This window comes from Myzus persicae, unplaced genomic scaffold (genome assembly GCF_001856785.1).
Source record: "Myzus persicae strain clone G006 unplaced genomic scaffold, MPER_G0061.0, whole genome shotgun sequence".
Classification (NCBI taxonomy): domain Eukaryota; kingdom Metazoa; phylum Arthropoda; class Insecta; order Hemiptera; family Aphididae; genus Myzus; species Myzus persicae.
This window is the reverse complement of record NW_019103086.1, coordinates 225,681-297,769: the sequence shown is the minus strand read 5'-3', so window position 1 is coordinate 297,769 and position 72,089 is coordinate 225,681. Positions and strand designations below refer to the sequence as shown.

The 72,089-nt window shown below is 29.8% G+C and overlaps 2 protein-coding genes across 2 annotated transcripts; both read right to left on the bottom strand.

Moving 5' to 3' along the window:
• Nucleotides 1-16,820: 16,820 nt before the first annotated feature.
• LOC111033752 (enhancer of mRNA-decapping protein 4) lies at nt 16,821-27,884 on the bottom strand. Its single transcript, XM_022314657.1, has 19 exons — nt 27,402-27,884; nt 23,728-23,930; nt 23,415-23,641; nt 22,659-22,796; nt 22,370-22,591; nt 22,179-22,297; nt 21,918-22,101; nt 21,692-21,857; nt 21,396-21,614; nt 20,640-20,788; nt 20,498-20,578; nt 20,233-20,321; nt 19,783-20,114; nt 19,593-19,711; nt 19,117-19,282; nt 18,934-19,060; nt 18,692-18,845; nt 17,174-17,334; nt 16,821-17,087 (listed from the first exon to the last, which is right to left on the bottom strand). The coding sequence occupies exons 1-19, from the start codon at nt 27,425-27,427 to the stop codon at nt 16,886-16,888; spliced, it is 3,084 nt and encodes a 1,027-aa protein (XP_022170349.1). The 5' UTR covers nt 27,428-27,884; the 3' UTR covers nt 16,821-16,885.
• A 10,221-nt stretch (nt 27,885-38,105) lies between these two features.
• LOC111033750 (CD166 antigen) lies at nt 38,106-66,407 on the bottom strand. The gene is made up of 10 exons (XM_022314654.1): nt 65,618-66,407; nt 53,954-54,107; nt 45,079-45,250; nt 42,842-43,002; nt 42,415-42,768; nt 41,800-41,922; nt 41,582-41,728; nt 41,206-41,514; nt 40,553-40,728; nt 38,106-38,754 (listed from the first exon to the last, which is right to left on the bottom strand). Exons 2-10 carry the CDS (start codon nt 54,051-54,053, stop codon nt 38,497-38,499), a joined length of 1,800 nt encoding a protein of 599 aa, XP_022170346.1. The 5' UTR covers nt 54,054-54,107; nt 65,618-66,407; the 3' UTR covers nt 38,106-38,496.
• Between the last annotated feature and the right edge of the window lie 5,682 nt (nt 66,408-72,089).

Here is a 72,089-nt window from a genome sequence, read left to right as displayed (position 1 = left end):
GGTGAACCAACTGAAACATTTATAAGAGTAATCGACAGGATATTTGATTTTTTAAATAGTCGCAATCCATTTGGAAAAGGTTTTAAAAAACCCCTGTACAGAAATGATGTTGATAGAATGAGAAGTATAATTATACCCCAAATTGAGTATTTATTAAAACTTACAAATATCGAAGGAAAGTTCCTTTATTTAACTCCACGTAAAACATTTATTCTTGGTAAGTATAAAATTGTTTAAAATTGTTTCGACAAATCTGACACACATATTAAATTTCTCATTTAGGGTTGGCTACAGCAGTGAAATCAATATTTAGCATAGCAGATGAGTTGTTTTCTACTACCGAATATAAATACATGTTAACATACAAGTTTTCACAGGATCATCTAGAAATGTTTTTCTCAAAAATAAGGCAGCGTTTTGGAAACAATAACAATCCTAATGCTCTAGAACTTAAAACAGCATTGAAACAAATACTTTTAAAAAATTCCATTTCTTCTTCATATGCTGCTAATTGTATTGCACTAGATAACACAGGTTCTGAAAGTGTTTTTGAGATACGCTGGGCAAAAAAAACATTAGAAGACAATGTTATCGAAGAAGTAGAAGATGAAAATGTATCAAGTCTTCTGACATATATTGATAGTTTTGATTTGGTAAAAGATAATATTTTATATTATATTTGTGGATTTATCGTTAGAAGTGTCTATAAAAAAATTGACTGTCAAACTTGTGCCTACAGTATGATAGAAAATGAATCTGAACATAATTATAGTCATAAATATCCCCATTCGATATTAGTAGATGTTAAAAATAGAGGAGTATTAATAAAAAGTTCAAAGGATGTGGTAGTAATTGTTAAATTTATCGAAAGTACATTAATTCAATTAACATCAAATTTTTATTCTTTATTATCAGGATTAAGTCAAAAAGTTATTCTTGCCGTTAAAAATCATGTATATAATTATAGTATTTTTAATTGTTTAAATTGTGTAGATGACGGATTTTTAGAAAACCACAAGTTTAATTTAGTTACTTTAATTTGCAAGCAATATTTGAAAGTTCGTCTTCATTATGTGGCCAAGTTGAAAACAAGTGCAGACGTTAGTAAACGTCGCTTATTGACCAAGTTAATATTATTTAACAATCAATAATATTATATTATGTTATATTATGTGTTATGAGTGTAATGACATGAGATTATGTAAAAAATATATTAATAATTAATAAACAATTATACAAGATGAGTTTTTACTATTTCATACATACTTAATGTTAATACAAATGCCATCAAATACTTAGTACCATACTAACATAGTAACATTTATAGTCTATACACAACAGATTAAAAATTTGAATTCACTGGCCTATAAGTTATGTAAAAAAAGTAACAAATTTATGTAATTATTATGCTAGTTCCAGTAAAGAATTCGAATATTTTGCCAACCAGCGGTGTGGCGCTTATGTGATAATACACTGATAAGCGCTTGAAATCTGGCTTCACTATTTGCAATGTGCAACGCCCCGAGTACCTTATCTAGTATAATATAGATATCTGTGACTCATAGACATATTAATAAATGGACTGCGTCTCCCACACACCCCGCCTATGTCACCGTGAGACCAACATTGTTAGAAAGAGATCAAAGATATTATACATGAATGTGAAAGAGATAGAGCATAGTTTAAGAAAATCATAGAGCAAAAAATTAGATATCATGGAATGACAAGCAAAATTTGGAGGTGATAACATAATAATTTGTCTTTGGATGATCATGATAATAAATAATATAAACATTAAATTTTATAAAATATAAAATATTAATTATTATAACATGGTTTTATTTTCTTTTATAATTGCAAAATAAATTATTTTATATCTATTACCTAGTTCACTACACAATTATTATTAAATTGTATTAAAATACTTTACATTTTGTAAAAACACTGGGAATTGCAGATTATTTCAAAACTTTTTGATTGTTCACTACACTTAAATTATAGTCATCTTCTAAAAAATGTAAACTACATATTTTAGTGTGAGTAGTGGTTTGAAAGTCAGGTTGAAATGAACGTATAGTTTTCAACCACTTATTCATCATGTCAATTGATCGAGGTATACTGTTGAGACAAATAAAATATTTATTTAATTATGTTAATAAAGTTAATGAATAATGACAATAAAAATATTTACCCATGCATCTTTATTTTCCCTGAAGACTTTTCTTTGCAGGTTTTAATTGCACACTGAAGAACCATTGTTAAAAATTAAAATATTAAAAATGTTTAATATACCTACTTAATATATTTAAAAAAATTAAAATGACAAATACTCAAAATTTAAATTTATTGTAATTTTCAATTTTTGTTATCTACCTAAATGATTAAAAATTGTTTATAATGTTTTTTACTCCATGATATGTAATTTGTTCTTTTATGACCGTCTTAAGTTGTATGCTATTTCTTTCTAACAATGTTGGTATACGAACCTCTCTTTCTACGATCAGTCCATTTATTAATATGTCTATGCTGTGACTACTCACCACACACACACAGTGCGGCGTCGGAGGTATGGAATGGTGGTATTGCCAACCTCACCCTACACATCATTATCACTGAGAAATTCTGATAAACATGAAAACATTTCAAATTTGTCATCGTTGATATAATTTTTCCACAGAAGTATTTTCTTTTTAAAAGCATAGATTTAATCAGAAAGAAATAAAATATTAGTATTTTTTCTTTGTAGGCTTAAATTTAGACAATTTAGTTTTTCAAATATATCTGCAAGATAACCCAGAATTGCAACCCATTGCTCGTCTAAAAAATGTTCCGAAAGTGTATTATTACGTTCCAGAAGAAAAATTCGTGCTTCATCTCTGAGTTCAAAAAGGCTTAATAATATTTTACAACGAGACAACTACCTTATGCTCAGTATGAAGAAGCAACTTTTCATGGTCAGAACTCATTTCATTGCAAAGTATAGTAAAAATTCTGAAATTTAATGACTTTGATTTTATAAAATTTATTACACTTATAGCATTAAGGAGTACTTTATTAACATCTGGTTGAAGTATTTTGGAAGCTAAAGCTTCTCTATGAATCATACAATGGTTAAACATTATACTTGAAAACACTTCTAGAACTTTAGCTTTAAAACCTTTTTTTGAACCAGTAAGGACAGCGCGTCGTCAGTGCATATTGGCACACACATTGACCAGGGAATTTCATTAATTTCTAAAAAATTGTTTATAAGAACAAAAATATCATTTCCAGTTGTACATCCTTCTAATGGTTGACAAAATAAAGTCTTCTTCAATTTTATCTTTTTTTTTTTTTTATTGATCTTAAGCTTCGGCAACTGAGGCCATTAGCTGTAGTAGGATTTGTATTGTAGGTTTGTATTGTATATTTTGGGACGATAGGGGGGAACACGTGTGTGTTTGTTTTTGGCAGAATTTCGAATGGGGCACCCGTAGGTTTCTGCCATGCCCCGGGGGTGGGGGATGGCAGCACTTGTTCTCCGGTCACCGCGACTTGTCCGGAGAAAAATGCCGCCCGGTAGCCGAGGATCGAACCGCGACCGGCTGCGTCGCAGCGGACGCGTCAGACCACTCGGTCACCTCATCCCCCAATTTTATCTTTATAAATATATCTAACATATACAAGAAGTTGAGCAAGATTAGTTATATCCGTAGATTCATCTAATTACTTTTCAAAATAATTTCCTCGTAATCTATTTAAGAATTGTGATTTTATATTATCAGACATATTTTCAATTCAACATGACACAGTATCTTTTGATAAGGGAATCATTTTTAATTCATTTGCATATTAAGATATGACATAATATTACGATTGACACAGCCATCGACGGTACAAAATAATTTTACTAGGTATAAAACTATAAAATTATATACATAGTATAAAACTTTTTCATTTGGTGTAAAATTACTGGCGACCCCCCTTATACAATTTCGAGTCCCCAGGTTGCGCACCACTGAAATAGACTTCCATAAAAACGTTTTCAATAATATAAATAAAATACAACAACATTCATTTATACTTAAGTACACATCGGGAATAAAACCAAAAGAAAAACCTGGTGAACGTAATGAAAAAAGACATTTGACAATTACATAGCCTTCCCTCTAACTTTTCGAATTGTTTGTGAGTCAATTAATTGTGCAATAGTCGGAGTTATTCTTGCATTGCACCGGTTGTCAAGCCACTCGATGAGTTCTCCTCCTCCGTCAGTGCGCTTATTTTAAACTTCACTGTGCCATTTGTTTTTTATCATTATTTAATAAAAGTTATTACATTAACAAATTAAAGTGTCGTTCATTACCATTTCGTTTCGTGATGAAGCAGAGGATTTATTAAAAGTGAAAGAAAATTACTTACGCCATATTTTCTGTACAAAATTTAGTATAGGATTTTGTACACCTAGTACACAGATGTATGTTCTACATGAATACGTTCAGCAGAAAAAAAATTAACATTGAGTTTGCAGTTCTAAAAAAAATTAACTAAAAATAGAACTAAAGTTACACAAATTGAAATCCAAAGCATTTTATTCCAAATTAAAAGAAAATAAACATAAGACTTGCTTTTTGTTTCATTTGATTGCCAAAGACCCGACCATTGCCTCGTGTTCCTGATTAAGCTGCTTACTATTCACGCCAGTGGCCAGTTATACAAGTTTAATCAAAATTGAGTTTGGAATTTGGTGTAAAAATTACTGTATTATTGGGCCTCCCCTGTTACATAAACATCAAATACATCATCGATTTCAAAACTATTGGACTAGTAAACAAAAGGAATTGTCAGTACTCTGTTGCTTTCCAATATCTGTATTTTTTTAATCCTCTTGGTTTTTTTGCAAAGTAATTCGGCGTGCATTTATGAATTTCTGTTAAGTTTACAGATATAATATTGTTGGCACCCAGTAATTTTGTTCCCATTTATATGTAAGGGCCGAGGTACCGTGCGCCCAAGATTGGTCACACTGTTCCTCGTGCCCAAGTTACCGCTACGGCGACATGTCCGCACTCTAGTCTGTCTCAAGTCCGCTTTGTAAAGGTCTGGCATCGCCGTCTCGCCGCCGCCTACCTCCGTACAACCGTTCGGGCCCAACCACGTTTTGTTACACATTTATACTCTCATTGAAATAAACTAAACAACAACAACCGAGTTCTTGTCTTGTTTTTATCCTGACCCGAATCACCGCCGTATGGTGAGCTAGCGTATTTTGCCGTCATACAAAATACCGATTCTAACATTTCAGAAGTGGGATATACCCGAAGTATATCTCTGTGTGCTGTTCGTTTTGGACGTGAACATTGCAGAAACGCGAAATCACGAGGTTTCCGTCCGTCGTCTGTTTACGTTCATCTCCGTCCATCGTTCCGTTTACGTTATTTCCGTGTGCGGCTTCGGGAAAACCCGGTACGTTACGAACGCGACGTTATCTCGCTCCGCCGCCCGCCGTTTCCAATCGCGTGAGTGCGAGTGCGTCCGAACGATACCGCCGTTTGCGATCGCGAGAGTGCGTCCGAAGTCAACCGCGGTATAATCACTGCGACCGTCTTGTTGACAACCTGATATCCCGTACGATATCAGCGTATCATCATCGCGTGATAACATTGTTTTTTTGAAAATTGTTGCCGCCGTATCGACACAGGCTTCGAACATGGGCAAAGATACCCCACCGACGAACCCACAGAACGTACAAGCCCCGACCTATAATGAACTGTTTAATCTGGTCGAGTCGTTGAAGTCGCGGTTGGAGTTATTGGAAAAGAATCCGGAACAATATAACACGACGCAGCCCCCGACACAGCCAACCGAGAACTCCGTATCGCATACGTACAGCGATTACCGACTGTTGCCGGATCTGAATCGGTCTGTGCCCGTATTCACCGGCCACGAATCAAGCTGTATAGCCGAAGACTGGTTAAGCACCGTCGATGCTTTGGCTAATATCAATAATTGGCCAATACCATACTGACTGCAATTCATTAAATCGAACATGGCAAACGCGGCCCGTAGCTGGTACCTCACGGAGGTATTCGTGGATTGGTCCGATTTCATTGTAAAGTTCCGTTCCGCCTTCGTCCGAACACTGCGTATGACGGACCGATGGAAGGCGCTGAGTGAACGCCTGCAAGGCGAAACTGAGCATATAGCGGACTATTTCTATGACAAGCTCCGTCTGTGCCAGGCTTTGCAGCTCACTTTCACCGAAACGCGGGATCACATCGTCATGGGCATTCGATCAGAAGAATTGGCAGTGTATGCCATGAGCAGGGACCACAGCACTACCGCCTCACTGCTGGCCGACCTGCAAGAATGGCAACGTCTGTACGAGCTACGACGGACGCAGTTCCCGACGTCATTTGCGCAGCACGTAGTGCCTACCGCGAAGACCACGAAGTACGACCAGCGAAACGCTAATACACGTCGCGCGGCCGATAAAACACCGACGACATCGGCAACCACAAATTATGGTCCGACAAAAGCATCCGAAGTACCGAGGACGTCTACGGTACGATGTTACAATTGTGGCGGTACCGGGCACATATCCCGGGATTGTCCAAAGCCCCGGAAACCATGTTCTCTATGCAAGTCGACGTCCCACTCACGGGGACAGTGTACCGCTGCCGTTGGTGTAGCATCTACGTCACACGCTGAGACGTATCGAGCCGAGTGTACATCGAAGGCCGCCGAGCGAAACTGCTTCTTGAAAGATGTATACTTCAATGAGGTACTCGCTACCTGTTTGATTGATTCCGGGTCGTCGAACGTACTAGTGCGTGCCAGTCTCGCGGAACGATCGAAAATCGTGATCAACTGCATTTCCCGACCGTTATTCACCGTGGGCGACGCGTACCAGCCGAGCGTAACGACTCTAGGCGAATCTACTGCAGACATAACCATATACTGAGCGTACGCTGCCGAACACCCCGTTCTGGTGGTCAGCGACGACTCCATACCTGTGGATGTCTTAGTAGGTCGGACTTGGTTAAATCTGCCGCATATCAGTTACTACAAACAACACGATCAGTTTATAATAGAATCATTGAACGTCATCAGTCCCGATTCCACGTCAGAGCATGTGGGCGCGGAGCTGACGGACGTATGTGTGGCACTATTCAGTGCTGAAAATCCGTTCTCGTCACCGCTAACAAAATCTGACGTTCACATCGATGAGCAGGTACCCGACACCGTATGTCATCGCCTGGTCCTGCTGATTAACGAGTACCGTGATGTTTTTGCCAAGACACTGTTGGAGCTCGGCTGTACCGACGTGCACAAAATGAATATAGTGGAGGTAATTGGCAGTGGCCCTGTACGTCAAAAACCATATCGAACTTCACCGTCCGACCGCCGCATGATTTCTCGAATTTTAGACGAGTGGAAAACGGCTGGTATCATCTCTGATTCCACCTCACCATATGCCAGTCCAGTCCTGCTGGTGAACAAGGGCACTGGTGATAAACGGCTGTGTGTTGATTACCGCCGATTAAATCAACAAATGATCGATCAGCCATATCCGATGCCGGAGATTGACGGCCTGTTGTCACAGCTCGTCGAGGGTCGATTTTTCTCCACCATGGATTTGTCCAACGGGTTCCTACAGATCCCGCTCAGTGAAGAGGCAAAGGAGAAAACGGCGTTCGTGACGGAAGAGACCACGGCAAAATTTGAAAGGATGCCGTTTGGTTTAAAGGGTGCGCCTGGTGTTTTTCAAAAGACCATGAATGTAGTTTTTAAGGATCTGAAGTATGCTGTTCTGATACACATATATCTGGACGACTTGATTATTCCGTCTCGTGACTGGGAAGACATGCTCTCCGTAGTACGACGTGTTTTCCAATCACTACGCACCGCAAGCCTGACGCTCAAACCAGGCAAGTGCACGTTTGGCGCCAGCAAGTTGGATTTCCTTGGATTCACCGTGTCTAAGGGAGTGATACAACCGGGACCGAAAGTCCATGCAATCAAGTCTTTCCCGCGTCCGCGCGATGTACACGAGGTGCGACGTTTCCTGGGACTAGCCGGATACTTCCGGCGTTTTATAATTAGTTACGCAAGTTTAGCAGCACCGTTAACACAGCTCACTAGTAAGGACACGCCTTATGAGTGGACCGAAGAACGCGAGACGTCCTTTGTAGCACTCCGAGACCATCTGTGTAGTGCCCCGGTTGTGCGAATGTTCGATCAGAATGCGGAGGTGACGCAAGTCCACACTGACGCGAGCGCTGTAGCACTATCGGGAATACTGTTGCAGGGACCGACGAGCACTGAGTTACACATGGTATATGCCGTCAGCAAAAAGACCACGGAAGCTGAGTCTAAGTATCATAGTAGCCGTTTGGAATTGTACGCCGTCATCTGGTCTCTGAATAGACTCCGCCCGTACCTGCTTGGGATCCGCTTTACGGTGGTCACCGATTGCCAGTCGTTGGTCTACCTCAATATGCACAAGACAGTTAAGCCTCAGATCGCGCGCTGGTTTGAAGTCCTGCAAGAATTCGACTTCGACGTCAAGTTCCGACCGGGCAGCCGAATGTCACACGTTGTCACGTTGATGCGCTGAGTCGCGCCGCGCCGACACCGCCCGTCGAAGGAGTTTTGTCCGTCAACGAGGAGCTTACAGAACGTCTTGACGTATTCGTCGCAATGTCCGCAGTTGATCGAGTACGCTTTATGCAACAGGCCGACCCCGCAACAAGAAACTTGGTTCAGCTAGCGTTAACAACACGAGCTCTCACCGAACATGAGAAAGGTATGCTCAACCCGTATGAAGTACATGACGGTGTGTTGTACCGCAGTTACGCCGGGCGGTCGTTGTTAGTCGTCCCGCGACCAATGAGGAAAGGCATTGTCATTGGCGCCCATGATTATGGAGGACACTTCGCTCTGGACAGAACTCTGGCGAAGATCACAGAAAATTATTGGTTTCCTTGTCTTAAGCGATACGTGAAGCAGCATATTCAGATGTGCCTGGACTGTTTGATACATAAAACTCCAGCCGGTAAGAAAGGGGGCTACCTGCATCCAGTGCCGGCATGCCGACGCCCATTTGAAATAGTTCACATCGACCACTTGGGGCCGTTCGAAACAAGCACCAATGGCAACCGATATCTGCTAGTGCTGGTTGACAATTTAACCAAATATGTACATTTGTATCCGTGCCGTTCCACGGATACCGCTAGCGTCTTAAACCGCTTAGCAAAGTTTTGCGAGAGTCGAGGTATCCCTGACCGGATAATTAGTGATCGTGGCACCTGTTACACGGGAAAGGCGTTCGAGGAATTTTGCCGGCAACGAAGTATAAAACACACGCTAAATTCAACGTGCCATCCGCAAGCCAATGGCCAAGTGGAGAGGGCCAACCGAACCATTGTGCCACTGCTCAGCATTTTGTCCACCGATCAGGAACGTTGGGACGACAAAGTCGGAGAACTGGAAAGACACTTGAACACTGCCGTTAACAAAACCAGTAATAAGACGCCCTTTGAAGCCCTGCATGGCTACCGACCCCGGTACACTGGTGACGTACTGTCCAGTTTTAGCCGTACACGAAACTACTGGACAGACCCGAGCGAGATACAAAAACAAGTGTTTGACGCAGTTGCCAATGGGCAAACCCGTATGAAGGAGCATTACGATAAACGACACCACGAAGGTGTGAAGTACGATGTTGGGGAAGTCGTGGTGATGACTTGCCAACCACGAGCCGACCAACCAACGAAGCTGCAGGCTAAGTACCGCGGGCGACCGCTCCAGGTGTTGAAGGTATTACCTGGTGACACGTATCGGGTAGCGGAGGTGGCTACCGATGGCCGTGAGGTTTACGCCACTACCGCGCATACGTCTCAACTCAAATCCTGGAAGATTTTCCGCGATATTGGGGAGGAAGATCGAATGGATTCCGCAGATGATAGCGACTGTGGAGATGTTCAACACGCCGATCGCGATGTCCGACATGAGGTCGATGATAGCAACCGTGAGAATGATCAACACGCTGAACGCGACGCCCGACATGAGGTCGAGGATCAACAATCTGCAGTAGTCGTTGCAGATGCTGCCAGACCCAGCCGGTCTAGGAGGCGTCCAGCCCGGTTCAATGATTACCAGCTCGAATGAGCTCTAAATTATTTTTTTTTGTATTACCAATTTGTTATTTGTAAGTTTTTCTATTTTACTCTGTTTGATTTATTACGGTTGTTTGGGATCGAGGGCAATCCCACAGGCCAGGAAGGCCGAGTGTTGGCACCCAGTAATTTTGTTCCCATTTATATGTAAGGGCCGAGGTACCGTGCGCCCAAGATTGGTCACACTGTTCCTCGTGCCCAAGTTACCGGTACGGATCACCGCTACGGCGACATGTCCGTACTCTAGTCAGTCTCAAGTCCGCTTTGTAAAGGTCCGGCATCGCCGTCTCGCCGCCGCTTACCTCCGTACAACCGTTCGGGCCCAACCACGTTTTGTTACACATTTATACTCTCATTGAAATAAACTAAACAACAACAACCGAGTTCTTGTCTTGTTTTTATCCTGACCCGAATCACCGCCGTATGGTGAGCTAGCGTATTTTGCCGTCATACAAAATACCGATTCTAACAATATGTTTGATTACAGAGAATTATATTCGTACTATAAGTGATTCCACAAATCAGAAAATTATACATTTTTTTAAAAACCAATACAAACAAGGTGCCTGTAATTAAGAGGAGTACCTCTAATTAAAAAAGAAAATTAGCAAATTGTTTAAAATTGATACACTATTCTGACAGTCTTTGCACTTATTTTCACCAAACAATGTATCGCATCTAAAAATAAACCCTTCTTTATTGTTTGGTAATGGAAAACAAACCCTACCATGTACTATTAATTCTTATGTATGCACCAGTAGTTATACATTATAAACAGCGTATATCCATTATATCCATCGTGATTCATGAGACTAAGTATGAAGTACAAATTATTATGCAGGGGAGTCACATATTAAGGTAGTTACATTAACACACATTACTTCTCCTTCTGATTAACACTTTCAGAAATTTATTTAAGGAATTTGGTTTTTCATATCCATTATCATCCATTAATGATATAGTCAGAACATTCATACCAATATTAACTCTGACAGCGGAAAAAACTATCGGAAGCTACACAAATCAAACCTTTAAACCAAAAGTTCATTGGTGGAATGATACGATTGAAGAAGCCATACAAAATAAAAGAGAAGCACTAAATGCATTTAAAAAAAAAAAAAACTCAAAAACACTTTTTTCAAAAAACTAAGAGCCAAATCTAAATTCTTAATCAAAAACAGTAAAAAGGAATCATGGAAAATGTTCACAAGTACTACAAACAATAATATACACCCTTCCCTAATTAGGTTTAAACCGTGACCAGGAAATTCATATAACCGATTAACTTGGTACAACATAAAAACTAGAAGAAATTGCCCAAAAAAAAGGTACTTACTTCCAAGACAACTGCAACGACAAGATCTACAAACAACAGTTTATTAACGACATAAAAACAACATCAGAAAATATACCAATAAAATTCGACATAAATCCTCTTTGTCCTGACCAATTTAACCTAAATGAAACTTTTTCCACAAAGGAAATGGAAGTAATACTCTTGCAATGCAGGTGTAAAAGCCCCGGCCCCGATGGAATACAATACTACAACAACTATATAATAATATATTCTATAATACTACTGCAATACCACAACCTAGGTAACATCGCCAAAAGCCACCTACATATATACAATATAATATGAAGAACATTAACACTTCCAAACAAGGGGAAAAGAGTCATAATTATTCCAATCATTAAACCCGAAAAAAATAAACACTCCGTTGACAACTACAGACCAATAACTTTGTTCAACACTATGACTAAAATAATGGACAAAATTATAAATACTAGACTCATTTGATTCCTTGAAAAAATAAAATCTTAAATAAAGAACAAAGTGGTTTTCGCCAATCAAGATCCACAACTGACAACCTAAACATAATTAAATCTGAAATTGGCCAAGCTTTTGAAAACAAACAAACACTAGAAATGGTAAGCCTCGACATATCCAAAGCCTACGACTCAGTATGGAGGCACACAGAGTGCTCATGCTACTAAGTAAAATGCTGGAGTATGGTAACATGTATAACTATATAAGATTTCCTCATTTCCAAAACGGTATTCCTCAAGGATACTTATTGTCAGTACCTAACTATCTTTCTACTAGCAATGAATGACATCGTTGAAAGAATAAGGACACCAGTAACAGCCAATCCATTTGCAGATGATTTTAACATTTAAATTAGAAGCTTAAACACAAACACGGTACGACACTACCTACAAAAAACTATCGATTGCCATACAAAATGGTCTAATAACACTGGTTTCAATTTTTCCAGTGAGAAATCCTAATTTATATTGTTCTCAAAAAAAAGAAACCAACAAATACCTCAGATGAAAATTGACCACAGACAGACCCCATTTAATAAAAAAAAATCAAAATCCTTGGCATGATATTCGACTCAAAACTTAGTTGGCTACCCCACCTAAAATCAACCAAAACGTCTATAATACAAAAACTTAATTTAATAAAAATCATTTCTCACACTTCTTGAGATGGCGACACCCAGTGGCGTGCCCAGAAAATTTCAATGGGGGGGGGGATATATGTTATAAATTTTTTGGTAAAAGTACATTTAAATTAATTATGGTTATCCAAATACAAAATTTGCTCAACAAAAAAAAGTCAATGGGGGGGATATAACCCCCCCCCCCCTTGGGCACGCCACTGGCGACACCTCCACATTATTAAAGATCTACAGAGCGTTAGTTAGATCTAAAGCAGAATATGGTTCAACAATATTTAGGACTGCCATCAAATATACTTAAAAATGTTAGATACACCTCTTAACACAGGCTTACGTTCGCATTAGGGGGCTTCAAATCCAGTCCCATTGTGAGTTTGAGAAACTTAGCCAACGAACTATCACCGGACTTAAGAAGAACATAAAACACTATTCTATGTGCAGCCAGAACACTAATAAATATTGAAAACCCTTCAAACAAATACCTAGCTAAAAACATAAAAGAAGCTGAAGAATATCAAATAGACCTACAACGCCTGCAAGTAAAAAGAAAATTCCCAAATTTCACCCCATGGAAAATGTATTTTGTCATTAACCTAGAAATTTCAGATTTCAAAAAAGAAAACACCAGTCCAATACATTACAAAAATACTATAACTACAAACATATTTATACCGATGCATCAAAAACTAGGGTTGGGTTTTTGACCAGTCAAAATCTTTTAATGACAATTGACCAGATTTTGACTCGTCAAAATTGTCAAAATCGTTCAAAATTTTTTTTTTGTTCCGTCTTTAATTCAAATGTTGTATTTAAATGGAAAAAATGTTTTAAAACTTAAAACCATCAAATAGTAACAAAAAAACATTTTTACACCTATTAAATAATGAATACATACAATTTTGTTTACAAATAAATAAAATATCAGTCTTTACTTTTTAGTTTTTATTAATAATGCAAATAAACAGAAAATATTAAATAAACAGAAAATAAAATGTCTACATCTTTGAATAAACATAAATTTCGACTTTCAATAGTAATTAATAACAGTATAAAATACATATGTCATATATACATATATATATACTTTAAATTTAAAAATAAGTAAGTCATCTACAATCTACATAATTACATTAAGTTAAAAAAACTTAATTATTATCAATTTGCACATCAATCTCAAAGTTCTCACTATCGTTGTCTTCAATTTTAGAAGAAATGAAAACTGGGTCTTCTGTATCTATTTCCATATTTTTCAGCAATCTAAGGTTATGGTAAACAGATGCTAATTTTGCAGTTGTAGATGTCTTAAGTTTATTACGGTTTTTAGAATGGATATTTCCCCAAATAGACCAATTACGTTCAGCACACGCTGTAGAGCTTGGTAATGTTAGAAGTACTTCAGCAACATCAGCTAGAACACTTTTGTTTTTGAAATTACCTTTCCACCAATTTGCTGCTGTAATAGAGTTAATTGCTGTCCATGATGAACGACTTTCCAAAGGACCACTTCTTGTTTTGAAATTAATAATGTCTGATATAATACTACTTTCTTGTTCACTATTAAGCTCCAAGTCTAAATTATTTAAATGTTTCCAGATAAACTTAATGAAATCAATAGCATTGTCTTCTTTTTCAGATTTTAAATTTAACCCTTTGTGTCTTGGATCAAGTAAATAGCATGCATGATATTGTGTAGATTAATATTATGAATAATATCAATTCAACCTACCGGCTACCGTGTTAATAATAACTTAATAAGTAATAACAATTTAAAATATCTAAGACAGACATACTGTATCTACTCAGAATCGTTTTTTGTATACTATGATTTTATATCATTGAATTCAAATGTAATACCATCAACCTTCTAGACACCTAATGCACAGCTGATGTCCAGAATTCTGAAAAATAGAAAATTTCCAAGCACGGATACATTGTTCAGTCACCACGATATTGGTATCAAATTTTTGCTACTAATTTGCTACATTTTTCAATGCATTTTCCAGAATTCAGGGAAAACTAGGAGGTAGCAAAATTCTAAAAATTAAAAATGGCGAAATGCAGCAAATTGTTGATTATTAGATGTATGACAATAGATTGCTCACTATGCAATTTTTCGGTGGTTGCTGCTACTATAAAGTGCTGCTATCGATCCCGTAGTAGACAAATATAAGTAAAGTTTCGAGACCAAACATGCAAATACATGCTCATTTCGTGCTAAATAATGACTGAGAAAAAAATTTGAAATTAAGCGGTTTTAATGTGTGTGTAGGTGTAGGAACGGTTTTGAGGTAATGAAAATATATGTATAACACGTCGATTAATCTTTGTATTAATTATATTATTTGAATCACAAAGTGCTGCGTTGTGACGGCAACGACGGACAGGCAAAATCTGATCCGTCGTCCGTCGCTGGCCGGGCCGGCGGCCAGACCGGTTGTCGGTCGCGATCTCGCGGACGTCGATAGAGACGCCGCGGTCGTTGCAATAACGACCGCGACATGTGGGAATACATGTCTACAGCCCCCCCCCTCTGGTTTTTGATACCAAGCCTAATTAAAACGCATGCAAATTACAAAATTGAGCATGCAAATCCATGCTAATTACATGCTAAATATTGGCAAAAAATATTTTGGACAATTTCAATGTGGGGAGGAAGAGCATGTACATTTTAATGTTTAAATGTTTTAATTATTAATCGGCTATATGCAAAGAAATTAAACGAATTACTAAACTATATTTAATCTTTCTACTGAAAATTTACCTAAGTACATACCTAAATATCATTATATTCATCATAAGTATTTAAACTTAGTATATCATATTTTTATGTTAGGTTTATTACTTTATGTATTCTGTAGGTACTTAAGTATCAAATCCTTGTATAATTTAAACATTTTTGTACTTTTTTTTGTCAATAAAAACAAAAAAATGCCTTTATAACATGAGAGAAAACAATAGCTAATGATAAATGGATGTAAAAGATAAATAAAAACCAAAAAAAAAAAAAAAATTATTAAATTATTAAATTAAAATATTGAAGTATTTCGTTAATATTTTTAAACACTTGTTGTTAATACACACTGCTACCACAAACTATTGGACTTTATGCTTACATACCTCTTAATTTACCGGTTAGCCAAACTCATTAAAATCATATGACACCAGACATTAACAGTTATTTATTTCATAATTGGTCACTTTTTTATTTTTGAGTGTTTAAGGGAATATGGAAATGTTATCATAATTTTATAGGTATTTATTTCAAGTAATAAAAAAATGGATGACACCATAAGGACTTCTTTAATGTTATACTACTGTAAGTGCAAAATATCTTGTCAGAGAAAAATACATATTGACCAATATTTCTTCTAATGATTCTCGGCAGACATTTCAAGGTGAATTTTGCCTCAAATAACTCAGTCAATAAACAAGTTTTTAATTGAAGCCCTTATCTTCTTTATGACACCAACAATTCAGTCATACACCACACTACATTGATTCTGTACATTCACAAACATACATTTCTTATTTTGGTTATTAACATCCAATAATATCTGCTATACAGAATCAACAGTCTATGGAAATTGAAGAAATATATTTATAAAACTAGAAATAAATGTTTAACTTCAACAAGAAATGCTTAAATTTAACAAATGTAAATGTAAATTTGAAGAACAAAAAAATAAAACAACTTAAGTTCGTATTTTTTATGTAAATAAAATTCCACTAACTCAACCATACAGAAAGAAGTTTCACTTCACCCACCACTATCTATTCAACACATGCATGCTATGTATGTAATTGAATGATTCTGAATTGTAAGCAAAAAGTTACAAATACCCAATTAATTGGTTCATTTTAATAGGATTTTTCATTGTATTAAATCTGGATGCAGGTAACAAATAATTGAAGACTTGAGTAATAATTCTGATAATTTTGCCAAACTGCTAAAATATCATTACTCTCACATGTATGAATATGTTTGTAAAAAAAATACACAACAATGATGAAATAAACAAAATATAATATGATTTTCGCATAAATTCAAATCTTAGAATTATACGAACACATATAAAAAAAATATGAACAGTTCTTTTTAGTAAAATTTTAAACATGTTTGTTATTTGTACCAAAGCAGCAATATAAACAAAAGATAGAAAAATGATTAAATTTAAATAAATATTATGGTTGATTATGGGTCAATCCATTATATTTCTTAAGTCTCTTTATAAAAGTATTAAAAATTATGGTGTTTACTCAGATGTACTCTACTACATGATAGTTTATAATTGTCTTTATAGCTAACTGCAACATTTTTAATCTGCGACTATAAGGATTTAATGGATACTGTTGAACAAATTTCTCAACACTAGAGTCCATCTTAATTAAAACTAAGTTTGTATTTTCTCTGTGGTGGTCATTGGTATAGTCTAAACTTCCAATAGCAGCTTCCAAATACCTTTAAAACATGATATATTTAATAATAGGATGAACAATTTTAATTATATAAATTATTAATTATTAATTACAAAATAAAACAATTACTTGTGCTTTATTTCAGTATTATTTGATAGATCATGAGATAACTGTTGAATCAGCGATAATACAATAGGAGTTTTTAAAGTGTTTGGTGGAATGAATAGTAGTTCAGGTTCTACTTTTTCACAAACAAAAAGTACCAGTTCTAATTTTGATGCGGACAATGCCTAAACAAAGTAAAAACCATATGAAATCTACAATTTTTTTTTTTTGAAAGTATAATATAATATAAAATTTTTTATTTTTATTTATTTCTGTGATATAGAAATTGGATTTTTTAAAATGAACACTTTATAGGCAACTGTTTTAATGCGGATGGTTAAACATCCACTTTCCTCTAAAATCTATATATATAATCTAAATACCACTAACTCAGTCATTCATTGCTATATCTCAAAAAAACTACAAAACATATGAACTTGAAGTTTGGAAGAGTGGTTCCTCTGATGATAAAAGATTTTTAATAAGAAAGGATTTTCCAATTTTCACATTTTAAAGAGGTGGTCGTAGTAGTAATAGTAGAAATTTTAATTATTTTTTTCTTCTGAATAAATGGTTGCAAACAGGCAGGTCAAGTCTTATATACCCACTATATAGGATTTATCACAAAAAAAAACTATGTAACGAAAAAACTGTGACTTAGATATTTAGCTAATAATATGTTACATTATTTATATTTTGTTATATTTTTCTTGGTTACCTAGGTATTATTTTTCTAAATTATTATTGCAGTGTATATGATACTGGGTTCTAAATGTATTTTTCAACTTTTGTTTGTTAAATACTTTAATGTCAATTGGTTTATGGCTTAATGTTTATTCAGTGAATTATTAATGAAAGAAATTCTGCAGTCATCATTTATCAAAACACGGCAGAAATCACATAGTCACACCACATTTAGACATCAAAACTTCATATCAAACTGATAGTAATATATTGATGAGAGATATAAAGCTTTATATAGGTAAAGTAACCATTAACAGTCACATGCTCTCGTATCATAACATCATTATCAGCATAACCAGATAAACAAACTGGTGAAAATTCCAAACAGGAAAAACATTAGTAATTAAATTAAAACAGATTTTATTGTTGTTAAAACAAAAAATTTAAAAAAAAGTCAATTTAATTTAGTATTTTATCAATTGATTTCGCCTTCATCATTCTCAACTAAAAACAAGTATTCACTTCTGGCGTGAGTACTGACACGAGGTTTTTCTTATTTATCATATTGACTGGAATTATCCTTTTTTACATTGTACGGCAGAATGCCCAGGTGCATGAACAATCACTTCACATTTAACAAATATGAATCAATAGTTAACTAATGGTCCATGAATGGCAAATTAAATTTTATTGAACCATTAAATATTTTACAAGCGACCCAACATAAGAATATTATTTATATATTCTATCATTGGCGTATCCAGAATTTTTTTTAGGGAGGGGGGGGGTTATAATTCCCTACCTCTCTTAGATTAGGCACTTTATACTATAATAAATTAAAAATATAAAATATGTTACTTTTTCAAAAGCCAATGCATAATCTCCCTGTTTTATAATATCACTTAAAATCATAAATTGGGTAGCAGTATTATCAGTGTCTTTCATACATGGTTCTTCGTGTAACTTCTCTTTAAGTAGAATTGAAAATTGTTTTTGCAAATCATTTTGAGTACTAATCAATAAATAATATTATATCATTAAAAATTAATAAATTATCATTATATTACATTCAATTAGTTACAAAAATACAAAAATGGTACCTTAATATTTTTTTCTCTGTACTTTTGATAATGTTATTCATGTCACCCCTGAATTTATCAAATGCATATTCTAATTTGTTATTGATATTACCCTCTTCATTAAGTAAAGACTTTAATTCGTTTTGATCTACAAAAAAACAAATTTTAAAAATGTTTATTACTTAGTTTTACTTTTACACTTACATTCTAATGATCTTTCAGTAAACGATGCATCAATTTGTTTGAACATAGAACAACAAGCATGTTCAAACTTAGGTATAACTGTACTCATAAAAAGATCTTTTAGAATCGCATCAAGAGTTGGATTCAATGAAGCAACCAAAGACTTAGTAAATAATTCTGTGTCCACCTGAAAGTATAAATGTAATTTATAATTATATAGTATCCCTAAAAAGGAAAACAATTTTTTAATCAAGTTGAATACTAATGTAACATAGATTAAAATAAAATACATAAGTAATGAAACACAATTTTTTGAAGTATTATTAATATAACAGTTACATAATAATATCTATAATGAGTGTTAAAATTACAATTATGTAATAACAAATAGCTAAATTAATAAATAATAGCTATTTGACTAATTAACAATTAATTTTACATGGTTATATTTTAAAAAAACATGTTGGTGTTATGTTTGATTATAATTTTTTTTATACTTTATTAGAGTTTGTGGCTTTAACTATCTCTGTTATTTTCTTATGTGAGGTATTTAGCTGATGATCTATCATGATTTGAAGTTTCCGATGTGATTGATCACTTGCATTCTTAACCATAGCTTTATTAAACAAAAATTAAACAATCAAATACTTAATTAATATCAAGATATTAACTTAAATTTAGATTTACTCATCAAAGCTGGTTCTAGATTTGCACATAAACTAGATGAATTTATTGACATAGCAGCATTAATTTGATTATCAATTTTTTTTTGTTTTTTTGATATACATTTTAACTGAATGTTCATCTCTTGTATGCTTGTTAAAATATCATCTATTTGGCCACTAATTCCATTATCTATTATATCAGACTTATCCAAAGGTCGCCTTATTGTTGAGATATCAGAACCGTTAAACACAGAATTGCTTGAATAACAATTATTTTCTTCTTTTTCATTAATTCCATCGGAATAATTACTCACAGTTTCAAAATTATCATTGTGTGTTTCCATATAATTGTATCTAAAAAAACAAAATTTCAAAAAAAAAAAATTGTGATCAAAAAATGTTCAAATACCTATGCCATACAATGCAATATTATAACAATTATTATTATTATAGATAAAATGTTTGTATTTACTGTAATTCTGGATCAGTATGTTGTAAAATAGTCTGAACTTCATTATTACTTGGACTACATTCTCTAACTTCGTTCAAATCAAAAGGATCCTAAAATAGTACAGATAAAAATTGTATGTACTTACATTTACGTAACTTTTTCTTACTGCATAAATTTAAAATTAAACATTAGTTTAGTTTGAACATTTTATCCACACAAATAAATTAATTAATTAAATTCAAATTTAAGCTTAGATGTTATAAAAATTAGATTGTTATATAATTACTTGTGGGTAAGTATAATCATTTGATGATTGAACAATAATTGGTTGTATATTATTGTAACTATTCTTTTGCCTATTCTGAACCTACAATATTCAAAATATTCAGATACAAATCAAATTAAAAAAACAACTAATGACTTCATACCTGCATTGAATTAGACGAGATAGGGGCACTTTTTTGGTTAAGACTTATTCCTTTTAATCTTAATTTTTCTTTTACTAAAGTGTGAACTTCCAATGGTGTTAGTTCATGCAAAATGTTATTTTTTTCTTCATGTATTTGAAATTCTTTGGCTGGAAAACACCATGGACAAAATTTTAGTTAAAATATAATTTAAAAGTAGTTTATAAGGAACTAGACATAAAATACAAAACAATAGAGCCAAAAAATATACACTACATATAAATTACAAGTACCTAATTCTTATAAAAATAAATATAAATTAAGGGCAATGTGGAGTACGAGAAACATTATACACAACTTGGTCAATTTGGTCCTGCCCAAACAATTTAAACCGCGAGTTCAAAAGTATAATTTAATATAGAATTAACTTATTTTATTTTAAAGTAAAATAAGCTCCAATTAAATATAATTTTATCTCAGAAACTCATAAAATTTGAATTAATAAATTCTAGTCAAAAATAATAATCTATAATTTATAATTCAAATAAAAATTAATCATCTTTAATAAAAACAAAATATGAAATACATCTATTGAAGTTTTTTTTCATGGTCAGTTTATATTAAATTTATTATTAATCAAAGCATACAAACTATCTGAATTAAAAAATTGTTTGTTACCAATTGTACCATTTTTGTTAAAGGGATACTTAAGTCAGTACATTACAGCTTGCAAAAGTTAGTTATAAATACTACCATTTGTTATTTTCACATAATTACCCTCAGTATTATTTGTAGTTGGATTAACTGATTCTATGAGAAGATCTAATATTGGTGGTTTTGGGAATATATTTGTAGGTTCAGTTTTGTTCTGGTCATTATTTTGTCCCGTAATAGATAATTTTGGAGATGCAATAATTAATTGACCTTCTTGTAGTGACTTTGGTTGTATTGCAAATAAATTAATAATTGTTGTATAGTTATTAGAAGTTGAAATATCTAAAAATTTAAAAAAATTGTATTTATATTATTATTGATAATATATGTAACAAACAATAAAAATATAACAGACTTACTTGAATTGTGATTTTCTGTAATATCTAAATCATTATGGTCAATTTTAGCATCAACAATTATCATGTTTAACATGGGACTTTGTAGCAAAACTTCAGTGATGCCGACTATTTTTATGTTTTTTTTAGCAGACTGGATGTCATCAGCTACCTCCATGACATATAACAACTGAAAATAAAGTAACAAACAATTTTAAAAAAACAATTTAATTAATAAATGTTAACATACATTATTGTCGATGTCACTCAAAAATATATATCTTCCAGTTCCATCAACTGTGAGCTTCATGGGATTTAGTTTTGTAAAAGGTCGAACAAATGTTATTATTTGAATAGACTTCCATGTTTCACAAGACCATAAAATAATTTCATCATGCTTTGATAAAGTCACTACATACTTCCAAAGCTCTACACTATGAATAAATAATGAATATAATAAATAATTTGTTTTAAACATTAGGAGTTTTTATAAGACTGGAGAATTACTTACTCTCCATCAATAATTTTACGGTTGTCTAAAAATGCCAAAGATTTTAAAGACAAAAATATTTCTTCAGGATGCCAAGTAAACACACGTTTTGGTGTATCAGAAATTTGATCAAAAGATACCTCAAACATTATAAAATAATAAAATAAAATAAACATCTTTTACTTGAACAATAATAGTTTTATGATGCATACTTGATAGAAATAAATTGAGCCATTACTTAATGCTAATGATATATTTGAACCATCGGGAGAAAATGATAAACTAATAATATCAGCCTCTTTTAAATTGATTTTTATTACTGCATTTGTAATATTATTTAAAACATTTTTATCCATTGATTTATTCAAGCTCATATTGGAAAAAACTGGACCAGTTGTAAAATTGCTGGCAATGCCAACATGCCATATTTCAACCTTATAAAAATATATTAGTAACATATTATAATTTCTTAATTCAAGATTGAAATTAAATTATTCTTACTTCTGAAGCACGGACCACTGCCAACATTTTTCCTTTATAAGTTGGTTCAAATTCAAGTTCTTTTAAATAATTAACCTGTTCCGGAATATATTGACACCATGATAACAGATATTTATTTTTAAAACAATATGATGGATCCTAAAAAAATAAAATCAGATATTTAATTAATTAAATATTTGTTGTATACCTATACAATTTATGAAAAACGATTATTAATTAAGCTGGTGGTTGGTTCTGATATAATATATTTATAGTTGCTTTAACACCATAAAGGGGTAAATAGTACAGTACAAAGACAAAAAGAAATTAATACAGAAAGAAATAGTTGGAGGCTTTCCTCAACAAACTTAAATACAATTGTTCATTATACATAACAAATACAAAATTTAATAGTTTAAGTTTGGTCATTCAACACAATTCTTTTTAATTTAATAAATGAATCAAAGAAAAAATCCAAATTTGTTACAGCGTTACATTCATCTTAAAGGCAGTAGTATTCCGGACTAAATTTGACAATATTGGTATAGCAATTTGGAACCAAAAAGATACTATGATTTCTTGAATTAAAGGCTGGTACCTTAAAATGTATTCTTTTTAAAAACTCGGGACATAATATTTTATTATTACTTTATGTATTAAAGGGATGTCATTGAACAACCTTAAATTAATTTCATAATACATAATAAATTATTCAATGAACCTAACTAAATATATTTAAGCATTGCAATAATTGAGACGTATAAAAAATGTACAAACCCCATTGATTTGAAAAACTGGAAAAACTCTTAGTTTTGGAGATGAACAGCTCTCTTCTTTAATGACATACACATATGTAGTTCCAGATTGGTCAATACAACCCAACATTATAATTTCATAAAGATGAGCAAAACTTATATCTTCAATTAAATTGGAAAACCCTTTAATTAATGCTCTTTCATTACTCTCTGTTTTTACAATGCGAACCAAACCCTCATAAGCATCGGCTACAATAAAAAAAAATAATAAAACATATACCTAAGAAAATACATTTTTGAAAATATGAAATAATTTGTAGTTGTTAATAACTTACTATTAGAGAAGCCATAAGCTATGTACTTCTCACTTATATGCAAGGCAATCAATTGCCCACGGTAATAACATTGATCCCAATTGAAATTAACAAAATTTTTAAGTGTTAATTTTGAACTTCCTTTGTTATGAGATCCTTGACTTGAAAAAACTTTAGTAGAATTGCTATGAATTGTGTGAGTACATTCTTCGTCTCCATTGAATCTTTTGTAAATTACAAAAAATATATTAACAATGACAAAAGTAATATTAGTACAAAAAAAAAAATGATAAACAAAGATAATTTTATCATTCTATGAATTATTATAAGTAAAAACATAGGGCGGTAAGGATGAGTCAGTCAGAATCTTATAATAGTGTATAAAAAAATGTTTAACTGAGATGGTTAAGTTGATATAAACCATTTTAAAGTTATATGGAAACTTATAATTATTAACTTAAGTTAAGGTTGTTTTTTTTTCATACACAAAGAGCCAGTAGTATGGTTTTGAATAGTAATAAAAAAAAGCAGGTAAGTAGATGTTGGCATGTTGCTCTGCTGTAAGTTAGGTATCCAGAAAGTCACTGTAATGGATGTTTTAAACTTGAATTCAATGATATAAAACCATTGTACATGAAAAACAATTCTGAGCGAAGACGATCTGCCTATAATATTACTAGGTAGGTATATTTTAAGATATTGTGATTTAAGTAATTCATTTTAGTATACTATATGTATAACAGTCATTAGCACTAATATAGTAAGTTAAATTTGAAAATGTTATTATGTGTACAAAATATAATAATATACCTACACTCAAAGTTTCAAGAACCCACGAATAATATTTTTAAATTACAGCAAAATAACTAAAATCATTACTATGGAATTTCGTACAAATTTAAACATAAAATAACTATAAAAATAAACTGTTTACATATTTTTTAAATTTTTGGTCAGTGAATAAATTATTTAGGTAGGTACTTATTTTGAATTTTCGATCCCTAGCAAAAAGTTGAACATTTTATAAAAAAATTAACTATAAAATAATTTGTACATTTTGAATTCAATACAATTTGTCAAAATTTAAACTTAAAATGCTAATAAAAAAAGATTTTTTACGTATATTGGCAAAAATTGAAATTCAAACGCTCATAAAAACTTATTTTTGATTCACCCTCAACCTTTTTATTAATTTATACTAACAACAACTTAAAAGGTACCTTGTATTACATTTTCAAACATTTTGACTGGGTAAAATTTTTTTTATCAATACAAATTTAAAAAAACTAATAATAATCGAAAATTTCATATGCATATAAATAGCTCAATATGTGTGAAAATTGTATGGTGAATAGAAAATGCTAATACATACATTCAGTGAAAATTTCATATATCTATTGTCATTTATTTAAGAGTTATGCAAAAAATCAAAATTGATTTTGTCAAAAACAGATTTTACATAAAAATTAAAAGTTTTCATTGATTTCCTGGAGCTTTTGAAAACTTCTGAGAAATGTTTGCTTTAGCCCCTCCCCTTTCCCCAAGTACCAAATAGATTAACGTACCTACCAGAGAAGATGCTATTGAAGAAAATCGGAGCATCAGTACTGAACCAAAAGGTGATGACAAACGCAAAAAAATAATAGTAAGACACCTAGTTTATGCAATATGTATCATCAACAATAATTGTATTACAAATATTATTCAATCATTTAACGTAATTTGGATTTTATGAAAAATAACTCGTTATTATTTCATTACCTTAATTTATTATGTTTAAAATTAAGTTACTAAAATTAATTTGCCAAAATGACATTCTCAAAGTGTCAAAACTTAAATTAATTAAAAATTAATCAAAAAGTGCCATGTTCAAATACAGCTTAGTGGTTTGCTGCAATGGTTTCAATAGAAAATAAACACGATAAAAAATAGAATTTATAGTTGTTGGTGAAGTTATTTGCCAAAATATATAGGAAAAAAAATTAAATAAATAACAAAAAATTTTTATTCAACATAAATTGTAAAAGTTGTAAATAAAAATAAAAAAGTAGGTACTGAATAAAAAAATTAACCTTAATGGACGAGAACAACTAGTCACTAAAGAACTAGATTATATAACCATATAGAGATTTAAAATATTATTACTAGGGCTTGGATTTTGTAGCAGAATAAATCCTTAAAAAAGCATTTTAAGTTGCCAAAAAAGCAAAAAAAGCATTTATCAAATTCAATTCTAAAAATCAAATTTCAACTACACATACAATTAAATATTAAAAAAGGAATTTACGACCATATATTTATCACGTTACTTTCATTAAAACTCATACTAATAGGTGCTAATATAATTTTAATTTTTAACTTTTGGCATTTTGATGATTATAGAGAGCTCTACCTCACTGATTGTCAATTGATATTTACCAGTCAACTAAAGTATTGGAATGTGCTATAAAAATACGCAGGAATAATTCAGATAATTTTCACTTTCCTTGAGTCGTAAATACAAGTATAGATAATTGTAGATACAACTATTTTGGCACAATAAAAATCGTTATTTTATCAGTCATACATTAATTACTTGTTTTTTCACTGGTTTTATAATTGCTGGTAATATTAATTTAGTCCAAGTATAATATAGGTACATAGAAATAAGTTAAATTTTCAAGAAAAACGTATAAAAATATAGAAAAAAAGAATCAAAAAAGGGAAAAAAAGCAATAAAAAGCAAGTTTTGTGGAGAAAAAGCAAGAAAAAGCAAACCAAAGATTACTTCATTCAAAACTATTTTTATTTATAAGAATTATCTTTCTATCATACTCCCCCAAAAAGAAGTATTTGCTACAAAATCCATGCCTTAATTATCAATTATTATATTTTATTAATCTAGAAATTTGTGTTTCGAACTGGTGTAAAATTATCCCCATATTATGCTAACTGGGATAATGCACTATGTCAGTGATACGGTACAAACATCCTAGTGAGTTATGTTTTACCTTGGTTTGAGAGAGCAAATTTCTAGACAATGTTCTCTTTTACAATTTTTGACAACTGAACATATTAACCACAAATAATAACTTGTCAACTACAATTTGTCAAATTATTAATACCTACGTTGGAAAATATTTACATAATACGCATTTATAAATATGCAAATATAAATGTTTTATTTTATTCAAGATATTATGAAACTTCCTCATTTAGCTCATAATAATAATTTTATTTTTATTTATTCCATGGAAAATAGCTGAATTTAATCAAATTTGTATCGTAGACATCACGCTTTATTGGTAGACCGCTTATTAGGAGATATAGTATAGTTTAAATTTGCAAAGTATGTAATAATTGTTCACGTAGGTATGAAAGTATGACACAGTGTCAAGCCCAGTGATAATATGAAATTGTTAATACAGTGATTGAAATCTCGTTACATGAAATTTTATTTTTAACGGTGTACCGTCTGATCAAATTTTGTGTGACGGCCAAAACAATCATAGGCATTATGTGTGTCTGGCGACACATCTTTTTATTCCTATTCAAAACGCCTACCTAATGCCTCCAGATATGCATAAACTCATTTCGTGATCAATATTAATTTGGCAAGCGGCAGTGGCCTCGACATAAAGCATTAACTAGACACGAAAATAATGTCATCGGTAACTGGCGATTGGCGACGCTCGACTTAAAATATATATACTTACACGATCTCCTCGATTTCTTCGGACATCTTGACGGAAGGCGTGAAAGATCGGTTTCAGAGCAAACGGTGTTAGGGACAAGATGAAAGAAATGAAGTTTTTCAAGACGCGATGAGTGCTAACGACTCAGTTGGATACCAATCTGATCAGCCGCTAACTGGCAACTAACAGTCTTGACTGGCAGAAACACGTTGTAGTTTTCGGTTGATATCCGACCGGCGGCTGTGATGACGACCAATTGTTTACCTAATGCGTTTATCGTATCAGACAACAGACGACGTATGTTCCGTCAGCGAAATGGACACTATGAGAACGTTGGGAAAAACACAACGGAATCGGCAATCGCTTTAGTTAAAAATAACAGTATAATGCACAAATACAAAACGAGACGGCAGCGCTATAAAAGTCACACGGCAACGCAGTAATTTTTATTCAATGAAAGCGAATACTCAATACTCTCGTCGCCAGGGTCGTGACGGCTTCGGCGGCGGATTTGAAATCACGTCTGATAGGAACCGCGCCTCCACCTCCACCGGCGACGTCATCACCGCTGCCGGCAACCGGCGCTTTGTCCCGGGTTTCCAGACAAAGGTTTAAATTCCTAATCGTTCGTCGTAAGAACGTAATATTATGACTATAAATTGAAATAAGTACGTAGGCATTACCAAGCAGCATATTTAGCGAGATATACTCACAACATTATTTAAAAAAATATGCGTTTACGTAGGTACAGGAAAAATATATTAATTTTATAAGTAGGTATACGGTTGGTGTACGGTGAATGGCTACTGGTGAGCTATGGTCAATGAGTATAATATTATTTTATTATAATATGTTTTATTCTGTTTTAAATTGTATTTTTTTTTTTTTTAATGCAGTGCGGTTACCTGTGTTTACTGATTGGACACACTACCACACCGCTCGGGAGCCATAATATACAATGTAATCATAAAAATAGCTCGTATGTAAATAAATCGCCCGTTGAAAATATTTACAGTGGATAATAATAGATTTTTATTATCCAAATAAAATTTAATGGAAAATTTGTATATTATTTGAATTGTATTTTTTTTCTAATTAAGTGTTGTTTGAGAACTAAGAAAACTAATGAGGAATCAACGAAACACATAAGTATTTTTTGACTCCGGGAGAAAAAAATTGTTGAGATACATTTTTGTTAAATATGAATATACTTAAAACATAACCTATTTACCTATCTATTTAGCAATACCTACATCTATGCGTACTACGTATTTACGTCCTAAATATTATAATTGTATAACATCAATTTGATTACCCATTCAGTATACCTTTTAGTAATTGCTTAATGTTCATAAGTAATAAAATGTTTATTATAAACTTTTGGCTTTTATCTATAAATTAGAATTATAGAATACACTCACTACTCAGTGGGAAATCAGATGTTCAGTCTGTTCAGAAAACATATCTGATGTTATTTGTTAGGTGTGTTGAGTAAATAATAAATATGTGACACATAGTGGCTGGCGTACTCTGTGAGTTCTTGGGTATCTATTTTTATATGTACGGTACATAGGCATGTATGTAACTAGAAGGAGCTTAGCCCCCCTGTCATAATTATTTTACTCCCACCGATGTTTATACAGCAACATTTATAAATTTTAATTTAAAAAATAGTTTTATTTTTTTATTGACATTGGGAAATTTTTTTTTTGTTATTGTCAAACTACATATTATTATTATCATTTTATGTGATGACCCTGGGTATGGCGTATGCCGTTGTGTAGTTCTTACTACATACTTAAAAGTAAATTACATAAAATTAGTTGTCACCTGGAAGAATCATGATTTTATTTTTGTAACATTAATGTATGAATTGTAACAACGAGTAATAATAACCGGATGACGATCGCTATGCCTGCCGACCGCTTATCGGAGTCCTACTAAAAATAGAATTGGTTTTTAAACTATTTTATTTATTATATTATCGTCGTCCTTCGATCTTCCTAAGTACAGCGTTTGTATGCTGATCGCAGGGCCGGCGTTACACAATTTTGTCGAGGGGTTGTGAGATCAAGTATTGCCGACTCAAAGTTTCTAAAAAAAAATACTTGAAGTTTAAAAATTCCTGGTTTTTCTGTGTTAAGATGAAGTAAAATAGTTAAAACAAAAACAAAATATAGAACTAAAACATTTTAAACCATTTTATGCATAGTTAAAATATTTATTACTTGTATTTTATACAGATGTAAAGATACAATAGGCTGTCGGAGCTATTTTAAGATCTAAAAAATAAGTCGTGTACGAATATAAATCAACCAGTGTTTGTCAATAACTCAAAAAATTAAGTAAAAAATAAATTTTTTTTTAATTTAGCAGACGGCAGATGGCAGTACATCATATTATTTAACAAAATAGATTATATACGGGTACTTGAGATAGGGATTAGGGATTGCCGAATGCCGATTAGCGATGGCAATGATATGTCGACGGACTTACGTTGTACAATGTACAAAAACAAATATATATTATAGTATTATAATACGGGTCCTTACTCCTTAGCCGACAATATCAGTCGGCAGTATTTAGATTTCTAAATCGGTAAATTCTCAACTGCCGACTGCCGGGACCCGTTCCTATATTAAATATGTATTTTTTTTTTCAAAAAGTATAATTTCCACCGGACCACGGCTCCCTGAAATTGTCGACTGATAATTACAAAAAAATTTAACAGGGGGGTGTGACGACCCACCATACCCCCATTGCCGCCGGCCCTGTGATGATGCCTGATAGTTCGTATCATGTTTAACGACGTTATTATTATTTTAATAATTAAGCCAAATTCTTATGTTTCAGGATTTTTTTCCAACAATTTCCGCATCTGGTGATTGAACATTTTCAGCAATGCCAATCGATTCCCCAAGTAATTTATTATAGCTATTTAAAGAGATTTATTAAATGTTTCAAATAAAGAAGATATTTTAAAATGATTTAAATAATACTGAGCAGAGACTTAAACTGTATTGACTAGTATATTATTACAATGTTACCCATATAAATTCTTTAACTTACACTTATATTTTAAGAAAATTAAATTAGTCTTATGTATATTGTATAACACACATGTAAGCATATCACATATATTGTGTTAGGTATATAGTAAAGTTAAAATACATCAGTTTTAATTATAATATACGACATTTATATTCAAATTACATACAACTATAAAAATAATAAATCAATAAGTCAATTCAAAACTGATAGAAATACCTATCATTAGTCAATAAAAAAATATATACTAAAATATAAAAGTAAAAAAATTATTTATAATATTGCATGGGCTTATATTTTTTACCCGGCCAGTATTTGTCGGTACTTAAAATTTAATATTTATTTTCATTGGTGTTAAAATTGCAGTATTGGCATCGGTGGGCAATTACATAGGGGGTGGCAATATTATCTCAGATAAAATAAACAAAAAATTATTTTTTTTTTTTAAGAGGAAGATTTCTAAAAAATGATACATTTTATTATTATTTATTTTTTAAGTTCACATATGCATACATTTTGTTTTACCTACCTATATTTTATCATTTTAAATAAAGAAAAATAAATGTAATTAACTAAGTACTTAATAATTAGTAAATATTAGTTGGCTTATTTCGACTAGTACAACTAAAGCCCGAGCACACAGAATGCGGTCGGTCGCGGCGGGCCGTGATATCGTATATGTATGTATGATTATCGCGACGGTCAAATTCTGTATTTAATTACAACCGGCCCGCCGCGACAGATCGCGTTCTATGTGTCCGAGCCTTTTGATAGCAAATTCGTGTGATGGGATTGTCGATTGTGGGAATTATTCAATTACCAAAATAAAACTATTTTTAACAATGGTCGACGACAAATGTTTGGATATCTACGAAGTATGTAAAACGTAGATAATAATAATTGTGTTTGGTTGATTGCTGAACAATGATACTGATATTTTAGTTAAAAATAATAAATATAGCAGTATTATTCATGACGTAAATTGTAAATACGTAATCTTATGTAGTTATGTGCCATGTGAGTGTGACCACTGACCACTGTAATTTTTTAAAACGATTCTTAACAGAAACAGTTCATTACTTTCTGTCTTAAGAGGCCATTCTGGTAAAAGTGAAACGTATACAACGCGCAATAGATTATAAAATAAAAACTAATTACTCTGTACATACTGCAGTTTTTACGATAACACCAGTCACCAAGTCATATTTTGAAATTAATATACCGTACTGCAGTGGATTTTCGCTGATTAGGTTAGTGTATCGTCATAACGATAATTCAAAATAATTTATTTTATGTAATTAATATTTATTACTGTTGATACTATAATATTATGGACACTTTGTCTCTTTTCTATAGCGTTATCGAGATATTCTCGTGTACGATGACCCACATACGACCCATCATCAATCATCATTCACCAGTATGCCTGATTTCTGCACACAACTAATTTTCATGTCGATTAATAATTTGACTATACCTATGAATTTATTTTATTTATTTATTTACTATTGCCCCCTCTCCTGTTTAGGATCTCTATCTCTGATCTTGTCTATATACTACCTATGACATTTTCAAAATATTTAGATGATTAGATCCTTAGGAGGCCGTTCTATATTTATATTCCGTTCTATCTTATACTTATTTTATTAAAATACTAGCTGATCCCATGCACTTCGTTGCCCGTTGAAAATGCCAAATCTATACATAAGACTTTTGTTAAAATGCGAGCAATATAGTATGAGGTAGGATATAATATTATACTATTATCATCGTATCCCACGCAGCGTGGCGTATTTTTTTTTTTTGGGGGGGGGGATGTCCACGGTGCTGGACACCCCCCAAGCCAAAAAAAAAATTCAATCTTTAATTTTGATAAAGTTTAAAAGGAATTAGACAAACAAAAATGTATGGTTCGTTATGAACAATTTTAATATTATATCAAGTCCTACACTAATTCCAAAAGAAAATAAATTTAGTTTTAAATAATGTACTTATTATCCTATATTCCTATTATATTTTTAATTATTTATAAAACTGTTATTCTTATAGCACCACTGATATCGAATGTAACAAACAAAATGTATAGTAATAACTATTAAATTATTGTGACCGATGATGATAACTATATAGGTACTAATGTATATTAATATGTTTAAATAATATTGTTATTATTATCCTATTACAGTATACACGCAATTTATATTTTTATCTTGCGGCTCCGTGCCTTCATGTACCTGTGTTACTTGTTTTCCAGCCGGTATTTATGTTGTGTTTATTTAGATATTAATATATTACAATGATGTTTTTTTTTAAATATATTAATACGTTGGATCTCCATGTACATTTATTTTAAAACATATTATTTTGTAGCAATTGAATTTGAATCATTTTTCATTTACTCGTCGAAGAAACAAGGCAGATAAAATATACATTGAAATAGTAATATTATCATATTCTTAGTCTTGAATTTATTAATTAAATTAATTTATATAATACTTTAAAGTGTGTTTATTATTATTTTCTATTTTCTATTTTAAAAATTATTATTTGCTTTTATTTTTATTTTTATTTTTAAATTAAAATTATGTTTACAGTATGTATTTTATACATGTATGATTTAAGTTACATAAAAATTACTACTTTTAATTAAATAAATAAAAAATGTTTTATTACAATATTTGAAGAGTATGTTATGAACTTGGTGGTAGTATATGTAAAACAGAGAAATATTGCAACCAATTAACAAATAAGTATATACAATATACCTACCTATATTATCTGGACACTCCCTCAAAAAACATACGAAATACTAAGCACTGAGGCCACGCTAGGTAAATACTCCATATGAATAATATTTTTTATTTTTTATTTTGACGTGGATACGCCGATGAGTGGGTATAAGTGCAACTCAACCATCTTAGCAAGCAATTTGTGAAAATTCGATTACTTATTTTTTACCAATAACTAATGTAGGTAACACCATTGATTAAATACTAACTATAGATATTCAGATAAAATTAATTTTTTTTTTTTGCTAAACTAAATAATTATAATAATTGTTTATTACTCAACGTCGAAGCATCTGTGGTTGTCGAGTTTGATTGTTATTTATTTTCAGCCAGCGACTATTTCTTACTAAAAAAGGTATAGTTATACAATTTACACGTTTATTTTAATTAATAATAACTAATTATTTATTAACTTTATCGGACTAAATTAACGCCTAAAACCTCTGTGATGTCCTCTTTAATTTATAAAAACTGCAAGACGATCCAATAGTAGTTTCGGAGTTTACCTTGAACATACAAACAAACGCTATCATTTTACATATTAATTATTAGTATATAGATAACTTACTGACAAATAAATAAACTAATGGTTGAATATTGTGTTTATTTTTTAATTACTGTTCAAAACTATTTAAAATAATAATGTAATATAATACATTTAATACGAATATTAATCGTATTATAAAAACACACTATAATATCGTATACGGTTGGTTTATATTATTCATAAAATATAATCAAATACAACATTATACAACATATAACATAATATATTCCACTTATTACAATATTTTACTATTATAGTAATACAGTAGGTTGAAATTATGTTTAGTGAAAATATTGCATTTGAAGATGTCACTGTGTGAATAAAATATAATAATGTAGGCACATAGGTGGGCGCCTTCTTTAAAAATTTCAAGTACCCAAGAATAATATTTTTAAATTACAACAAAATAACTTCTTTTTCTATAAACAAAATCGAATATTTACAATTTATGTAAAAAAAACAATGGTAAATAACTAATACATATATAAAATGTACAAGGCTGGATAGAGGCCCTACTTCAACAACTCGATAATTAAACAAAATAAGTATAAAAAATGCGTTTTAAAAACCATGTTTTAAATTTTCAATTATTATACCCACCTACAGGCTATAATAAACATATTGAACATTTTATACATTTTTTATCACTAAACCACAAAATTATTTTCAAATGTTAGTAATTATTGACAAATGTTGTGACAACTTGAATTTTATATGCTTATAAAAAAAATTGTGATTTTGTATCTTTTATATTTTCAAATTGTTGTAATAAAAACTTATGTGTCAGGCTATATTATTACTGATTATAATTTATGATAGGTATTGTGATTAAAATAATTAATTTTACTATTGGAGCATTATTATGTAATATGTAACAGTAGATTAAATACATTTTTTCGAAAAACTTGCATTCATTAACTTTATGGTGTGTAAAAAAACTAATGATATACTTTAAAAGTTTTAAGTACTCACAAATAATATTTTTAAACTGCCAAATAATAACAAAAATCGTTTTTCTTTCTTTAAATATCTAGTTTCATTCAAATTCAAACTAACCTAAGATAAAAAAAAATTATATTTTTTATATTTATTAGATCTTTTGGTTACAGAGTGAACTATTTATGAGTAAATTTGTTTTAAATTCTCAATCCTCAACTTTAAACATTGAACATTTTATAAATTTTTAACCACAAAATATTGCACATTTTTGTGGATTAGGTAAATTTTGTCACAATTCTAACTTTGAACTCTCATAAAAAAATATTGTGTATTTATTCACAACTTTTTTTAAAATTTACATTAACAAATTATGAGGAACATTGTATTAAATATTCAAGTTTTTGAATAATCAGAACATTTTTATCGACAATAGTTTTAAACCTAACTTAACCTAACCTACATTGTTCACAATTCCCATTCTTGATACCTATAGACATTTTTAAAAAAAAATTGGAATTTGTCCTTTAAAAAATATTTTGTGGAAAAATATATTAGGACCTACGACAGTGTTGGGTAGTAACGTAATGAAGTTAAGCGTTACTATAACGGCGTTACTTTGTTTGTAACGCATTAAGTAACTTCTTTAGAATTATTTCCAAGTAACGAAAATGTAATGGAAATTACTTTTGAATAGTAATTACTATAGTATAACGCGTTACAGTTTTGCTTATTTAGTACCTGTTGCGAATTGAAAAAAAAAACCATACAAATATATCTATAATGCGGTTCTTAGGCATACAAAATCTAATATATATTTAATTTTAACTATTACTTAACAATTCATATTCAACTTTTGACATGTCTTATGATTGCGCCATAAATTAAGTGCAGGACACTAGAACAGTTACAATTAGATTCCTTTAAATAGGTACCTAACGCTATGAACACTGACTGGGGCCTATCACACAGTTAATTCGAGTGACGGATTCATTATTTTCGCCGCGATTCTCCAAATATTTACCATATTTTTGACATAATTAGCTAAAAATTTTAAATGTCTAAAAATAGCTCAAAACTTTTATAACGTATAGAAAATTATAAAATCAACATTTGATGACATTTTCAAATAACTACTGTAAATAGCCTGCCCTCGTGTTTTGCGAGCAAACTTTTGAATTCTCTCTGCTAATGTAGGCAACATCATATCATTCATATCACGGTGAATTGAGTTGTTTCTTTCTAATCGGTAGACTGCAGTAATTGTCCGGAGGTTGATGTATTAACAGCATTGTACTACATCGATGTTTGACTTACAGGAACAACCATACACTTGAATGTCGTAAATCCAGATCCGTTGTATAATAGCTACATACGGTAGATTTTTGTTTTCGATGGTTAAATCAGTCTGATTTACGGACTGACTTACATGGTCCGACTAACCAATAAAGTTTTCATATTTTTTCTTTAATTCGAATTTTGCTTTCAGAGCTCCGTTTCGTTTTATTCGTTGGGTGCCGTGTGCTACGTCGTGTTTGAGTCTCTCAGCGTATTTGCTAGGACTAGTTTTCTCATATCTATAGAGGATAGGTTAATTGTTAATTATCATTGATAGCTACCAGAGTTGCATTAACAAAGTTAATTTTTTTAATATCTTACTATTACATTGTAGCTCAGTGAAAAAAGCACAGGAATGTTTGGAATGCAATGAATCTACTACTGAGTGTCGGGAAAAATTCAATACACTTTGGTCATGTACTTTGTGTTTTGGTTTATAGTATGACTCAGAGATAGTTAGGTCGTTGTTGCAAAACAAGTGAAAAACCAACAATTTTCTCCATTAGAAATTGCTTAAGAAATAGATAACAACTTCAAGTTCTTAAACCCAAAAATAGCACCAGGCTATGATGAAATTTGTTCAAAAATATTGAAGGAGCTTCCAGAGAAGGCTATCATTCATCGTGCACACATAAACAACGCTATTTTGCATATATGGAGTAGGTACGTTTCAGAACAAGTGACCCTGTTGCTCAAATCAGGAAAACTACCCGAAGATGTCACATCATACCAACCGATATCACTCCTCCCAAGTTTGTCTAAACTTTTAGAGAAATTTCTGCTCAAATGCCTAAAACTGATTATACAGATAAAAATCTTATACTAGAACAGTAGTTTGGATTTTGCAACAATAATTTAACAATCGATCAAGTAAATTGAGTAACTAATGTGATTAATAAAGCTCTTAAAGAAAAAAGTACTGCTGTGGAGTATTCCTTGATGTAGCCCTACGGACTTATCACAAAGTTTGGCACAAAGGATTCCTCATCAAACTGTGTGAACAACGGCCTTCAGCTTAATATATTAGATTGCACCTTGACTCTCGTCTAAACTAGAAACGCCACATTCGTCAGAAAAAAATCAGACTAAAGAAAAATGTGAAAACTTAATTGGTTAGTCAGATCCCACTCCGATTTAACCATAGAAAACATACGTCACTGTGTGTATGTATTATAAAACCAATCTAGATATACGGCATTCAATTGTTGGGTTGTGCAAGTAAGCCTAACATTGATGTAATACAAAGCTATCAAAACATCGCTCTGACGCTCTTTGAACCATCACTGAAGACTAATTATGTTAAAAACATGGTAAATATTTTGAAAATTCGTGCTTAATTATTGAATGAATCTGTAACCCGAATTCGCTGTAAGTAGCCAGACAGAACAAAAATCACCGCGAAATCTGATCGACAAATTTCCCAGTGAATATCGCTGTATATAGCCCCTGCAGCGGCCCAGTCTAATTGATCAGCCTAATTTATTGATAATAGTCTAGCACTCTAGCCACTCATAAGTCATAGGATACATAATGATTTTTTTATTATTTTATATTGTCATTTTTTTTTAATTGTACTTAAGAATTTAGAGCTATACGCCTGTACAAAAGCTGTTAAATTTTAAATTATTTACTGCTCTATTTACAATTTACCTACATTAGAATACAACATTTTTCGGTAGATTAATATTGTTATGTGCTTATGTATTAACTGTACATAGGTAAGTATTTTTTTCAAATTACACCTTTTTACTATAGTACCTTTGCTAAGAAAAAAACATTTTTAGGAGTAAAAAACATAAATACTTTTTTATTTGAAAAGTATAGTAATTTCATTACAATTTTATTTAAGTAACAAGTGAAGTAATTTGATTAATTTTTAACTTATCCAACACTGGACCCGCCCTCCCAATCCGGGCCTGGGTATATTTTACAATTAAATAGCGTCATAGCGATTTACTGTAATACACACTATACAACTTAAGTTTCTGATACCAATATTTAGGCAGGTATGTTAGGTTAGGAAATAAATACTCTACACACATCGATATAACATCAAGGAAGTAAAAATAAGATGATATTATATTGTATATTAGGTATACTATCACAAAACACGTTTATATAAAGGTATGTGGCAAATGCAGACAATGTATATAGATCTCAAACATTTTTCTAATCACTTTTATTTTAGGAATATAAAATAATTTATTATTTAATTTGCGTTTCTACAGTTTTCTATATTAGACGGATCTTTATTTATCTTGGTGTCAAACATTTTTTTGTTTTCAAAATATTTTTATTAAATAGTATATATTTATAAATAAATATTTTTCCTAAATCGCACATCCGTGTGACATGCATTATTAATCAACAATTATACAACAATAAGAACTTCTATACAATTTGTTCTTTTTTCTTTTTTCATATAATGTATAACATATAAGTAAATAATAATTTATTATTAATGTTTTAAATGCGTAAAAATTGACGTAACTAAACACATAATTAAGTAATTATCAAACATTTTTGAGCAAACTGAATGTGAACTAGATGTTTGGACGGGCTCTCTGTTTCGTGTACTCTTGGTCACACTCAATATGACTGTAGCTTCTACTAATGTTTTACCGGAACCGACGATCAAATTATACTCTCCACTGTGCACTGGCGTTACCGATTGTATCGTGAGAGTAGCTACTTGGCAGTAAGAAGATGTTGATGACTAAAACATGCAATAAGATCCATGGGTAATATTTAATTAATTGTCATAGATCATCAGGTAGTAGAATCTCGGTATTCTAGCTATCCTTTTTTTCATTATCGTTAAAAAAAATCTTTAACATTTTTTACATTCACAATAATAATTGTTCAATTAATTTGTTGTAATCGTTTGAGAATATATTTATGTCACTAGTTAACTAATTACATAGGCAATATTAACATAACATTAACTAGTATTTAAATGTTTTTATATCATATAATTATTTTTGTCTGGTAGTCTTCTGGTCTCAAAATAGTCGGACTAACGAGGCTATCCTACAAATACAAACCAATATCATATTGAAGGCATGGAAAACAGGAATAGTCAATACTGTATCTATCGTTTGAAGAAGTTCACGATTGTAATATTATATAACTATAACTTATAATATTGCAGTGTCATTTTTTTCAAACATATTCCTGTTTAGTTTTAATATGGATGTGGTAGAATTGAATTCAGAAATAATTGTAAACCAAACTATTTGGTTTTACAATGATATATTTTAATTTTCATAAAACAATTTTTGAGATACCTACCTCGCGACTCACATAGATGAAGTTCATCTATAGTTTAGGACAACGGTTGTTAACCTGGGTCAAGCGTGTTTTTTAAGATACATTTAATATTATTAAAGTACACATTTGTATTTGAGTTATTAAAGTCTAAAACTTGGTAGTTATAAAAATATAACTAAGGAGATCCGATAACGTATGTATTTTCCAACAAAATGACAAGATCAATCTTATGCCAATACTGTACCTTATAATATTGTCAAATAGGTAATCAATATAGATAATCAGATACAACTTCTAAAATCATATTTGAGTTCGTCATGAAGTTTACTTGAAAATTACTTTTTCAATTTTTTAACTGAACTACTAATTCTTCAAAATTGGTTTTTTAATTTTGAATATTAATAATTTTTAAATGTTAACAATATTAAAATGGAAAAATTAATTTAAAAATGTAAGAAAGTCATTTTCGAGTATGTTTTATGACGAACAAATAATTATATGTTTTCAGAAAAGTTATTGGATAAATTGTTTAGTTAACCAAAAAATAGTAGGTACATAATAAATATTCGTGTAATGTGTTATTGACATGTGCGTGCACGTGCGAGAGCGGTCCGCTGTTTATTTTACACACAGTCTATCACACTTTTTTTATAATAATCACTTACTACACTCATTTACATGACCCGCACGTACGCACATGGATAGTTGCCTATAATTAACTCCTTATAAACCATCAGTATCGAATCTCCTTAAGTACCCCAGGTGTTCTAAGTCAGTATGATACTTTTGTTATTTATAAAAATTTAAATTATTTTAAACTTAATTTTATTATAATTTATTTAGCACAATTTAAATTTAAATTAAATCTAAAAACACACGAGTAATTTAAATTTATTTTAAGAAATAGATCTATTCTATGATTGTAAATTATGTAGACGTATTGAAATTTATAGCACATTTAAACGAACATCTCAATTTTTTTATATTATATGACGTGATATATAAAAAGGTTTACCCCCCTGGTAAACGATAAACGAATTAAAAAATAAATTTTTCCAATTTCATTATAAATGTTCAATGAAACAAAATATAATGTTTAGTGCCTATGTTTGCTGCGAAGTAGTACTTAACTCTGAAGTTTTTGGTTTATATAAAAAAAATAAACATTTAACAAAGAATGTGCAATATTCAATCAAAAACATTGTTGGTATTACCTAATACCTAAATGTTTTCCTTATACTTACGGTTATGTTATGAGCTGTAATTTGTCCAACGGCGGTTCCTGGTCTAATAACTCTATCACTCGCTATCCAAAAAACTTTGTTTACCATTGGATTAGAACAAAACTCAGCTGATAATCTGGTGTCATTTCCTTCGTGCGCAACAATAGTTCTGTTTTCGGTATATATCACTGGACCGCCTGGAAATTCATAACTTGTGTTATTCGGGTATACTCTAGAACGGGGATCGACGATCGACTGGTCGATCTTTATAAGAATATTGGTCGATACTAGTTCTTATTCTAAACTAATATCTACTGATCATTGAGTTTAAGACTTAAACACAAGTTTATGCTTTGTTTATAAAGTAAAGTATTTATTAGAGAAGACAAACACACAATTTTCAGATGGAGAAATAATGAAAGAAGAATATTTTTTAAAATCATGTAATGAATAGAATTTAAACAGTATAACAAAATAAATAGCGGTAGATCACTAGATAATTAAAATGTTGAATGTTGCTCACTAGTTGGAAAAGGTTGGCGACCCCTGCTTTAGAGTTAAGGACAATAGCCAATAGAAGTAACAGTTATTAAATTAAGAACGTTTTCTTATTAATAACATATTACTTATTAGTTATTCTAAATTCTAATATATTAATAAAAATAAATACTGACCGACAACATTCAAATGAAGTGTATACACCCTGAGCTTTTCTAGATTTTCATTTTTACTGCCCACAATACATTTATATTCACCGGCCTCTTGGTATAAAACTTGGTCTATATGAAGATTACTACTTGGCCCTATTGGTTGTAGGTCATTATCATTGCCAGTCTTAGCCCAACATGGTATCGCCGCACTAGGTCCTGATGGACATTCTAATTGAACTTCCCCACCAACAGTGACCTCGACAGATTCAGAGGAACCAGAGTTATCTTCTTCGATTAACTCTTTGCGCACTGTATCAAGGTCATTTAAATTGTCTAAAATATAACAAAATTCAAGTAAATAGATTTGAAGTTGAAATTATACTTATAATGCATTACTCACATCTAACATTTAAAAAATAACCAATTGAAGAATATTCGGATAACAAGTGTCTGCTTGTACATTTATACCACCCACTATGATTTCTTCGTATTGACGTAAAGTTTAGAAAACCATCATCAGTTTGGAGAACAGGTGGTGCACTATCATCTAATATAAATATACAGCAACCATAGTTAAACATGAGAAAAATTGTATTTCAAAAATTGTAAGCAGCATACCTTTTTGCCAGACGGGAGTTGATGGTGGGTTTGAATCAACATCGCATTTAAGAGATACTGAAATACTTTCTTTAATAGGTATTCCTAATCCGGGAATTCTACTAATTCCAAAAGAAGGAGTATCTATAAATACCAAAAGTCAATTTTAAAACATTGTTGAATACAAAAACATAAGATACATTTCATCAGAAGTAACCTCAATCTTTGTAGTAACATAAAATATAACATTTATGGTCTAATAAAACATTTTAAAGCTACCTTAACATTACACGCAGTGACGTAATTAGTACTTAGATAGGGAGGAGGCAGTTATTTGTACATAATATTATTTAGGTACCTTAAATTAATATTTTGTTTTTCCCATAATATTATAATGTCAGTTTTTTTACAGTGTCATTTAAATAATTAAATATATTATTACATTATATAATCCTATAAGTAATACAATGTTCTTACCAAAAAATAAATGTTATATAAGTTCTACTTTGCTTAGCTTTAGTATCAAATAAAATTTCAAAATTATTTCTAGGAATCACTCATATTAAACTCTGTAATTACGACACTGCTACCGGTAAAATGTATAATCTTAAGTATTGATTTTAAAAATCAACTTACATTGAACATCAAGAAGAATAGTAGTGTTCAAGGGGTTTACAAGAGTAACATGTGTAACTATACACGCCACAGTAGCATTGTGATGAGCTCTAAGAACTCTTTGAATTTTAGCTGAACTTCGACTAATGTCTTTCTCTTGATACGATTCATTGGATTGCAGTAATCCTGAAGACATGGCTTCATTTTCTAAATTTGAATTACTTGGAAATAGTAACCAATGTAATGATGGCATTGGATTTCCACCTTCAACCACACACTCTATACTTAAATCCATGTTTTCTTTTACTGGTACAAATAAATTTCCAGGGTCTAAACGGTGCCCGTCAATTAATAAGTAAGGTTCTTTTGGAATTTCTAGAACGAAAAGACAAATAATTATTTTCAACACTATAATTATTATTTTTATTATTATATAAAAATATAATACCTAAAACTACTAAATTTATTGCTCTAGCTAATTGTTTTTCGTTTACGCATTGCCATATCCCATTATCATCTAGCCTTATATTATTAATAACTAAAACTCCTGTGTTATGGTTTAGGTTATAACGATGTCCAAGATCAACGTTCTTCCCATTGTGCAGCCATCTATTATAATTTAAACAAATCAATTTTATTTATTATACACATTTTTTAGATTATTAAATAGTTATTTATTTAGATACCTTTATTAGTGTATCAACTTATTATTTAATTGGTTTTTCTTTAAAAGTATTTACCATCACATTTTTATTTAACAACAATAATATTACTGTAACATTAATATGTTACTATATATTAATTTAAAAAATAAAATAAATATACTTAAGGATCAATAATTTGATAAACTGTAGTGAAAATATATTTACAATATATTATAGTGAATTGTTTCCGCGTTGACTACCAAAAGGTATTTCACCATGTTACCTACTTAAATTGGCCATGAGATATTGTATTCTTATTCAAAAACCAAACAAATGACTAATATTGGTTGCGAGATCTCATTTACAATAACATCAATAACATTATATAAAATAAATATTATTTGAATATTAGTGTCAGATGTTAATAGTTTTACTTTGATTTAAAATGACAATGGACCTAACAAGTTTTAATCGGGTTTTATATCATGCATTTAACAATTTTCGTTTTTATTTCTATGGTTTTTTTTAATTTTTGCCAATCACTTATTACTCACATTGGGTTGTATATGCGTTATTGGTAATGTGGAATATCGGGCAATGTGAATCACGATTTTTTTTTAACCATCTAATATTATTTTTTATTTTTATTACAACCTATTTATAATAATTTATAATATTAGTTTTTTTTAATGATTATTAATTGTATTAAATCTTATTATATTGTGAATATATTAATATTTATGATAATTGTTAATTGTTTTACAACATTGATAGAACGACAAAAAAAAAACCAGTATCATAATGTTATTTTATATTATTAAATATGTTAAATAGGCAGTACGATAAGTAGCAAAAATAAGTTTATATAGCGTGTTTCAAAAATTTCAGTTTATTGTAAAATTTAATTTAATTTATTAGAAAAACAACATAATGATATTTCTTAATTTTTTTTCTTATTTCATCAATACTATTGAACAATTTTTATTATTATTATTATTATTATTAATATATTCGTAATTAAATAGGTAGTAATACAATTATAATTTTTAGTACAAATAAAAATAATATTAAGATGGTTGAAAAAAAATTCGTGGTTCATATTACCATATATTCCACATTGCCGGAACATATACATAATTTAATACACATACCTACTCAACTTTAATATTTAAAAAAAAATTTGCTTAAACATGGGTAATTTCTCGCCATTATTTTTGCAGTCAAAATTGACATGCATTTTTATTGGAATTGATATTAACTTTATTGTTATGTCGGATTTTAATAATTGTAGATGTCGATACAAGTATAAAAGGTATGGAAGGTATGAAATAAATAATTAGTTGAAATTAAATTTAACATCTAGAATTAAGTACTTATACCTACCAAATTTTTTAGGGCGATATGTAATTTGGAATCTCACCTTAGTAGTAAAAATTATAAAAATTTTAGATAGTGAAATCCTAAAGCCATAAGATATATCTGAAATATCAGCTCTAATTCACTTAAGACAGTAAAACTTTTTTTTTAAATAGGTAGACATTTTTTCCAAAAATACATATTTGTAAGCCTATCAAATTATATACTTGGAGATCAGGTCAAAGTATAGTAAGAATGTGAGATCACATTTTAGATCTCACGACGGTCAACGTGATAAGTATTAGCTATTATTTATAAATAATAATTATATCCTATGTAATGAATCAATTAATTTTATTCGAATCATAATATCATCGTAGCGTACAATATAATAAATTATTTGATATTAGGATGTACAGTTTTAATTAAATCCTTTATAACGCAGGATACTGTAGTGATTTTACTAAATAAAATTACTTATTGATTCCAATAACGTAATTTATATAATACGATTATGTCCTGTATCTACAATAATGTACTATATCATCATAAATGTATATATTTAGGAACTAGGGAGCTCCTAATTAAAATTAAATACGTTTCTTTAAACCCTAAGTGCTTGTGTAAATGTTTGTGTTTGCATTTAATTGTGAGTTTGTGTAGTATATCGCGAGAATATACTCACTTTAGTTTCATTTGTAACCAATTGGACGTAACATTTAAAGCGGGTAAAATTCCGCATGGTAACTTCACATCTGAATGAGGCCAAGTTAATTGCTCTATAGGGCTTAAAGTACTCAGCCCAGTATTGTCTCTTTGCTGATGATGCCTCAAGATGTGAGTCATAGTTTTGACATCTGTAAAAACATCGAAAATAATTAGAATAACTTTCAAGCACACAATTAAAAAATATATATAATTTCATTAATACATTAAAAATTGATTGAAGTTATTTATACGTAATAGTGATAATGATAATATTTTATACTTATATTGTAAATACATAAATAGTACTGCCTACGTACTGAAAGTTGATGGGGTATACAGTTGGTTCACCCTAAAAGGTAGGGGAAGATGAGTGAATGTGAATGGTGGCCACCTAATCGAGAATTCATGTATTCTCCGGTAATAATAATCCAAATATTTTACTATTACCTGCATTAGAACTATAAATTATAAACTTATTAGCCACTACATATTATATAAGTATATAAGTTGGTAAAGTTAAGTAAATATTTTTTAGAGTTAAGTGTGATATTAAAATTGTTTTAAGTAAATGACCGGCATAATCCATATAGTGGGGTAATGCCAGTAACACATAAATACACGTAAAAATAAAGGACAAAATATAAATTTCTAAATATCGCGCAAATTTAAAATTATGATAAAAATAACATATTATCAGTACAGAGATATTTATTAATACTTGGTACAAGGCTGTCATTACCACACCATAATATTTGGCCGATAATACCCCTAGGGGCAGACGGCCCAGGATGCTATAAATTAAATAGCACTCCGGACCCTCATTCGTATTTATGATTCGAGCCCCGATTACCACTGTAATAGGCCCTTCTTAAATTTAACTGATATTATAATGTAGAACTTTTTCCTAATTTTCGTAAATAAAAAAAATATATTTACGGACTCATAACTCATTTTGCATGATCCTATTACATTTTTTTTTATATATGCGTGATGTTTACTTTAAAATCATAATGATTAATACTTAGGTAAATTATGAGAAAATTAAAAACTCTCACACCTTGAGATGATTTTCAATTTTGAAAAATATAACATAGAAAGTTATGATAAAATTGAACTTTTGTTGGGAAAAGTTGTATTTATCATTTGGAGATATCTGACATTAGGTTTTGATAACAACACCTAAATTTTAGTTATCGTAGTTTTTGAGATATATGTCACTATAACCTACTTAGTGTCCACCATTCCCCTATCTTCTCCTACAACTAAATAGGTACGTCAGATCTATTGCTTTACGTTTAAATGGAGTTAACTAATGGCGCTGCTCCATAAATGGTAAAACTGCTGATAGTTTATAAGCTTTGTATTCTATGATGGTATATGTATATCATGTTCAACACACACGCATCTCCGAGTTTCTGAGAAGATATGGGGTAGCTTTAAAAAGATGACGAATGAATATCAAATGCCAAAAAAATATTTTTAAAGCACCAAGTAGTACACATATGTTTAAAAATGAAGCACCCTTAGTACAGCTTCCCCCAACACCTGTAATAACACGTTGGAGAACTTGGTTAGATGTGGATGTTTATTATGTAGATTACCTTACTGATATATATTATTGATAAACTGGATTTAGAAGATACAGTAGCTATACGCCTATACAAAAATGTCATACAATTTTAAATGATCCATAAAAGCAAATTTAGTATACATTCGAACTATGAGTTTTTATCAGCTAAATATAACTTGTCTTTAAATAAATAATCCATGCTGCTATTGTCAGAAGCAAAATCAATAGTCAATAATATAACAGCTAAAATTAACAAAGCCAGTGGAAAATTAGCTGACTAAATACCCTGAAAAAATGTAGTATATATGAATAAACAATTGATTAATAGTAGAGTTAGGATGTTGATGACCTAAAAAACACACAAAAATGCCTTAAAAAAATGCAAAAATGCCCTAAAAACTTCAAAAATTACCTTAAAAATGATCAAAAAAACTAATTAAGTAAGTGAAAAAATTTTATATAAATAATAATTTTTATTAGAGATATGAGTGTGGTAATGGGTGTAACAGCAATTTAAAATATGAATTATAAATTATGATATTAATAAACAATGTATATTTATATTTTAAGCATTATATAAAATTATAAAAAATAAATTAAATTTGGGTTTAATACTTGCTCTAATCTAAAATTTGAGAAAAATGCCCCACATTGTTCTAAAATCATAAAAAATGACCTAAAAGATAGTTATTATGATTGAATATAATTTTAGACCTGTATTTTATACGACTGTGTAAAAAATCTTTAATGGAGATTAAGATGGAGTAAATCGACGGGAAATTTTAAACGCCGGGTTTTAAATGACGAATTAAACACAAATTTTGAATCACATAGAGTTGGTAATTTTAACGGGCAATAAAGTAAAAATAATAAAACTATACTACCTATAGGTATTATATATCTGCATGGCCCCAGTCTTTGGTTTTCAAATTACTATTATTGCAGATGCGATATGCTTGCCTCAAGAAAGTATTAAATCTGTATCATACCACTTATCCGTCATATCTTTTTAAAATAATATTTTTTCTGTTCATTAATAAATTATTGCTATTAATTATAGATTATTAAAAAGGTTTAATATTTTAATAAAATTTTTCAAAAGTACAATTATTCATATGAGTCTTATTATGTAATTAATTATCTATGAATAATATACATACAAAAATAGTGTCGAATAACGTAGCCCATATGGGTACAATTACCAATTGGGTACAGCAAATGGCATTCAATGGGCAATCAACGAAATTTCCAAATACAACCTCAAAAGAAAATGATAAGGCCATACCTAATAACTAATAAGTAATAACTAATACTTTATATTTATAAGTTAGTATTATCTATAAATAAACAGGTTATCTATAATTCTGTTTTCATTTCGCAGCACCGAAATCGTATTTTAGGCAAACCCATGGACCTACCCTTTTAGTTTAAACTTTAAAGTTACCATGGCTTTGTGTATAGGTAATATTTTAATCAATGCTACAGATAAATGATACAAAATACAAATACAAACTACATTACAGATAACGAATTAGTAGTAGATACATAGTACATTAACAAACTGCTAAGTATATGATTGTTATTTATTTCATAGTTTATTATAAACGATATTTTAGAACATAAGATATTTAAATGTGATATTATATGTATTATATATATATATTATATATGTATAGTAAAATCCTGTAATATTTTTACATAAAACTACAAACAATAAACTATAAAGTACTAAACAGTAAAAGTAAGGCACATGTGATTTGCAAAAATTAATCGTTTTTAAAATAAATTATCCATAAACCGTTATAAAACAGCTTATTTCAAAACGGTTGAAATGTAAATTTATTTTAAACTTAAATCGTAACTTTTGAAAACATTGTAAAAATCCACACTATTTTATTGTGTTCACTCTGAAAATGTGCCTACACTGTACACATTACACAACGCAATAAGTTTAGCATAAAATAAAACATTTGAGTCACATCTAGAAAACGGGTGTTCAAATTGTTCGTATTGACAATATGACTATTGCAGAGATCCCTCAACTGGGCGGAGTCCCCGAGGGGCTGTTTTATTGCCAGTACTTTATATTATGTATGTAGCAGCTCTTAATCATCTGCCAATAGAGGGGTCTTTATATAAGTACGCATAGTCAATAGAGAGTAGGTACGTTGTGGTCGTTAATGCTGACTTCTGATTTTCAAATAAACATATAACAGTGCGATATAACATCATGGGTATTATTATTACTGTTATATTGTGCATAGGACATAGTTGCAATATTTATTATTAGATAGTTTATACACTTATAGTATAGTACTAATATGTAGTTTCAAACAGAATTATACCTACGCCCAATCCTGCACTAATTTTTAGGGTATTTAGGTAGGAAGGCATAATCAAAAATTAATATGGATTATAGTGGTTGGTGACCCAAAACGGCATTTATCCGGTACAACGATTTCTCCAGGATCGAATTATTAAAAAGCTAAAATCCTTAGCTTCCCGAACCGTTACGCTGCTCAATCTGTTGGTAAAGACTCAAGAGAAAACGTATTTTTCCATCTAATGAAAAGACAGTAGTCCTTGAAAATCAATTCCAAATTGATAACGTCTGTGCTCGTCGATATTTGTTAAAAAAAATAAACAATTTCATTGCATTCAAAAACACGTATATTCAGCTCATAGGTACTTACCGACGATCTTTCACGTAAGTTAGCTAACGTTTTTGATTATTTGTCAGCGTAGTCTAGGAAAATTATAAGTCAATCATAGTTCATGTGTGGTCAAGACTAACCTTACTAGTCACCATTACGGCTTTATACGCCATACGGTTATTGTAAGAAATACCACACCACTCCAAGGCTCTAGCCGAGCTGGGTTACTCTACCATCACATCACCAACATTGAAAAAAATTGTCAACTAGGTACTAAAACTGTTTCCGTCGACCTTGAACCTAGCACTTATAACAAGAAAGCATTCAACATATCGGCATTTGTATACACTTGATCACAGTGCCACAATTTTCAAGACTATAGGGTGACTAAAAATTGTGGTCATATAGTTATTGTTATCTCAATAATTTTCAAGCTATAATAACTTTAAGGTTGTACTCTTGAGACTAGGTTTACCACTGTAGCCCACTTATGAATTAAGGTAACACAATAATTACTAATTAGTAGGTACCTAATTTTAGCACGTAAAACATACAATTTGAATGTAGTGTACAATACAATAAGACTAATAATCAGAGTATATGATGTATCAATAATATATAGTTACAATTCAAATCTATTTAAAGACCTCAAATAGTAAAATAAATATTTTATATTTAATAAAACCGTTTTACTAAATATTGTATTATAAAACAAGATAAAGCTGGTTATAATAATGTGTAATAGAACTCATCAACTCCTCTGTAGTAAAAAAAGTAACATTTTACAAAATCAGACTTTAGATTTACACACAACACGCGTATTATATACTAGGTAGAGCGGAATTCTAGAATGTAACAAATAACAACAACTTTGAAGTACGAATAAACGATATAGTATGAACGAGATAGTGGCAGTTGAAAAAATATTTCCAACAAGGCCTTAGGAAAGAGAGAATAGAGTGCTAAATAAGTAACAAAAAATTGTATAGTTTTGAAACATAAAGGTAATGTTAAAGAAATAAAGAACGAGAAAGTTACAGAAAAATTAGGTTAATGAGCCATATACAATTAAAGTTTAGAAGAAGTTGTGTAAAGTAGATTAAAAACTTTAGACGACTACTATATATATAAGTGCGTGACGTGACTTTTAGACCTCGATCTTTTATAGCTGTTGATTTAAGATGAGATATTATATATTTTATATTTTTATGAGATACAACTCCAAATCAATTTCAATTAACTTATATTACCTATGAAAAAATGAAATTAATAATAAATTGATGAATTATAACTGAATAATAATATAATATCAAAAGACAATTATATTATTATATTAAATATCTACACCATAAGCAAATTATTAAGTATTGATAAATTGATAATAATTAATATTTAAAAAAAACAAAATAATTATAATCACATTTTATTATAATCTTCACTATCTACCTGTTTAATATAATTAGGTACAAAATTGAGTTGAAGATGTATTTCTTTAACTACCCATCACACATATTTACATTTGAGCTGTAATAATATGATAAAAAACTTAGCTTAGTGCCAACATTGGAAAATCTATTTACACTTAATACTCTAAGGGCTAAATTAATTTTTGTCATATGAAAGTTCAGATACCTAGTTAATTATTTTAAATTGTCAGAGACCATGATGATTAAATAAGCAATTGGATTAATATTATGTGTATTTTAATTTAATTTTTTAGAAAATAATTTTTACTAATAAAGTACCCACAACTCACTTCAAAAGTTTGATAAATCATATTAGTATATTACTATTAATACACCTGCATTAGAATTTACCAATTAAAAAAATACATATAAGGACATCAATTATTAAGAGTATTAAATATTTAGTAAGTATAATAATTGTTGAAACATTGACTATTTTATATTATACTTTCATACTCGTATACCACACACTAGCATTTAAATAAAACGGCGATTTCTATCACTATACAAACATGGTCTAATACCGCACGAAAGCACAACTTGGTACCTCACAGAAAAATAGTACGATATAACATAGAATTAAATTCAAATTCAATAAAAATAGACAGTCCAAATTAAAAAATCAAAAATTGTATGTTAGTTACATCAAAATAATTTCAAATAACATCTACATAGTAGATGTACCTATATAATAGGGTAACCATGTCCCGCTGTTCACATATCTGTCCCTTCGTCCCCTGTAGAACCTTTGAGACACTAAATGTCCCGTTTTCAGAATTAACAATAGTAAAAAAAAATGTGTGAGTTAGCTGGAACTGAGGATCAGAACTTACTGAGTTACAGTAAAACCAGATGGCTTGCACGAATGCCTGCTATAGTGTTATCGAAAGAGTTTTGTAGTTCTATGTACCACTAAAATATTTGAACGCACCATAGCTCCGCATGAATAAAAATATTTTGTGAATCCGTAACTCCGCATTCACCGTATCTCCGCACGGTCGAAAATACAAACGCACCGTATCTCCGCATGGTTGAAAAAACGAACGCACCGTAACTCCGCATTCTAAAAATATTTTAACACCAAAAGTTCCCATGCCTATATCGGTGTAAAGTAAAACCATGTTGAAATTAAACTATTATATCTTCAAATAGCAATATCTTATCATTATTGTGTACCGATTAATTTCTTGTGTCTTTGTAACTCAACGAATTGACATTGATCACTGATCAGTTGTCTATCAGGTTTAGATTTCAAATTTATTTTATAAAGTTTTACTTTTACATTTAAAAATGGCAAGTGAAATAAGTTTTATATACAGTCAACGAAAAAATGTGCTGTTAGTGAAAAATAATTATAAATATTCCAAGTATACAGAATTAAAATCAGGCGAAACTGGATGGAAGTGCATACAAAAAACATGTAAAGCAAAATTATACACAATTGGCGTTGATAATAATTTTTCGAGAGAATCAGGTACACATGAACACGGAAATATCGAGACCAATATTATTGTTCGACAAACAATTAGTAATGGTATAAAACGAAAGGGACTTGATTATATTAATGATCGTCCCTCCAAGTTAATAAAACTTGAAATAGCTACGAATGTAGTAGCAGCGTCAACTTTAACATGTAAAGACACAAAATTAATAAGAGATAGCATTTCTCGTGAACGCATACGAAATTTACCGAAGCTTCCAAAATCAATTTCTGAAGTACATGAATATATAAATAACACTAAGCCGAAAACAGTAAAAGACGAATATTTTATTATAACAAATGACCCATTAGATCATATAATTATATTTTCATGCGATTCAAATTTAAATTTTATGTGTTATTCTCAGACCTTATACGTTGACGGTACATTTAAATACTGTACGAAATTTTTCCATCAATTATTCAGTATTCATGCATATCGTAATGGAGTATTTGTACCAGTTGTATTCTGTTTGCTTTCAAATAAAAATAAAGATACATATCTAGCCATTTGGGAAATACTTCAAGAAAAATGCTCATCATTAAACAAATGTTTGCAGCCAACAACATTATAGTGATCGATTTTGAAACAGCAATTCATTCAAGTGTGAAAGATATATTTCCTAATATAAATATAATTGGATGTCGTTTTCATCTTAGTCAATCATGGTGGTACGTATAGATAATATATTTGTAGGTATAACTTATACTTATTAATTATTTTTAATTTGTTAATAGGTGGAGACGAATACAAGCAGTTGGTCTTGTCCAAGAATATAAAAACAAAGAATCCGACATAGGAAAGTGGCTTAGACAATTATTTGGTCTTATGTATCTGGATCCTAATGAAGTTGAACCATGTTTTGAAAATGACTTTAAAAATGACCAACCCAAAGATGCACGAATTAAAAAAATTATTACATACTTAGAAAAAACATACATAACAAACGATGCAACATTTCCACCCAGTATTTGGGCCAAAAAAGAAGCGACGTTGNAATACCGCACGAAAGCACAACTTGGTACCTCACAGAAAAATAGTACGATATAACATAGAATTAAATTCAAATTCAATAAAAATAGACAGTCCAAATTAAAAAATCAAAAATTGTATGTTAGTTACATCAAAATAATTTCAAATAACATCTACATAGTAGATGTACCTATATAATAGGGTAACCATGTCCCGCTGTTCACATATCTGTCCCTTCGTCCCCTGTAGAACCTTTGAGACACTAAATGTCCCGTTTTCAGAATTAACAATAGTAAAAAAAAATGTGTGAGTTAGCTGGAACTGAGGATCAGAACTTACTGAGTTACAGTAAAACCAGATGGCTTGCACGAATGCCTGCTATAGTGTTATCGAAAGAGTTTTGTAGTTCTATGTACCACTAAAATATTTCTGAAGTATAAAAAGTGTCAAACAAAAAAAATTCTTCAAATGTCTAAATTTCGGATTATGGGTTTTTGGCATTGAAAAATATACGACTAAATTTGTGTGCAATAATGGAATACACAGTATTTTAAAATTCATGTGCAGTTTGGTCCTATATATGTATTTTGCACACGAATGACGCCCAAATAAAATAAAAACACTCAACCGTAACTTTTAAAATTGATTAACCAAGAATTATTTAATAATATTTGTATTGGAAAATTATTTAAATATATTTTGTACTTACCAGCAATTAAAAAGAGAAGAAATACAGTACATGTTATAAAATCCTTAGTATTTGATCCAGAAGCCTGTGGAAGTAGTGCTTTAGAAGGAATCAGCAACATTTTGTCAAGATTTGATAAATTGAACAACTCAATAGAACATATGAATCTCGTCACCTGTTAATGACAAACATACAATTTTATTTTAATAAATCAATTTAATTATTTATTTAGTTTTTGTTATAAGTTAAATTTGATCGACACACTTATTATTTATTTGATAGTTTCCTAAAATCGTAATTTGGACGACAATTACATTATTAACAACAGCATAATATATTAAGATGTTTAGAAATAACAATATTATTAATTGTGTATTTAATTATAAATTATAGTTACACCTAAATTAGGTTGTTGAAGAATAAAAAACAATTATTACAATCATCCTTAAATAAGTATCTATCTACCATTTTAGTGTTTTTTTCGATTTGGATAAATTTTAATGGTATAAAATAATACTATAGTTATGTAATTGACATGCTGATTCTATTAAATATTTTTTATTAGTATTAGTAAAAAACAAATTAAATGTTTTTAAGTAGGTACTCTAATCAAAAATCAGTATATTTTTAGCAAGTTATGTATAACCTTACAATTATTTAGTTAAAATTATATACTTATAAGTCCATAGTCACATGTAAACATGTACTTACAATCTGTATACTAACTTAACGCCTTAAACTACAACAAAAAATAAAATTCGTTTTCTTGAGAGTAAGTGCATAGGCAGAACCTACATCTGTAAAATTTAACAAAAAAAATATTTTAATCTATTTTATATATTACTAGCTGTCCCATCACGGAGTTGCTCGAGTATTATATAGCTATATAAAAAAACCCCTTTTACCACCTTAGAGGTCTAATTTTTAAAAACCCCTTTAAAAAATATAATAATAATAATACTTACAAATGATTTTAATGATTCTATACACATATTGTTATTAAAAAATGATTCTATAGTTATAATTATAATTTGTATAGCTAATTATTTTGATTGTGTATACGCCGATGAGCGGCTATAAGTGTAACTCAGCCTACAGCCACCTTGTTAGTTGTTAAACAATGTACTAAAATTCAATTTGATGCATTCTTAAACCTGATCTGCCCGATTAACCAATGGCAACCAAAAAATTTTAAAAAAAATACCAAGTTCTACTAAAAAATTATTATATATTATTATGATTTATTTTTTATGAGTTAAGACGTTGATATAACTTGATTACCTATAGATATTTTTATTACTAATAAATTATAATAATGTTCTTTCGTTCTCTATAAATAAAGCAGGAGTAAATGAGATTGCATAAGTATAAGACAACATAAAAGTGAGTAAATTTAAAAAAGGTAAAATTCTTTATTTCTCCGTATAGTCCGCAATGACAAAGATCAAAAGAAAACTTCATGGTATTCAGTTTATTTTCCTAAAGAATGTTATTGGATATCTTTATGAACTCGAGTCTGTTTTTAATGATTCCATTATGCTCGTAATTTTATTATTATTTAAATTGAACAGTTGCATCGGTCTTTGTAGCAATTATGAATATAAATACTTTTATGTCGGAAAAAAATATGTAATAAGAATATTTATAAATTCGATAGGTATTTGTTATTTAATTATACAAGGATTTGTCATTATTTAATATTTATACACATTTTAAGTCAATAAAGGTAGGTAGGTACTAAAATCCATAACTCATTTACGCATGCACACATAACTAAATGCGACAACATTTAAACTATAAGTCTTAAATTCATATAAAATATTCACAAACATGAAATAATAGAGTAGGCTTTAGATGTATATTTATACTTATAAAGATTATTTTCAAATCTTCTTTTAAAAACCCAAGTTTTTGAAATGTTGATACTTCATAGGTTCCTACACATGGCTATTGCCTATTCCATGATATATATTATGATTTATTGAACAAATGCCATAGGAACCTACGTTTCATTATATTATTTATAAAATATATAATAATATACAGATGAGTATACAGACTTTAATATGTGAGCATTTTTACGAGATATAATGTAGTTTATATTTTTCAAAACTATATCTGGAGCATGAATTGAACCATTATAACGTTTGTTGAAGTAAAATTTATACTTTTCAGTATAGTGCTCGTCACTACCTATATTTCATCAGCTGTTGTTTGTAATATACGAGGGAGAAGGGTTGGCGAAGCAAAAACATTTTTGTACTGCTTTGTTCATTTCTACATTTTTATCTTTCTTTTCAGACTTTAAACTGTAACATCTCGTTGAAAATATTACAAAACATAACAATAATTCACAAATAAGCTTAATTATAATCCATAAAATAAATGGTAAGATCTTAAACTTAATAAAAATAAAGTCCGTAGAATGTGACAAAATTGAATTTATAAATTATTTAATACGGCCACGTTAAAATAAAATAATAACTACAATACAATAAAATTACATCATTATAGTTATCGTGGTATTAAAATTCATTAAATTATTCAAAATTATTTAATATTTTAATTGTCATTATACTATAAAGAATTATTATTATGCGTTTCACGTGCAAAGAAAAATGTTCGTTTCTCTGTTCCTTGATAGTTGATTTATTATTCCATTATAGTTATATTAGTATTCCATATTTATAACATTGATAATATATTATAATATTTATAATTATGTTATATTTTATGATTTCTTACACAAATAAAAAATAAAAAAGTTCAACTTTTATACATAAATTGTTTTCCATTCATGACTTAATTCATATTAGACATTATTAAGTTAGGTGTGGTTTTAGACTATCTATATAGCCATGTATACTGTATAGGAATGTATAATATAAGTGTATATGAGTACCTGCTAATTGCTATACGGAATGTGTTATATACAGGGTTATTTTTTTTTAACAAAGACTTATTTTTCAGTCAATATTTGTGTTTTTCAAAATATTTATTAGACACATAAATGTCCTAAAATTAAGAACGTAGGTTAAGTTAACATAATTGTGAACAATATTTAACAATTAGTTAAAATAAGTTGACATTAAATTAGTAACAAAATATACTTATATATTTTAACATAAACTTATGATATAAAATGTATATAAGATTTAGGTACAATTTATTTCAGGTACTAAATAAAATATTAATCTTAATAGGATGTCAGCGTAATATTTGTATTGTCTCTCAGACCCGCACGTAACATAGATAAAACGCTTTCACCTGAAATCGTTTTTTATGATTTTTGAGTAATCTTAGAGTAAAATCACCTTTTTACAAAAATTATAAAGGATAATATTTTTGAGGATATTGTATATTGGTTTTATATTTTATTGTTATTTGGCTCTGTTATTCGACTTTCAAAATAAAAAAAAAAAATTATAAATTTAAATGATGTTTGAATTGTTTTGAAACAATATTTAAACAAATCGATAAGTCATACCCACAAAAATATAAATATTATTTTCTATCGTTTTTGTAATGGGTGATTTAAGAATTTACTCTAAGATGACTCAAAAATACAAAAACAAAATGATTCTGCATAAATGTCTTATGTCTAAGTTGCTCGTGGGCCGGAGAGAGTAAACAAGCAGTGAGCTGATATATATATATAGTTATGTGTAGCTTATAGCTATTTAGTTCAATAATATTGTCAAATAGATTAAAGGCACTATAAGTCTATAAAATATACTTTAAAATAACTATAATTACAGGAAAACAATTATGTTAAATTTTTGCTAAAAGAAAATATAAATTTAATATAGTATAATATAATATAATAATATTTTATTATTTGGATTTAAATTTATATAAAAAAAATTTTGTGATTACTGTATTACAACCGATTATAATAACCATTTTATATTTTAGAGTAATGGTAACACTAATGTTTTATGCATGATTAGGTGGCTAAAATATCAACCTATATAATAAAACAAAATACGAGTATAATGAGCTTTTTGTGATTAACTTATAAGACTTAAGTCTATAGTGTAAACTTTATACGGGCAATTAACATTTAACAATTATATAACAGAGCGACTTAATCGGTTTTATTTGGTTTAATTTTTAATAGCTAAAATATGTACCTTGGTATTACATTCTTTGTCTAAAATGTTGGCATCTAGTTATCTATTTATCTTATATTTCTAGAAGGCAATTTATAATTTTATTTAAATACATTCAGAATTACATTCCATCTATTTTAATATCAAAATTCTTCTCCATACCATAAACTATAAACTAAAATTTATCTCAAACATGACGAGTATTTAGATTCGAAAGTATATGGCATAATACAATGGGTTTGGTGGAAACAATAGGTTGATGCACTTAAAAATGACGGGGTGAATGAAAAAACTAAAAAGGAATATTTTCCCTCAGTTTCTGAATTTTGAAAGTTCGTGGAACAAAGGGTTCTTTCTATTTTAGGTTATGGACGTATCTAAAAAAGAGGTTTTTACGATGATAATATTATTTCTTTTGCGTTTCCTTTATTATAGTAATACTCGATCACGATGTCATTAGATTGTGTAATAGTCTCTTAAAATGAATATAGGTACCTACTATTTTTTATTTGATGACATACATAACCTACATACGGGATACAATACTGTAGTCTCCTTGAACAGTTTGCGTTGTACAAATATATGGGTTTACATTTTTCCATTGATTTCATAAAATTTGAATTACCCTGCCTTGCAGTATGCCTATAATACCAAATGAACCCTTTAAACGTTAAAGAAAATGTATCCAATAAAATATAAATATTTATTTGACGTAGTTTATTAAATCTTAGAAATTTAAATATGGTTAATTTTAATTTTAAGTAAGTGCCTAGTTTTTTAAATACATACTTATTATTGTATAAAATTATTGTATTTGTATATAGTTGGTATTTACGTACCTATTATTTTCTAGTAAATGAGTATTAATATTAATTGCATTAAGTTCTTATAGGTATAAATAGAAGGTACTAGGTAAATAGTATATATAATATGTACCTATACCTAACAGAGAAGGGTATGGGTACACACATTTCATTAACAAGGTGTCCAAAACAAAAAACTGATCCCCCCAAAATTAATTTGGCCCAAATTATTATTATCAAAGTAGAAAATGTTTATAAAAAAAATATTTATAGCATTTTAACTTGTATATAACTTCTTTATTATCTAATTCTGACTGCCGAGACCATTTTGTTAAAAATAAAATTATGAATTTATTGAAAATCAAAAAATTAAGATAAATGGACTTTTCTTGGAGTCTTGGAGCATTCAGTGACATAATAACCCACATACCCCATGAGCATGTATTCTATTATATTTAATCTAATAATAATATTAGAACCTTAACAACACAAATACAACGAAAATAAAAATGAGACACATTCATTATTCAGACATTTCGTGCATTATATATACTAATATTATAGTAATTAGTGATATGAGTAATGTTTGGGGCTTGGATAGGTTTTAGCTTTCTAGCCACAAGGTAGGCAATTGGTTTATTATATTCACCATATTTACGAAAAAGTAATTCATGATGAAACTTGGTGTATGGTAGTCTGCTGACTAACTACCACTTAAAGGCTATATTAATATTGTATATTCAAATTTTAGATTTTTAGAGAGGTGCAAATCAAGAAATTATTCAAATCTGAGTTCGGTTTACTAAAAAATATCAATAATTATTTAAAGCGACGATTGCTAAAATGTATCATTGTTATTTGTATTATTAAACAACATAATTTTGAAACATATTTTGAATCTACTGAAAAATCAAAAGGCAAAATTTTAAAGTACAATCAACATAGAGATTAGAGATGTCGTATACAAGTTTTGAACACTTTTACTAGGTACCCAAAAAAGTATTCTACGAAGAAACCCGTAAAAGAAAGAAAAAATCATTGAAAACCAATACCTTTCTCACACTCCTCACAATCCAAAACTATTTTAAGTAACGTTGTTTCATAAGTTTTTTTTTCAATTTTAAAAAAAATATCATGGACATTTTACAATGTATTAATACAAAGCACAATCTAAATCCAGTTTTCAATCAAAAACATGTGTCACATGAAACTAATGTTTACACTTTTCACCTTATTAAAAAAAAAAACTACAAAATCAATAAAACCTTTATATAGCCTTATTGCTTTGTTAAAAATTCTATATATATTTTATTCCTCATTATATGTTATTAATAATTAGTACTATACTACTATCGTGAATTATGGAGTGTCACATGACCAAAATTTCTAGTTTTTTCATTTACTTACAATATCTTCTACCATTGAGTATATGTAGGTATCATAAATACATATAGGTACCTATTATTGGTTATAGGAAAACCATACTATGTTTTATCATTACATCTGAAAATTATGTTCACTCAATAATTCCAACAATCGGCATTATTCACTTTTAGCCTTTTAGGTTTATATAATATACTGTGGATAGTCTTAGACTCTTAGTATACGAATTATGTGATCTATGGAAAACTTTGTCTGTCAACTGAAATAACTGGTGTCTGGTATTAAATTATACTCTTATTAGAGGCAAACAATTTTCGCGTAAATCGTTTCTCCTACTAGTCCTACTATACGACTGACTGTGTACTGTATATATCTGTGTATATTTATGTACACAATACAATGTATGCTCAATGATACTGTTTATAAAATATAATCTCAACACAAAGGACACAAACTTATGATCATATTTCTATTATTACCCTTTGAATAGTATTTCCGTTTTCAAACATCACTCCCTAGTCCCTTGAATAAAGTTAAACGTTACGTAATAGTCTATTATATTCATGTACATTCATCAATTAATAACTATTAATAAATCATGTTATCCATTCATGTTATTATATTTTCATTAAAATGAATTTAATATTATAGACTGCTATAATAATATAGTTTGATATTTGTTAGGTATTTTTAAACTACATTACATCAGTGTTACCTATTAACATGACTATTTTAATAAGAATAAAAGAATAAGCAGAATAATAATAATTAACTTTATAATATTATATCAATTTAATCGGATTATGGATTAATTTTTATGTAAAATTCAGCACATTATAACATTACTTTAACTATCGTAAAGAGGCATAATTAAATAAAGTAATAATAAATGTATACTTCGTACTTACTGTCTGTATAATAAAGGACATAGGTATTGTATAAGTACAAACATGATACATTTTAAAACTTTAGGCAATTATATTCATAGCTTTGATGTATAATGCAAAATGTCACAATAATAAGTGGTTTTTATTACAGTAAACATTCAAATCTTAATAAATCAAAACTTATTAAGTCAGAATCGTTCCAATTTATAATAATAAAATAAATACATAGGTATACTCGTGTACTTTGGGTAAATAAGTACTTAATACCTAAATTATATTTTATTAGTTTTTCGATGATTACTGCCTATAATATATAGGTGCACTGTTCACAATAAGATTTTTATTATTTTTGTGATAATATTATCGTACCTACAAATACATACCTACTGCATAGGATATTAATTATTATGTACTATGAGACATGTATTATGTTGACTTCTTTCACATTAAAATTATTAAACAGAATATAATACGACATAATACATTTTACTTCCATATAAAAAATGTACCTAAGCAAATTCATACAGACAAGAGACAACTTCACAACAGACGAAGTATAGACTCTAAAGAATAAATTATAGTATATATATATATATATATATATATGGTATACATAAAGTTACAAGTAAAAGTTAGTGTATTGGTTACATCTATCTAGATGTATTACATTTACCAAAACCTGCACCTATCTAAATGTCTATTATAGACTGTGAATTCGAACAATTATAGAACATTTTGATCTATTCGTAAAAGTGAGTTCAAATTTAAATTAATAAAACGACAATGTAAATATAGACGCGATGAAAATATATATAATAATAAAGATAAAAACCGTTTTAATCGTTTGAACTTGACTATGAATTTACAGACTTTTTAAACCACCGCCACATAAGCACATAGATAGTTCATCGCTACAAGCTACATGTATAATAGTCTTATGAATTTGATAAGTATTTTAAACTTGTAACCACATCCCTACAATCAACATCAATTATTTATAAGTTATAATGCTTATTATACCTAAATCGTTATCATAGAGTAAAATGGTTTAAGAACGTATAATACGAAAAAGTTTCCTAATAATCATATAAAATCTAATTGTGTATAATATAAGCTGTACTATGTAGGTACGTCATACTTATATACCATATAGTAAGATTTCAAATGTTTATAATGTGTGTAGGTACATAATGGATAGCTCTTTTATATATGTCTTTAAATAAATTAAGATCAATCAAAGCAATTACACGCAGTGAACAATAAGTTACCACTTACCCCTAACTATAAATATTAAAAACAACACCCACCTAATTCCCGTCTTTTTTAAAATCATTGACATTGATACCAAATTTTTAAAACAATATTTAATATACAGTATAGAGCCTTGATAGTCCGGACGAATTCAGACCGAGCATCTTCCGGATTATCGATTTTTCGGATTACCGGAGGTTTTTCAAAATGACCTACTCAAATGACTAAGATTTAACTTTAATTTCACCATCTTTATATTTATTGCATTTTAAATTACAAGAATAATAATTAAATTAAGCTAAACTAATGAATTACAAAAAAAAAATGTTTATAATAATATGTATGTAGAACTTAAGTATAGTTATCGGTAATTTTTTTCTGAACAATACTTTTAATTTTCATAACCTAACCTGGAATTTTGCCGTCCGGATTACCGCGTTCACCGGATTATCGGGGGTCCGGACTATCGAGGCTCTTCTGTATTAGGTATATGTAAAGAACTTAAAAAATGTATATTCATTGTATAGGTACCATAATAAAGTATACATAGTCAATATAAATGTAGGCTAATGACCTAGTAGTCGAAGCATTCATTTTTTATGAAAAATAAATAAATCTCATATTTCCACTGTTTATTTTTAATTAGCAGATTTTTGAACATAAAGCCAATAAAGCGGACAATTATTAACTTCTTTCTATAAGTGGCTAATAAATTAATTTTAAATTGACAATAATATAATAAACAGTAAAAAGGTATTCAACCATCGTTTATAGAATTTAGAAGGTATGAAAATTATATTAATAGGGACCAATTGGGTTAGGTTAATAATTAATATTGATCCACTACGGTGTTTTTACTTGAAAGTTGAAAAAATTGCATAGGCAGTCGGATGATAATACGTTTGTAGGTACGTGATACGTTCGTACAATTCGTAAGTCTGTGCAAGATACTGCAAGGAAAATATCTCTTTATAGTTTTCCGATCAATAAAGTAGATCATTCGATTTGATTTCGATGTACCTACAATATCTATTAGATTCTAAACGGAGTGATAGATGTATTGATCTTACAACGATGTTTATTTGTTTGTGTAGTTATGTGTACACGTTTTATAGTAGAACAAATTTTTTGACTATCCACTTTGTTATATTTTCTGGTAGGAAAATAAATTAATCTAGTTTTTTGATTTTTCTTCAAATATCAATTTAAAAAATTTTAATATGTCAAAATTCTTGAAAACGTTATATATAGTTAATCGTAAATTGTTACTATAGCTATTTAAAAATATTAAAGATATATAATCATGATTTTTTTTTTATAGAAATTTAAGTTCAAATCTGGACGAAATTATTTATAAGATATTTAACCTAAGTATAACGGTTTTATTATATTAGTTATTTTATTGTAATTCAAAAATATTTTGATTTTACGTAGTAAGGTATAATAATATATTTTGTATTTTTTTATAGACAATGTCGAAATGACATTTTGGCTAAATTGTATGTTATTGTGTATTTATACCACACACACCATCTAACGGTAAGTCGATATTGACTCAAAAGTTAATAACAATAATATTATATGATAATAATATAATCTATACTAATATTAAAGTAATTAAATGTTAATAATATAGTAAATGCAATGTTTTCGACCAAAGTGAATTCAACAATTTCAAACTATCGTATTACTTATAGAAAATAATTTATAATATTACAAAACAATACATAAATAAATCATAAAATAAAGGAAGGTAATCATAGACTATAGTCTATAGTCCCAGAGATGGGCAACTCAAAGTTACTTGACTACTAGAGGGCTAATTTTTAGAACATTAAAATCTAGAGGGGGAGAAAATCAATGAAACATCTTAAAAGTGAATAATCATCAACTGGTAATTATTTCCAAAAACACACGTCAATCTCTTTTGTAGATACAAATTAATTTGTTTGAAACTCATATGGTTTTTAGTTTGAACTGCCATAGGATTAGTGTACGAATTTATTAACTACGAACGACGTAATTTATAAACATAGATAGTCGATAGACGTTAAGAATTTAAAATTAAAATTGTAAAGTAATTTGAAAATGTAACAAGGGCCAGATGAAAAGGTACACGGTCCGCCAACTGCTCATCCATGGTCTATAGTAATATTGGCTGACAGACCGTCTTCGCTCTGAATCGTTTTTCGTATGCAATGATTTATCGTTGAATTCAAATTTAACACATTTTACATACATTACAGTAACTTATACTTAATGAGGATGCACACTCGACACCTATACTGTGGGTACCTACTGCAGCACTAAGCGATTACCTATTTCTCCCATCTTTATATTGGAAATTGCAATAGTTGTGAATAGGTATACTATTCGTTATTTACACTATTTGTAGGTACCTACTGAACGTTTTACCAATATTTACTTCGATTAGTTTAATTTAAGACAAGCCTATATAAGATATAAAGTATTTTTGTTCTACTTCTAGTATCTATCTATTTAATTATTATTTGTATAATACTATAAATTATAATTTTATATCTACGTTGTAAATGAATATATTTCCTTATTAGTAATATATTAAATATTTATAAATTATAAGCTGATTATTATATTTTTATAACATAATAATAATAACTGATGTAGCTAAAAAGTACATTAAATCTAAGCTAGAAAGTGTCTTATACTTTTATGTATTAATGTAAAAATAGTACCTACTTCCTACATTAAATATATACCTGAAATAGGTGATAACTGATAAGTATCTTTCGTTACAACGAATAGTATTAATTCTTATTATCTATGGTTGATAAATAAAAACTATGAATTTACTCTGGCGTAATTATAGGTACTTTCTATACGTAATATTACATTGAATTATTATAATAATTTATTTTGATACTCGACATGCATACAAATAATAATATGTTATCAAAAGTGAACAGTACCTAGTCAACCCGGTTAGTTAATCGAGATAATAATAATAACAATCGATCTAATATGTATAATGATGTATCGTATTCCGAGTTCTGACATCACATTGTAACAACACATACGCGAGTAGCACTACTTTCAGCTATTATCATTTATAAGTCATAACTCATGAAGTCATGAGCAGGTATAGTTGTAGGTAGGTATATAATATTGTACTGTAATATCTGTTGTTACTTTGTATGCCTATACTGATGTACCTAATCCACGTACCTATATTATGTATATTATGAGCTTGTGTAAAGACGTAAAGTGTACCTTTGACTGCGAGAAGCTGCCAACCACAGTTGACAAATATAATTGTCCGTTTACGACGTGGTCCTGACGACGACGACGACGGTTGTGCCGCGAGGAGCGTCATCACTACATCGGTGTCGCGGATGGAATATTCTCGTTTTCGGCACCATCGGAAGCAGATGACGACGGCGGCGCTATCGTTATATTACTATTATTGCAGTGGCGCGTACTGCCGATTCGACAGCGGCGGCGGCTGCATCAGCGGCGTTGGTGGTAGCGGTATCGTCGACGACGACCACGTCGCATCGGATACATTGATTAGTTGTTGTTCAATCATACTGTCGTCGTAGATTTTCGTGATTCCGTGATTTCGGGCGGCGGCAGCGGTAGTATGTACGACGGGTGAAAAACAAAGGACAAAATCGTATAGGTATTATCACGAAGAGGACATAAACATTAACAAAGAGCGATAAAAATCGCAAGTACGAAATACCGGACCGCGGGCGATACGTGTAAAACGCGAAATGAAGGGGAAAAAACGCGTATACCGAGAACAAAAGCGTCGAGCACAATAATAATAACAACGATACGTTTATATTATTATAATAATATTATATTCGGCGACGTTGAGAGAAGCGCCGACTTTTGTGAGCGTATTGTTTAGTGTCAAATCCGAGTTGCGCGTAGAGCCACTTTTCAAGTGTAGCAGCAGCAGCAGCAGCAGCAGTGGCGGCGGCGGCGGCGGCGGAGCAGCAGTATATAGAGACAGTTTAGTACCCTGCGGTATCGCTTGGTGTGTGTATAGCTAGCCGCGTGCGACTGACAGTTTCCTTTTTTTTTTAACGCCCTTTGCACACTCCCCGGTATCCATGGCAACCCCCTTTCCACGTCGTCCCCGCGATGATGATTGTCAAACAGCCACCGCCGTCGCTATATAGTTACGCGTCTAGACCTCGCCGGACGGAAATTTAAAAATTACGCGTCCAACAAAAATAAAATCGTTTGTACACCCGCAACCGAGACGATCGCATCATTAAATTATTATTATAATAATAATAATGACGGCGATAACAATAATAATAATATAGTGTATCGGACGATCTCTTGTTAATATATGAGCATCCGACGACGGTGATAGGTCAAACGATAAAAGGGACAAAAGCTCAATATACGTAGTATATGCATATATATCTATATATATCTATATATATATAATGTATATATTTAATATATATATATATGTATATTATATGAGGGTGTGGATGTGGATGTGTATGTGTGTACATATATATGATTCGTAGTTTTAACTCCACGCGGCCGATAGCTACGCTACAAAAATCAATGTGCAGTGTGACTAAGCAAGCGCGAACCGAGACATATCCTTAGGAGAAAAAAGAAATAATAAAATCATCCCCGGCCATAAATATTGATAAAAGCGATTTTATATACATTTACATTTACAATATACATATATTATACTATTATAGCTTTAAAGGCAAGACCAGTGCTATACAGAATTAAACTATAGTATAGGGTTGAACTACTTGATCAGAATTTGTCAACTGCAAATACCAAATTTAGCAACTAATTCCGACGTTATATTAATATGGTTTTATACAGCGTATATAATAATTAAGAGGAAGTTAAGGAAGTTCTGATAAGTTAGAAGTAGCTTCAAACAGTGCAAACTATTATTATCAATAGTTGTCTACACATATTATTGCATTGAGTATTCCTTATATACTGGTATACGTACTTTATACGTATATTATATTACGGTTAAATAACTATAAATGTATACCTAGATCGCTGGATGCCTAGATCATTTGTAAACATAGATTTATTATACATAGCAGTATTTATAGCGTATACTATATTATCTACCCTATATATCTACGTGATATGTATTACATTATTAGTTTTTACACGAATTCGTACATATTTAACTATAAAAGTTTTACATCTTCACAACTTCACAAGTACCTATTCACAAACGTAACATCTTCTAAATATTCATAGGAAAAACAGTTATAACATTTTGTTAAAAATATTAAGAAAAATTGGAACCTATGTAGATAAAAAATCTACATAGGTTCCAATTTTTAAATCCTACTAAAAAAAGGTCAGTAAAATTAACCTGTGCCTATAGGCCAGATCTTGTACCTATATAAACTAACTAGTAACTACCATTTACCAAATAGTAAAAAAGGAAGAAAGTAAATTACCACTCTGCTATAGGTACAGCCATAGGTATCGAGTGTAGGTACATCGTCATTGAGTAAGTTATTAAGTAATGTGTATGTTAAATTTAAAATTTAAATCATCAATGTTAAATCATTGCATACGAAAGACGTTTCTGAGCTAAGACAATCCGTCAGTCTCTATATTTCTAAGTACATTTTATGATATATTTATTGTGCTATTAAAGTAATTTATTTTAATATTAATACCTACTACAGTAGGTTAAATTATTATTTACCAAAAGAAAAAATTAAAATATAAATCAAAAATAAATAGACAACACCAATAAAATAACTACATTTCTAAAACAAATTGATATGTTCAACTTAATTTAAGGACCTATTATATTATTTATTGTATCCAAAAACAAATTAATATGTACAAACTAAGTTAAGGAACTATTGTTTTACTATATCATGTAACCAAATACTCTCATTTTGTGTTGCAAGCTAATAACCTTGGCAGTTGAAGCTGTACCATGAATTTAAAAAAAAAATTAATTAATTAAAAAATGTTATTTTTTTTCATTTGAAAAATAAATATCGTTTCGTGTATGAAATATAATAATATATTTTAAAAGTTTCAAGTAACCACCAATAATATTCTTAAATTACTACAAAGATCTGAAATCGTTATTCTTTGTTTAAACATCAATATTATATTATTGATTTTTTGACTTAAGTATAAACTACTTATGAGTTATGAGGAACTTTTTATATTTATTCAAATTTAAATTTTAGTTATACAAATTAAAAATTTTATACATTATTAACTATAAAATAATTTTCAAATTTTTGTGATTTCATGAATTTGAAGAAAGTTTGAACTTTGAAATCTTGCTTTCGAAGTCTTACTTTTAAAATATGTACACTAATAACTTATAGAGAAACTTGTATTATAATTTCAAGTTTTTTTTGAATCCGGCAAAAAAAATCTAAAAGTTTCAAATGTCTAAAAAGAATCAAAACATTTAGATTTTAGAAATTTATATATGTATAGGAAATTATACCACAAACATTCAATGAAGATGTCAAGTATTTGCGGTTATTCGTTTTTGTAATATGTACATGTTACAACAAAATAAGAAAATTGTTTTACAAGAAATCGTTATTTTAAGTATTAATAATATCGAATTTCGTCAAAATTTAAACTTCATATACTATTATACTCATTAAAAATATTCGCGGAATTATACGCTACACTTTTTTTTAAATTCAAACAATAACTTCTTATGAGGAACTACCTATGTATTGAATGTTCTCAAATCTTTGGTATAAATATTAACATTTATATAAATTTGTATTAACCATAAAATAAATTTCAAATTTTTGCAATTTTGAGAAATTATGTTACAATTCTAACTTTAAACCTTATTAAAAATATATGTTTACTATGCGTTATCGATATTTTGCAATTGGTGAATGAACAACTTATGATGTACTTTGTATTACAATTTCAAGGAGTTTTACCACTCAAAAATATTTTTTATCGACATCAATCGAAAGACAAACAATCGAACATTTCAAATATCTATATATATACCTACTAGCTGATCCCGTTCATTTTGTTGTGCGTTAAAAATGCCAACTCTATATGAGACTCGATGGTGTTAATGCGAGCGGTATATTATGCCTACCTGCTGTGTATTATTGAAATAATATGTTTTATATTTATTTTCATTGCGAACACGCCGATGAGCGGCTATAAGCGCAACTCAGCCACCTTGGTAGGCAATGTGCGAAAATGCAATTGTATATGCATGATTATACCTGATCTGTACGATGCATCGTTCATGAACCACTGCAGGCAACCAATAAACAAAAAAAATAACCATTTCTACTAAATATACTTATATTTCTAATATAACCAATAGCAACCGTATATAATCAAATATTGTCTTCGTAAATCTTAAAATCTCTGTTTGAGCAACTCCCCGGGTCAGACCTATCGGGTCCAACTGCGAATTCAAACCATTCAGGATTGTGTCTTGTTAGATTAGTAAAATAAAATAAAATAAACTAAAATTGCACTAGGGCAGTTTTTCTGGTAACGCCAACAACAGAAAATGGAAAATGAAGTCGTAATAATCGAATAATCGTATTTCATATAGATAAAACTTAAATTTTATCTCTACTATCGACTAATACGTTCTATGTAAGGAGATTATTACGGCTATAAATAAAATCGAACCGAATAAAAACGGTACGAAAATTATCACTATACAAAATTTAAACTTTACTTTATATAGTGAAACATAATATTAATACCTAATATTCAATACACACGACATATTTCTCCATGTTGATCTATTTTTTTGGTGTTGGCCGGGGGCCCCATTTTAACGATTAATTATGTCATATGAACAATTTTAGCTTGCTGTAGCTTTTTCAACTCGAAAGAACATTTCTTAACTCAAAACATAAACCATCAAAAACATTTTTTAAAAAAAAGGGTTTTTCCAAAATGTTTTTCGTAAAAACCTTCTCCTGGCAATAATTGCGAACAATTAAAAAAATTTGAGCCAAATCAGCCTAGCCGTTCTCAATTGATGAATTGTTATAAATTTTTGGCTCCATAGTTATATTATCTAAAAAAAAATCAAAATATTTTGAAAATGTTATAGTGGGTAGAAAATGCTATTATAAACAAGTAATTTTTGTTCTTCTCGGTTATTTGAAAATCACTAGGACTTTTGACCCCCTCAGGTCCCCAAAGTACGAATTAGATCCAATTTGCTACCAGAGACCAGAAAATCGAATTATCTTTCAATTATTCTTTAAAAGTGATGACATACAGGAAAAAACACACATCACCGTAAAATCAATACATTCATCGTTCTGCTCAGAATTTAAAATGTAATGAATTGAATTGAGTTTCAATTTTAAGCATTGTAGCTTCCAATTTTCTACAGATGATATTATGTATGCATTACAATAATACAGAGCGGTATGATAATAAAATATACCCACACAAAATATTTTTAAAGTAATCTCAATCTTAGAATAAAATTAGATACTTACGTAATGATCTTGTTCTTTCATCAAATTTATAAAAAAAATTGTTTTAACTTCTATTAAATACTAAATAGGTACACCTAGACTTTCGAACTTAGGCCAAAAAAACAACCCTTCATACTTGTTCCATTAAACTCAGCCCTGCAATATATAAGGCATATATCATATTGGTATGTATAAATATTTTCGTTATATTATCCAAGATCACAAAAATAACGTCACTGATGTCAAACGCTGACGGCGGAGAAGCAATAATTACGTTTTTGAATAATTGCATTAAATAATTTCACTATGGGTACCTATATAATAATAATGTAACCTTTGATATCGAAATAATAAATTATTGGAATTTGAATTATACACATATTTATATAACTCTGACTATATAATATTATATGGTTTCAACTGTTTCGAGAACCAGCAATCTATATGCTATAGTGCTACACGAGTACCTAATAGACAGGGACAAAATCTGAGGAAAAATTACTAAAAATAAACATTTTTTTATTACAAAATATAACTTTTCAGATTATTTTTTTTTAGTAATTTGTATTAATTAACAATAAACGGTAGTTAAAAATACGTCTATTTTTTGTCTTATAACATAATATAATAATTGCATAATATGTTCAGGACTTGAATCTCTATCACAAAACCATTGTATTGTACCTAGAACAATTTGATAATGAATTCACGACGCACTCGAGTAATAAATACCAACTATAATTGTAAATATTGTGTAGGTATTATAATATACGTTCGAGAGTGGCTAAGGTTTAAAAATTATTTAAATATATAATTTATTATGTATTCAGTTGATGTGATAGAACTGGGTAATAATCATTGCAGAGTGTAGACACCGCTTGGCGCTCAGTTATAACATGTATTTTTATTTCCACCGGTGAAAGCTAAGTAAACCTTTACACAATATTTATCTGTTCTGCCTACTGAATATTTCATGAAGCATAAAGAAAACTTAATATTGATATTGGGTGCGTTTTTTAATACTTTCGTAGTTTCGTCAACACATATCTTTGAATATGCATCACATAGGTTCCTATATGTACCTTATATGTTCCTATATGGTACCTTATGTATACCTATACTTCAGTGGCGTAGCCAGGATTTTTTTCGGGGGGGGGGGACTGATCAATTTTTTACACAGCGGTGGTTTAGTTTTTGATCGAATACCATGGATCATTAAAATAATTTTTAAATTTTATTAACATTTCGGGGGG

Excerpts from the sequence above, each read along its gene's own strand:
- LOC111033752 (XM_022314657.1), bottom strand. The coding sequence starts at position 27,427 with ATGTCCGAAGAAATCGAGGAGATCGT. Across the intron at positions 22,592-22,658 it reads CAGTGGTCCGTGCTTCAGAA|GTTGAAATATGGCATGTTGG; the intron begins GTAAGAATAATT and ends TATTTTTATAAG. Across the intron at positions 21,858-21,917 it reads TGAGTGACATCGACAATAAT|TTGTTATATGTCATGGAGGT; the intron begins GTATGTTAACAT and ends CTTTATTTTCAG.
- LOC111033750 (XM_022314654.1), bottom strand. The coding sequence starts at position 54,053 with ATGTTGCTGATTCCTTCTAAAGCACTACTTCCACAGGCTTCTGGATCA. Across the intron at positions 42,769-42,841 it reads AATAAATTTAGTAGTTTTAG|AAATTCCAAAAGAACCTTAC; the intron begins GTATTATATTTT and ends TTTTCGTTCTAG. Across the intron at positions 40,729-41,205 it reads ACTTCATTTGAATGTTGTCG|GCGGTCCAGTGATATATACC; the intron begins GTCAGTATTTAT and ends ATGAATTTCCAG.